Raw genomic sequence first — 72,089 nt, 5'->3', positions numbered from 1 at the left:
GACCCACACTGGTTGACAAGACAGAAAAAATCTGCAATGGATATATTGTTAATGATTCTTGCATTAGACTTCTGTGATGACATTACTGTTTAAGAGCTCTGTATGAGCACTTCCACTTGACACTGAGCTCATAACTTTGAATGTGAAGGTTGATGCTTGAACTGTTTGCTGTAACAGCTGATACGTCTTGTAACAGACAATCAGATCAGGTCTGGATCTCCTAAGAAATTTAATTACAATGTTTCTATAGTCTACTCCTACAGTTTCATTGCTCTCATGCACTAGAATATTTAAATACAAGAGTTGATCAGCATAATAAAATGACATGTCGTTAGTTTATTATACAACCATCCGAGGGTGCACAAAAGGAAAGAAAAGTACATGTTTTCGTTTGTAGATTCAGAGAAAGCTTCTAATAATTCTGACTGGATTACAGTTTTTATAGTTCTGAAGGTAGTAATTGGTACCTATAACTTTTACCGAAAACCAAATAGCTGCTATAAGAATCTGAGGACATGAAATAGAGCGGTAATTCACAAGATAGTCAGACAATGTTGTAGTCTATCCCCGGCGTTATTCGCTCTGAAAGCTGGGGTATCACTGAAGGAAACAAAGGAAAAATTTGGAAAGGGAATTAAAGTTGAGGGACAACAAATAGAACCTTTCATGTCTGAGACGGCAAATTGACATGGGAAATCAATTAAACGGAATGGATAGTTTCCTAGGGAGGGGTTATAAAATTAACATAAAAAAGTAGAACAAGGGTGATGGAATGCAGTCAAATGAAATGAGACGCTAAAAATAGTTATAGGTTTCCTTATTTGAGTAGCAAAGTAGCTGACATTGGGCGAAGTAAGGAGGATACAAAATGAAGACTGGCTACAGAAAGAAAACTTTTCTTAGAAGAGATAAATTGTTAATACCAGATTTAAATTTATGTGGTATTTGTCTGGAGTGTACCCTTTTATGAAAATCGAAAATGAAACGTAGAACGTAAGCAGTTTAGGGAAGCAGAGAACTTTGTGCTGAAAGATGTCTGTTGAATCAGCTACCGTTCATATGGATAACGTATTTTTCGTATCGGCTATAGGAGAGCTTTGTGCCCTTGTTTTCCGACCATACGTTGGTAAATTTCTATATTTATAACTGCTGCATAGGAAGTATTTAAGTTTTACTTGTGGACTTTGGAGTGGGTAGCCCGGTCGACGAACGGCTAGGGAGTAGTCAGGCCACGTGGGCGTGCACAGTACGAAAGGAAGAAGCAGAGACAGTTGGGTGGGACCGGTCAATGTGTTGCGGACAGTCCTAAGTAAAATCGCCGTATAATGCAATGCTTTTTGTAGTGAGTTAGTTGGCGCCGAGCAGTTCTGCATATGCATTGCATGTTATTGTGCGCTTGTGCAGGCAGGCAGCACTGAGTCGGAAGATGCCATTAGAAAGTTGTTTGTATCAGACAAGCTGTGGTCTGATAATTCTGCTGCCGCTCAGTTGAAGAGGAGGAGTGAATAATGTTTTAATTGTTAGTGGAAGTAGTTACACTGTTAGTGAGCTATATTGTTTCAAATGATTACGACAGAAATACGTCTTTCCTATCTTTTTGTCCTGCTCTGCGATACTAATTTAGATGTTATTGTTTTTCTGGCAGTTTGGTGTGCTTGTTTGCTTTTTGGTGAAATTTTTAACCAGTTTAAGATGAAAAAAAATCTATAGTTGACCAATATGAGACAATAGGCATCTATTTGGAAAAGTGTAGGGGTAGTAATAGATCGTGTGAGACAGATTACTCTGAGTCAGAGGATTTTGCAGTTGATTTAATTAGTGGAATTAGGTGTCAATTAGAAGACGATACAGCTAGCGGTCATGCTAGCCATAGTAAGGGTATCAGTGGTGTAACTAAAGGTGAAATAGTAAGTAGTGGTGACATGGTTTAACCACCGGAAATTTTGAAGCCAGTAATAAACACGAGGCAAAGGGAGATCATTTCTCAGTCTCGACAGTTTCTTTTCTACAAGTTGAACAACGACCACTATGCATGTGAATTACTAATAAGCTTGAAGAAGGTTCATAGAGCTATTAAGGGAAGAATGTAGCATTACGACTACCAATCTGAAACAATAGGGGAATGTCAAATATTGTCGCTTGTTGTTCGCGTGTACTTCGTGCTGGGACTCGGCAGTGCAATGTGCAAACTGCGTGCCACACTTGTGTACTCAACACAAAAACGTTATACAAGCTAGCGTCCACTTTGTAAAAATGTACAAGTTTAAACCAACAGATTTCGCTACCTACAACAATTAAAACACTCTATAATCTTAACAATACGGTAAATACAAATGATAGCAATTTTCATTAATCATTACTTAGGTAAATGAAGAAAATTTCCTAATGCTCACTTTAAAATTTCCAAGTACTACGGGCACCTTTTTTACAATGTGATACCGCTATAATGAAAGCAAAATTTAGCTATGCAAAAGTAGCCAGTTACATTTTTATTTCTTAATTAGTGTCGCCTGACGAGGAGAGTTGTAAGACAAAGTAAAAAGTTATCTGAGCTCCGTGTATGACATTTTTCGCACGTCTGTGATACAATTTAATAATTTACAATTTATTTTCTGGAAAACAGGTGAATATCAATTCATATAATTATATCAAGATAGGATGGCTTACTTGAAGCTCAAAAATATAATGGACCTTACATTCCATATTTTATATGAACAGAGTTGAATGTTAAGAAAATCACTTTCACAACGGAATACACTTTGCAGTACGCAGAACCACGACAAATGACTGCTTGATTGGAGCTCAATTGGTATAAAATGTTCTGTTAATAAATGATAGGTATCTCGAACTCTGTGGAAGATTGCTGTGCAACCGCGATTGGCTTTCTAAATCTGTGCAGCTCAGAAACACAAGTTAATAATGGATAGAAGTCAAAACACTGAAGCAACAACACAAGTTCCGCAATACACCTCGCAAATTGTGATCGTCTCAGAGCAAAGAGAGTGCTAACGCTAAAAGCTACACTTACACAACACTCACCAAAGGCGCCAAACTGCGACCCGGTACCTCTCTCTCTATATATATGGCCTCATGGCCATGCGTTGCCACAATATTTCTGCATCTACTCTACTTTCCAATCTGCTCCCAGGAAGCGATAATTTGGAGGGGAATGATCACGATTTCTGGCATGACGATGAGAAAACATTTCCCTGAATACAAGAAAACGCAAGCCTGTCAAAAGTCTCCATTATCGCTTACTGAACGGCAGTTAACTAACCAGATGTTGGAAGAATCTATCTGCTGCCAGCCGGAGTGGCCGAGCGGTTCTAGGCGCTACAGACTGGAGCCGCGCGACCGCTACGGTCGCAGGTTCGAATCCTGCCTCGGGCATGGATGTGTGTGATGTCCTTAGGTTAGTTAGGTGTAAGTAGTTCTAAGTTCTAGGGGACTGATGACCTCAGCAGTTAAGTCCCATAGTGCTCAGAGCCAATCTATCTGCTGTCCTGCTACTCATGGGCTCAAATATTCGCATCGCAGTGTCGAAACTGCTGCCCATCTGAGTGGCTGACAACATCTGGAAACTAAAATTCAGAAATTTCCTGACACTGAAGATGCCAAAATTGTGGCTTTGCTCTTTTGTATCAGCCTACAAGATGCCCAGATTCGTCATATGGATACATATGTAGTAATAATTATGATTATAGGAGAAGCTGGAACAACTAGAATGGTAGATGTCTCAGTAATCGAGTTAATGGAGGTGATAATAGATCCACACACTGAAATTTCATAACAGTTCTGGTATGAAGATGGCGGAGGTCAGACCAGCTAATCTTAGGAATAACACATGGATAGATTATGCCATCACGTGAATGACAGTAGATTTCTGCAACCGCGTTGGGTGCTACAGATCAAATGAACCACAGATATGAAAGGTGAAATTATTGAATTGTGAAGATACGAGAGGCATGACAAGACGAATACAGTAGTGATTCTGGTACTTCAGTTGGATGTCATTTAATTGTTCTGCCCTGTACACTTGACACTGGCAGCCAGTTGTCTTTATTGCAACTAACTAACATCAAAAGAGCAACTCCAGAAAAGAGTGATGATGCATCTGAACAGGTATGTCTCGAATTTCTGTGTCAGGGCAACAGGCTTTTGTAAACTTCATGATTGTGCCAAACATAGTAACTGACTCTATATCAGATGTTGACTTCTTGTCCATGCACCAAGCAGTAATGAACTGCAATCACGATGAAGTATTGTTGGAGTATAATGGCTCGATGTTGAAGATATGCTTTGATGAATATGTTGTTAGAAAAGAGAATGCAAGTAATTGCCTCATATTTTAAAGCATTCAAGAATATGTTGTGAATGGAGGTCTGTTACGAAAGATAATACATTTAGATTACAACAAAGGTCCAGGTGTTGAACAATAGATGTGGAATACGTCCAAACATATAGAAGAGGCTGATGAAAAAGCGAAAAGAAATTGATATACGTTTTAAGCTATCACTCTTCTGTATTTTCTGAATATCCAAGAATTTTCATGTCAATTTAAAGTCAGAGAACATAAGAGATTCTTCATTAAATCTCATTCGATGCCAATAATTTACAGAGAGAAAATTGAAACTTAAACTGAGAAAATGTTACAGAAATGGCAGACTGATAAGTCACTAGCTCTTATAACAATTCACTTTTAGTTGTGCAAAAAAGAGATGATTACAGTGGACTAGTGTTAGATTCCAGACAAATTAATACAATAGCAATTGGCAGACCATTGCCACTAAAACAGCTACTGCAGAAATTCAGTGGTGTTTGGGTCTTATCCACAGCTGATCTCCGAAGCACGTACTGTCTGTCAGTTACCATTAGTCTTGATTGTTAGTTCTGCTGCATTTATGAGAAGCTTTAACGGTATTCTTCTGTGGCGTCTAAACAAGAAGTTGACAACACATGTTGATACAGTGTTAATTTCAATAAACAGTTGGGGGAATCATAATAATGTGTTGGATAGGCTACTAGATGTTTTAAAGAACATGGGGTAACTATTAACAGACGTCGTACAATGCTACAGAAGAATACTAAAAATTTGAAATTTACAACGTTTAATTGTTTGGATACTGTACTGCACTGGACTGGACAGACAAGAATTTTGTGGAACAATATGACTAAAAGAATGTATCGGTTCACTGGAAACGTCCCAAGGCATCAAAGTACCGTCAACGTGATGGTGGTGGGTATGTGGGGTGGGGGAGCAATTAGGAGTGTAAATACTGAAGAAAGAGGCCAAGCATTGACTAAAGTAAGCATATTCAAGTGAATATTGGTTGACCTATTTATGCGGAGATGAAGACACATGCACAGGATAGATCAGTGTAGAGAGCTGCGTCGAAGTGGTCTTGAAGAGTGCAACAAAACTGTATCTCAGGGTTACAATGAACGTACTTCTTTGCATGATCACCTCTAGTGAGAGGACCCCGTAACTAATTTTCACTTTGAGGTGTAGTATATTAGCTTCTACGTTAAGTATTGTACTTAAATTTCGCGTTTTTTTAGGCATGCATATTCAAATACAGAGATATGCAAACAGGCAGAATACGGCGCTGCGGTCGGTAACACATATATAAGGCAACAAGTGTCAGCCGTAGTTGTTAGATCGGTTAGTGCTACTACAATGGCAGCTTATCACGATTTAAGTGAGTTTTAACGTGGTGTTATAGTTGGCAGAAAGGCGATGGGACACAGCATCTCCGAGGTAGCGATGAAGTGGGGATTTTCCCGGTACGACTCTGACAGGTGACACGTACGTAAACATCCTGTCTGATCACTTGCATTGTCCATTGTGCACTACGACGGACGTTGGCAATTCCACACGTCCAGAGTTCTCCAGAAACACTTTTCTGAGTTCAAACACTTCCGCTGGCCACCAAACTCCCCAGACAAATGTTAAATTTATCAGTGGTATTCAGCCGTTTGATATGTTCTTTGATCGTGAAACACATTGACAAAAATATTCGCGCAAGGCAGTGCTCGTCATAGCGACCTGGTTGAGTAGCACAAATATGGGACAAGTGGTACTTCATACTTCTAAAGTATTCCAAGTCACCTAAATACAGGAAAGAAATACCAACAGATTGTTTTAGAATACTTATCACCTCCTCTCATCTCCGTACCTATCTCATGCACCCCCCCACTTCCCCTTTTCTCCCTTTCCATACCTTTTCTCCCTTCCTCTAACTTCGGCTACTACCACTCTCCGTTCATATCCTCCACCCCCTTTCTCTGTCCATCTCCTTCTCCCCACCTCTCTGTCCATCTCTTCTTCCCCCATTTCTCTGGTGACCCCTCACCCCCTTTCATTGTCATCCTCCTGCTCTTCTCTCTGTCCACCATCTTGTCTCCTACCTGTCTGCTGATCTCCTTCTGCCTTTCTCTGTCCCTCCTTTCCTCCCCCTTCTCTGTTCATCTCCATCTATCATTTCGTCTGTCTATGTCTTGCCCCCATCTCTCTGTTCATCTCTTCCTCCCTCTCTATCCATATCTTGTTGTCCCTCTTTCTGTGCATCTATGTTACCTCCAGCCCAACACCAATTTGTATAGAGTTTGGTTGAAAAGATCCAGTGGTCTAGCAAAGGATGTGAAACATAAGAGAAATACATGCTTAAACATAAATGTAGATGCTAACCAAGGCTCCAGGTTGCAAGGTAACTGCAGTGTTTCGTGTTTCTAAAGGCACCATATCGAAGTTTTATATCGCTTGCAGGGGAAGCAGGAAAACATCATCCGCTAAGTCACACCGCGAACATTCGTGTGTGTTGACTGGTGGTCACGACCGGACATTAAACAGAATTCTGAGAAAAATAAGAGGACGACAGTTGCAAACTTTGCTGCAAAATCTTGCACTGGCGAAACCAGTCAGCACGAAAACAACACGAAGGGTGCGCCATACGCTGGGAACTGCGTGGCGAGCTGGAATTTCACAACCATTCAACAGTGTTGCTAATTCTGTAAAAGGAACATTTTGTCCGGAAGCCTTGAAACTTGGACTATGGGGCAATTGAAGAAAGTCATTTAGTCTGCTGAATCTTGTTTGACACTGTTTCCAACTTCTGGCAGCGTTTACACCCCAAGAGTGAAAGATAGCGAGGGGCCGGTGATGATTTCGACGTTAATATCGTTGTATTCCATGAGTCACATGATTACTCGGCAACGTCACATTACTGCCAAGATTTATGTTGCCATTTTTTGGCCTAATTTGGAGAAAAGAGTGCGTAACCGTTATATGTCTCCATCATTGTTACTTGAACGTGTCACTATTTTGCATGAAAAATGGTATAAGATTCCACTGCAAACCATACAGACTGTATTTATCCATTCCGAGACGACTGAAAGCTCTTTTCAGTGCCAACTGTTTTCCCTACACTGTATTACGCGACATACCCTCAGTCTTCAAAAACAATGTAATAATTCCAATTCCAAAGAAATCAGATGCTGTTAGGTGTATTAACCAACAATCAGTTTAATAAATCATGGTTCCAAAATGCTAATACGAATTCTTTACAAAAGAATGGGAAAACTGGTAGAAGGTGACCTCTGGGAAGATCAGTTTGTATCCCAGTACTGGAAATGAGCATATGGCATCGTTGGCCGGCAGGCCCCTATTCGGGGAAGTTCGGCCGCCAGGTACAAGCCTTATTTCATTCGGCGCCACATTGGGCGACTTGCACGCAGGATGGGGATAAAATGATGGTGGAGACAATACAACACATAGTCCTCGAGCGGAGGAAATCTCTAACCTGGTCGGGAATCAAACCCGACCCGCTTGCATGGGAGGCAAGCACGTTACCACACAGCTAAGCAGGCTGACTCGATCCGAGAGAAATGTGGGAACACGCGTGGTAATACTAATATTACGACTCATATTAGAACAAAGCTTACGAAAAGTCAAACCTACGCTAGCATTTGTAGACTTAGAAAAAGCGTTTGACAATGTCTACTGGAATAGTATCTTTGAAATTCTGCAGGTAGCAGAGATAAAATACTAGGAGCGACAGGTTATTTACAGCTTTTGCAGAAATCAAACGGAAGTTATAAGGGTCGAGGAGCATGAAAAGGGAGCAGTGGTTGACAAGCAAGCGAGATAGGGTTGTAATCCATCGACGATATTATTCAATCTGTACATTGAGCAGGCAGTAAAGGAAATAAAAGAAAAATTGAGTGTAGGAATTAAAGTTCAGGCAGCAGATATAAAAACTTTGAGGTTTGCCGATGACATCGTAATTCTCTCAGGGACAGCAAAACGTTTGGAAGAGCTGTTGAACGGAATGGACAATTTCTTGAAATGAGGATATCAGACAAATATCAACAAAAGGATAATGCATTGAAGTCGAATACAAAGTACACTCCTGGAAATTTAAATAAGAACACCGTGAATTCATTGTCCCAGGAAGGGGAAACTTTATTGACACATTCCTGGGGTCAGATACATCACATGATCACACTGACAGAACCACAGGCACATAGACACAGGCAACAGAGCATGCACAATGTCGGCACTAGTACAGTGTATATCCACCTTTCGCAGCAATGCAGGCTGCTATTCTCCCATGGAGACGATCGTAGAGATGCTGGATGTAGTCCTGTGGAACGGCTTGCCATGCCATTTCCACCTGGCGCCTCAGTTGGACCAGCGTTCGTGCTGGACGTGCAGACCGCGTGAGCCGACGCTTCATCCAGTCCCAAACATGCTCAATGGGGGACAGATCCGGAGATCTTGCTGGCCAGGGTAGTTGACTTACACCTTCTAGAGCACGTTGGGTGGCAAGGGGTACATGCGGACGTGCATTGTCCTGTAGGAACAGCAAGTTCCCTTGCGCGGTCTAGGAATGGTAGAACGATGGGTTCGATGACGGTTTGGATGTACTGTGCACTATTCAGTGTCCCCTCGACGATCACCAGTGGTGTACGGCCAGTGTAGGAGATCGCTCCCCACACCATGATGCCGGGTGTTGGCCCTGTGTGCCTCGGTCGTATGCAGTCCTGATTGTGGCGCTCACCTGCACGGCGCCAAACACGCATACGACCATCATTGGCACCAAGGCAGAAGCGACTCTCATCGCTGAAGACGACACGTCTCCATTCGTCCCTCCATTCACGCCTGTCGCGACACCACTGGAGGCGGGCTGCACGATGTTGAGGCGTGAGCGGAAGACGGCCTAACGGTGTGCGAGACCGTAGCCCAGCTTCATGGAGACGGTTGCGAATGGTCCTCGCCGATACCCCAGGAGCAACAGTGTCCCTAATTTGCTGGGAAGTGGCGGTGCGGTCCCCTACGGCACTGCGTAGGATCCTACGGTCTTGGCGTGCATCCGTGCGTCGCTGCGGTCCGGTCCCAGGTCGACGGGCACGTGCACCTTCCGCCGACCACTGGCGACAACGTCGATGTACTGTGGAGACCTCACGCCCCACGTGTTGAGCAATTCGGCGGTACGTCCACCCGGCCTCCCGCATGCCCACTATACGCCCTCGCTCAAAGTCCGTCAACTGCACATACGGTTCACGTCCACGCTGTCGCGGCATGCTACCAGTGTTAAAGACTGCGATGGAGCTCCGTATGCCACGGCAAACTGGCTGACAGTGACGGCGGCGGTGCACAAATGCTGCGCAGCTAGCGCCATTCGACGGCCAACACCGCGGTTCCTGGTGTGTCCGCTGTGCCGTGCGTGTGATCATTGCTTGTACAGCCCTCTCGCAGTGTCCGGAGCAAGTATGGTGGGTCTGACACACCGGTGTCAATGTGTTCTTTTTTCCATTTCCAGGAGTGTAGATGAAGAAACTGGATTAAAGTAGTAGATGAGTTTTGCTATTTGGGCAGCACAATAACTTATGATGGCCGAGGAGGATAGAAAATGCAGACTGGCAATGGCAGGAAAGTGTTTCTAATGAAAAGAAATACAGATTTATGTATTAGTAAGCCATTTCTCAAAGTATTTGTATGGTGGGTAAACATGTATGCAAGTGAGCGATAGAGGATAAACAGTTTAGACAACAGGAGAATACAAGCTTTTTAAATGTGATGTTAGTCAAGAGTGCTGAAAATGAAGTGGATAGATCAGACAACTAATGATGGGGTACTGTGCGGTACTGAACAGATTTGGGGAGAAAAGAGATTTACGGCACAACCTGGTTAGAAGATTGGATCCTTTGACAGGACACATTCTGAAACATAGAGGGATCACGAATTAAGTTTCCTTTGGGGTGGGGAGTGGGGGTTTAAAATTGTAGAATAAAAGCAAGAGATAGATACAGTAAGAAGGTTCAGAAGGATGTACGTTGAAGATAATCTACATTAGTTATCGTAAAACAACATCTTATCTTGAATGGGTACAACTGAAAATTCAGTCTTGCAGATCGAGTAACAGTGCAGCATTCGTACACATACCACGACACATGCCGCAAGCTATGGAACATGTAATGTTGGCTCTTCGGCATCCACATCGTTTCGCACATCCAAAAACATTAGCAAAAGATGTTGTTCAGTATAACTTCAGGAGCTACTGGGTCTTTGGTTGTCATTTGGTAGAGGTATTGAGAGGGAACAGTTTGTTCCATCTCATTACAATTAGTTTTTGGTCGCATTATACGTTCAACATTTTTTTGGTTTAAATAGTGTGATATCTCGAGTGAAGAAGTGGACTACCTGTTTATTTAATTCAATTCATAATTACATAAAAGTACTTCCTTTCCCTAATCCCACTACGTTGCCTTGGGTTGATTAAGTTTGGGGTTTGTATTAAGAGTTCGTCTGCTGGTAGTGCCAAGGCAGAGATGTGGCCACCCTATAGGTCGGTTAGTGCCAACCTAAGCCTGGAGTAAAAGACAGAGATGATGCACCTGTTTGCCAGGGTGAAATCCGGGGTTGGTAACAGGTCCCCCTCCCCTCCATGTAAGGGAACGGCCGTTGGGAGCCGCGATGATGTAGTCACTGGAGGGGTAGCGGCTGAACTGAGCGGACGTGATCGAGGGCGATCTCCGTCTTTGCCGCCAATTTCATCGTGGGATGTACGTATTAAGTTTTACACTGTTAATAATCCGCTCTTTTTCAGGACTGAAATAGTTAGCGTGTCGCTACGGCCATTCATTCATTTTTTTAAAATAATTATGCCTTTACAATTAAAGCTTTCAGTTAGGGTTTCTTTTTCAGAGCATGGGGACTCGCGTTATCCCTTTATAGTGCTGCAATCACTTGGTGCCTTCAGCACACGAGAGCAGCAATAGCTCTAAAAAAATTGTATTGTTTCACTTTTAGAAGCAGCTTTTTTTTTTTTTTTTTTTTTTTTTTTTTTGCTGTGTTAAAGTAACCTGGGGCATCACCCAGCCTAGTTAACACGTGGTCGTAACGGCTGATGAGTAATTTGGATGGCGATTCCGTGTGAAACCTGGTAGGAGATGAGTGTGTGACATACTTAGGGTTCTAAGCGTGTGACGTAAAATTTATCTAGGCCATCCCATAAATTTTGTTCACGGTTCCTTTTTAACCCCCATTTAACCCCCATTTGCAAGCAGCAAGTGCTAACTACTTTGACAAAGACTAGGTTGAGCGTGTGAATGATCGTACAGAATGGAAAGCAAGAACGAACAGAGGGGTGAGTACAAAGAAATTAGCTGTTGGTATCGGTCAGCCATGAGGTACCGAATTGCACTGCCAGCGAGCTACCAGTTCGTTCTAGGAAAATAGTTAAGGTGAGGATGCTTACGTGTGCTGTTAATTGATTATTTGCGTGTGCCGTATTTCACAGGATGTTTTATTTTTAAGAGCCGAGCGGTTCTAGGCGCTACAGTCTGGAACCGCACGACCGCTACGGTCGCAGGTTCGAATCCTGCCTCGGGCATGGATGTGTGTGCTGTCCTTAGGTTAGTTAGGTTTAAGTAGTTCTAAGTTCTAGGGGACTAATGACCTCAGCAGTTGAGTCCCATAGTGCTCAGAGCCATTATATTTTTAAGAATTTGTTTTTTTGTGAACATGGGAGATGTTTGTGTCTGCTTTGTTCCCCCGTTTTTTCTGCCACCTGTCACGTCCGCAGAACACAATTCATTCCTCAGTACGGCTCTACTGTACTTAAATATGATATAGACAATTGATATTTGGTCTTAACCCTCTTCATTTAACAATAAACATTAGTTTCGTACCATTAATACTATTTTCAAAAATGGTTCAAATGGCTCTAAGCACTATGGGACATCAGAGGTCATCAGTCCCCTAGACTTCGAACTACTTAAACCTAACTATCCTAGGGACATCACACACACCGATAACCGAGGCAGGATTCGAACCTGCCACCGTAGCAGCAGCGCGGTTCCGGACTGAAGCGCCTAGAACCGCTCGGCCGCAGCAGACAGCTATTTTCAATAATTTGCCATTTTTCCATCCCCTGCGTCGCCGAAGCTATTAGTTGCAGTGAAAAAATGAATGGGACATTTCTTGTAGGGAATGTAATGTAGTTTAGGTTGCATAAGGAAACTTTTTCACTAGAAGCCACCGTTTTAGCGTTATTTTAGAGAAACGCCCCAAAGGAGGGAATTTTTACAATGTTTTTCAGGAGACTCCTCCCTACCACTCTACAAAACTTCGCAATTACACGAATTCTTGCCCCTATTCGTCCATTTTTGGACTTCGTTGACTATGCTGTGGTATTTTTGTTCTCCCCCTGTATACTTTTTATAATATATATATACTGAAATTACTACAAGTTACTGGAGTTACTATTAATAGATGCAGTGTAAACGAATTAGCTTCCCTGTGTAGAGCTTAACAATTTCCATCAGTACAGCGTAACGAAGGTAACAAAACTTCAGACAGATTTATGATTCAGCTCAGAAAATTGAATGTTCTATGCCAATATCTTGAAACGAATTTCCAAAGTTACGTGACAGTCGAAGTAAATTTAATAGGGCTGTGCTTCAGGGAAGATAGGAGTCAGGAAAAATTTGTGGCTGGTCCGTGCATGCGGGCTGAGGAAAGAACGCGGCGGCCACGCAGCACTTTATCAGCGTCCGCGGCCGGCGGCGCTCGCGTGAGTAACGGCCGTTTGCCGCAGCGCTGCGCGTGGCTTCGCGCTTGATTTACAACGCGGCGCGCACCGCAGCAGCACCTGGCTCTGCCGCGAGGTCCGAGCTGTGCTGCCTGACAGTGGACAAACACACAGGGCGGTGACCGGCGGCGCGAGGCGGTCTGTGACGTCAGCAGCAGGTAGCAGGCGCCGCATCCAGGTGCAGGGCGACAGCCACGTTCCACCAGTGACCTCATCGAACACAACGCGTCCTCATTGTTAATATCCTGATCATTTAATGACGTGCATAACCGACAGGACAAATGTGAGGAGTTTCCTGCAACTACCTCAAACGAAAAGACAGTGAATGCACTGATCTGTGTATAGAAAGTCGTGTCAATGAAATAACAACGATTTTTGTTTCCTTTTTTGGCACCATAAGTATGAACTATCTTACAAAGCACTAAATACTTTCTTTCACTGAGGCTTCTTTTGGTACCAGTGTGCACCGGGTTTAATCTTCTAAAAGAATATTTAAGTCTTAAACTGTATTCTATGGAAGACTGTATGCGTTATTAGCATACCTCGTTTTACTGTCGTGACCCCCTTCCTCTGGTATGTTACGTACATATTTCTTGGCCACTTTATGGTTTCTTTCTTTTTTTTTCACATTTACTTACTTCCGAAGAACTGGGTACAGACTGGAAGCGTTCAAATCGCCGCTGTTCAGAGAATACTTCACACATTTTAAAATGTTAATATATACAGAAGATTAAGCATAAGCACAATAATGGTGATGTGGTGTAAAAATGTCTTCGTTATCGAGGTTTTTTTTTTTTCACCTGGTGTAAGTCTTTCAATTTGACGCCACTTCGGCGACTTGCGCGTCGATGGGGATGAAATGACGATGATTTCGACAACACAACACGCAATCCCTGAGCGGAGAAAATCTCCGTCACAGCGAGGGATCGAACCCTGGCCCTTAAGACTGACATTCTGTTGCACTGACCACTCAGCTACCGGGGGTGTACTAGATAATATGGTGGGAGCTCCTGGTATTTGTGGGTGCGAACTTGGAAGTGGGAAGTGTTGGAGAGTAAGTTATATGTGAGAGGATTTGTGTAGGAAGTGGTTGATCGGATGTAGATGTTGGGAGATTAATAGAGTGCCAGCTGGTCAAAGAAAGAGTGACCTCGAGTTTTCATTTGGAATGGGTAGGGTAGGTTATTATTGGAGGGATGGATTTCAGAGATGATTAAATGTTCTTGGACATGAAGGCGATCGGCTGTAGTAGTATGAGATGGTGGGATGTGTTAATAGAGGTATGTTTGCAGGCAATGTTCTCAAGAATGATGGAACTCGAGTTGACAATTTAAATGGGGGATAAAAATATGACTTCTACTTTAGGTGCAGAGTCAGAGAAGCAATGACATAGAGTTTGGAATAGCTGTATGGCCTGCCTCAAGAACAGCATCTTCAGTTTCAACATCTTTGCCTTTGCTGTTAACATCGTTGCATCCATGCTGGGGACATCAGTGCAGTGAACATGGTACATGAAGAGTTTTCGAATATTTTGATCCTTCTCTAAATTTACAACGCTGGAGCTTTACATATAAGTGATAGTTAAGACAGTGCATGCATAGAGGTAGCACAATAGCATTCAGTTTTATATGATCATAAAAAACGTGGTTCAGAAGCCTCTGAGCACTATGGGACTTAATATCTGAGGTCATCAGTCCCTTAGAACTTATAACCTAAGGACATTACACACATCCATGCCCCAGGCAGGATTCGAACCTGCGACCGTAGCAGTAGCGCGGTTCCAGACTGAAGCGCCTAGAACCGCTCGGCCACCGCGGCCGGCATGATCAGCATTATCAGCGTTACATCGCCTACCCCCTTACTCAAATGCAGGCAGTAAAACTGTCACCACCATAAGGATTCCAACAGTCTGTCCTCCCAATGTAGACTACAGTGTAAAGCTACATAAGCCACATGATAAGGGTGCACATTGCAGTACACTGCACACCATCCTATGCAGTGTATTTTGTGTATTGTTCTTTTCTCGGAGAGGGGGGGGGAGAGGGGGAAGGAGTTCCTCAGTCCAGTGACTGGTTCGATGTGGCCCGCCAGACTTTCCTTACTGTGTCAACTTCTTTAACAGAGACTAGCACTTCCACCCAATGTTCTCAATTACTTGTTTGATACATTCCAGTATTTGACTTCTCTATACTACCTTGTAGAGCTAGTTCTAATACCATGGGAGCTACTATCTCCTGTTGAGCTCCCTCTTTTTCAAGTCACTGATGCCTAGATAAACTATCCACCAAAAACGTGAAGCACTCAGAAGAGAAGGAGGGAACATAATGAAACTTCACATGTTCAGAAAGTATGAGACATTATTTCAGTCATTACAATGTAGTGTCACATTTACAACGAACTTGGCAATATGCACCTACGTATCAGCGTTGCACCCCCTCTGATCTGGACGTACGCACTGATTCGGCTGGAAAGGGTGTCAGCAAACCATTGTGTTTTCCCCTGAGGCAAACTAGTTCACAAATATATCTTGTCCTAGCTATTTTGAATACTGATACTGGGACAGAGGCTTACGCCCAAGCTGCTACTACACACGTTCTATTGGGGATAGATACAATGATCTTGCTGTCCATGGGAGTACCTCATCGTCTCAGAGACAGTTGATAGACGATGAATGCTTGGACGACTGTCGTCCTGTTGAAAAATGCTACTATGATACTGTAACATGAGATGTAACACATGTTGACGTAGGATGTCAGTGACATTCCAGTGTACCGTTAAGAGTTCACTCAATCACTACCAGCCACGACCCGAATTCAAACCATATCATGACGTCTGGAGTAAAATAGCTGTGCCTCTCCAAAACACTGAACGGGACCTATCCTCTGCCTACAGCCATACCCAGCGACGATGATAATCTATGGTAGTGCAAAACTGCGATCCCTAGCTGATCACAAAGCAACGTCATTCATCAGCAGTCCAAGCTAATCCAGTCACAACATCGCTCCACATGCAGCCGTCAGTGTTTTGGTGTTATCGATAGTCAACCAATGGGACGGTAATTCTCTACTCCAGCTGCTGCTAGTCGTCGGCCATCTACCAATGGTGTGTGCTGCTGACACAGAAAATTTCTGGGAGTCCATTACTTGTTCTCGGATTGTAGGTGCAGATGTGAAGAGTGTTATGATATGCTCGTACTCAATAGAGCGACCTTCCCTTGTGCTCAGAGGTGGCCGACCAGATCCATGATGAAGAAATTGCAAATCCTCATGTTACCATGCAGTCCATCATCGGGCTAGCGTCATATCCGATTGCTCCACAAATCCTAATATTAAACTATTCGACCAGTTGGTCTACTGAGACCAACAATAACGCACCATTCCTCTGCCAACTGCTGATAATGCTGCCTCATATAGGTAGGTGACATCTCCAACCCCTTTACAGCGATCACTCAACAGCTACAGTGTCCATAATCCTTATACACTCTATCAGGTCTGATAGCAATACTGATCATGAAAAACAGCAGTTCACTCTGGTAGTCATTCTACCCGACACAGAGAATTATGATTCTAATCACATCCAGTCATGTCTTCTGCGTCTTTCACAATTTTGTCAGAGACTGTATTTCTCTCCAATACGATTCTAGGAAGAAGATCCTCATTTCTTATCTTAGCAGTCGACGTAATATTCAGTATCATTCCACAGTAACACATCCCAAACACTTCGATTCTCTTCTTCTCCAGTTTTTAGACAGTCCAGGATTCACTTTCATACAGTGCTGTGCTCCAGACATCCGTTCTGCGAAATTTCTTCCTCACAGTAAGGCAAAGATTTGAAACTATCTCACTTACAAGGGAGTAAAATTTGTGCATTACTTGTACGTCGTGGTCGACAACATGGATGGTAAGTCTCTCACTAAACTAATTTCTACTACTCTTCTTTACTTTCGCCTTACGCTTCAGTCTGGAACCGCGCGACCGCTACGGTCGCAGGTTCGAATCCTGCCTCGGGCATGGATGTATGTGATGTCCTTAGGTTAGTTAGGTTTAATTAGTTCTAAGTTCTAGGCGACTGATGACCTCAGAAGTTAAGTCGCGTAGTGCTCAGAGCCATTTTGAACTTTCGGCTTATTTCGATTTACTCTCAGTTCGTTTTCTGTGATCGGTAGATTAGTCATTCCATTCAGTATGTCCTGTAATTCTTCCTCGTTTTCAATGAGGACAGAAATGACATTAGGAAACACTATCGTTGATATTCTTTCCCCATGAATTTTAATCCCACTGTGGAGTGTAACTTTTATTTCCGTCATAGCTCTTTCGATCCCCAACTTGAAAAGTGAGAGACAAAGACAGCAACCTTAAATAAAACCGTTTTTAAGTTATTGGTCGGATATTCTTATTGTTATTTTTTGGTTCTGATACATATTCTCTACTATCTCTCTTCTTTTAAAACTTACTCTTGATTTTCTGACAACATAGCTTTTACACAGTTTAATATTCTCAACTTTTCTCGGTCGATAAATGCAGGAACGGTGTTTTGATTCCACTTAATTCTTGCTTCCAATGTAAAGCTGAAAGTCAGAACTGTCTCTCTGGTGGCTTTACCTTTCCGAAAGCCAAACTGATGGTCACTAATGTTCTCTTTCATTCTTCTGTATGTTATTTTTGTCGCCACATGGACGTATGAGCTCTTAGGCTGGTTATGCAATGAATCACACGTTTCTGTCCTTGCTATCTTCAGTACTGTGTGGTCTTATCGATTAGTCTGAGAGTACATCTCCAGTCTATAACACGACCAGTGCGTGCACGCTACTTTAATACAATGCTACTGCCTCTCTCAAGTCCATTAAGTTGAAGACACATATACCAATGAGTGATAATTGAACCAACCTATTTATGATGAGTTCGATTAAAGATAGCTATTGTTATCGGATCACGAAAATTTTAATTTAGTGCTAAAAGCACTACTCATAGAAAACACTTGTATATGCTTGTATATGAATAGTTTACTGATATTCTGAATGGCGCCATATGACATTGAACAAACATGTCGTGGATAATCGTATTCCAAATAAATTAGCAATTTCTTGTGAACAGTACTGGCCCGTGCATCGTCTCAACCCAACTCGTAGGCTCGGAACCTCAGGTCCTCCTCTGCTAGACTGACACGATAAGTGCCTGCTCCCACTATAACAATCAGACATTATTAAAACCATTGTAAGTTAGAGGAAATTTATGGCTACATAAAATTATTGTGTGAGTTTGATCAGGGTCGCAGTATACAGGAGAGACAAAACAGAGTATGAATGAGCACTAATAAACTGACGAACCTTTGAAGTATATGCACTGGACAGCTGGAATCCGACAAAAATGTCCGTTTAAAGCGAAAGTGTCAGTGACATTACTAATAACGTCTTTATCTTATGTCGAAGAAAATATTAGCAGAGAAAAATAAAAATATTAACCACAAGTGTCTGTGACAAGCAAGAATATTAACTATCGTAAATGTCACTAAATTAACAAGTTCATTTGAAGTGAACCACCTCTGTCTCTTCCATTTCATAAAAAAAGGAAAATTTAATTTTGGGATAAATGTAATTAACAAATCAATGGCACATGTATTTTAACCTTTAAAGTATTAATTAATAGTAATTAACAATGTCCCACAGAGAAAAGTAAATCAGTAGATCACACTTAGCTTTGTCTATCATTGCAATATTGTCAGGGTACACAAATGTTAAATTCCTATATGCGAGTGGAGAAAAAGTACTCACATCGTCAATAAAACGGATGCACAGTATATGTTAATGTCCTGAGTGAAATACACTAAAGTTACTTATCAGTAAAATCGGAAATGGGAAAATAAAAGAGAAATGGGTAGCGTCAGGTTAATGGCACGCGTTGTACAGAGCCAGGTATATAAATACAGAAATACGTTACAATGTGACATATCCAACTATCTACCTTTCACGTTGCATCTTTTTATCACACTCTTTCATCGCACTCGCGGTACTTTGCTTTTTTGTAATGTAACCCAAGCGACGCTATAAACATGTCACACAAACTTGAAGACTCGCTTTATCGTACCGACTCGCGTTGCTATGTTGATATACAAACTGGCATTTCTTTAAAGTACGTTAAATACAATCATTTATAAAAAACATTAATAAATTCCTACAAAAGTCAAAGTTTTAAAACTCATTACCAACTGCTGTTTTCCAGCGGTTCCTGGAACAATGAACAGCGAAAGTCCTTTCTTCTGTAAATTTTATTGTGGTCTTGGATTGTAAGTCTGCTGAACATGTAGCAAATTTAGACTACTTGTTTCTTTCTGGAAAAGTGCTCCTTCTTCCAAGACTTGACTATTTAGGACATGAAACATACGCGCAGGAAATTCATCCTGCTCTTCTCTGTGGTAGTAGATCTGCCAGCCCCTTGTATCATTATGGAGCTCCAAGCTGTAGTGAGGAGTTTATCTATTATACCAAATTCGTCGCTAACGCTCCGCAAATTGCTGCTCCGTGCTCCGGAGAACCGGCTGCGCTGGAAAATTGTTCCTTTCGCGTGGTCCCGAGAGTCCGGACGCATTTCAGCAGCTAAAGGACGGGTTTTTAATTGATAACTATTTGATTCATTATGGTCCAACTAACAAGGGGACATTACAAAATTCCCTTACCGATTTGATATATTGACAGGATTTATAGGGCTCAACTAGGACTACATCATACGTCAACAATAAGACCCAACTGTCAACCACTTTCGACAGGATCAACTTCGAAAATTTTAGAAGAACTTATACACTTTATCTGGTCGCTAGTATTCAAAGAGTCTTTAGCCGAGCAAGTAAGCATCTAGTTTCATAAGCACGAGGTCTGTGGATTTGATCTCGCTGTCACTAGGCCAACCTTTTCTCCATTCCCACGTAATCCTAAGAAAGATTATCTATGACTGTGCAAAACAGCATTATTTAACGCCTCGTTCATTATTTTCGTAATCTTTATCCTGAAAAAAGGAGGAAAACTTCTTGTAAGAAGTCTTGAATAAAAATGGTACACAAGGAATTTCAATCAAATTGCTATAGTCATTTTATTTAAATTATTGTATGTAAATTTGTGACAAGTTGATGTGTTACCTATGTAGCACTGCACAAGTCGGGATGACACTTATTGTAGAAAAATGGACAACACTAATTATTGCTACATTATAAAGTAAAGAACGCCATGTTTTTGCATGTACATGGTTTGTTCAATCAATGTGTCTCTCACAAAACAAACTTCGTTATTATTCATAAACGCTTCTCGATCATAACATATTTTCATGAAACATCATGCATAGATGTTGTTAAAATTATGTCCAGAAAACTCAAACGTACGGTAGTATGCACCTACTGGCTCAACTGCGAAATCATTGAATACTATCCAACCAACATAAAAAGAAAATAAGCACGCCTAAAATTCTCAAACTTGATGTTATTGAAAGCGATTGAGAGTTGCGTCTTTTTGCTTACATATGTTGATGTCGTAGTTCTGACCTACACCCTCTGATAGTATGAATCAAATGAGTGAGGGGAAGATCGTACCGTTGTAAACCTGTTATGTTAGTTGTGGGTGCATCTTGTTACAGAACTGGATCTATGCTCTCCCATAGAATTGGTTCCTCTTATAGACGCATTGCTTTTGCTTTGGTCACTCTTAACAAAGGACATTCCATCTACAGTAAGCTTGAAAAAGAGTCGCTCGCCACTGTCTATGGTGTTACAGAGTTCAATCAATATTTTAAAGGTAAGAATCTACTTGTTTAGATATCATCAGCATTTAATCACCTTGTGGCCACCTCCTTGCACCGCTTGATACCACAAATCTCTGCACCAATACTCCGATAAGTGAACGATCCTCATTGTTAGAGAAAATTTCACAAACTACAAAAAATTGTATTCTGATGAAATTTAGGAAATGATAACGCTTTTGAGTATTATACTCAAATATAATTATTTCAGCTTCAGTTATCAGATATTTCAACTAAATAGAGACCTTGCTATGGTGAACTGCCTCGCTGATTTTCTAGCTCACGTTCTTTATTAATTATTTTGCGCTTAGCTTTTACAGATCTTACCCTCTTTTGGCTGGCAACACTTCTTTTTACAGACGGCTAGTGGTTGATACCACCGACTTATTCCAAGCCGTTGTTAGTGATTTCATAATCATTTCTCTTAATGACAGTGTGGAATGTTATTATCCGAAAGTCAAATTTACATGTGAAAGAGAAAGCCAGTGCTATGAGTTTACTTTCCTCTACTTTAAATTACAGCTTATAGACGTAAAAATTAGTTTTTATATGTATAGCAAACTTATTACGACAGATAACGTTTTGGGTGCAAAGTTCCAATTTTTCATCCGTTGGTAGACTGCATGTTTGAGATTCCTCTTACTCCCTCTGCTGTTTTCACAGAACTTAACAACTTGAAGTAAATTGCCGTCAACAACGGTTATCAGGCTAATCTTGTTCAAAAACTTTATCAGGGAAAGACTAATAGGCACTGATACTTTTCTTTACTTAATACAAGTTATGTTAATAGGAAAAAATATTTTACAATTCCTTTCGTAGGGGATATACACGTATAATATCGGATTGTAAGGTTGTTTAGAATGTCCTAAATGAGGCGATTACGGCTAATAAAGTCACTAAGTGGCCTTTCATACATAACTAGAGGCAAAAACCTCACAAATATCTCAAATCTCGGATATATAAAATTTAATGCAATGGGTGTCTGCGTTTTTATATAGTACAAACGAGGAGGGCTTTTAAGACCCGTATCATCATTGACCTGCAAGTCGCCGAAGTGGCGTCAACTCCCCCGCATGGGGCCTCCTGGCGAACAATGCCATACGCTCATTTCCATTTTATTGTGAACACTTACTCAACAAAGATTGTCAGAATTCCTTTAAGTCGACCTCTGTTGAATATCTTAAAACTGAAAAACACATATTCCCCTACCCTCTTTACTAGCTATGAGAAATTGGCTTATAGTCGTCAAAGTGTGCAAAATGAATCTCTTAGAAAAGGTTGAAATTTGTAAGCATTCTCACCTTAACTTTAAGATTTTGCTAAATGATCAACTCAAACTGAGAAATATATTGGTTTTCTATTGTAAAGCTTCTCTGTTAAATGATTTACTATAATCTACTTCACGTCTAACTCTCGGTGAATCTGCTTAACCATTCCATTTGTGCACTTGCAAGACAGAGCCATTCTGTACTGACATATTTGATTTCTATTATAATACTTAAATTCATCTGTACAGTGTAATGTCACACCGCTCCCTGCAGGGGAAAAAGTAATAAAATTACTAACGTTTCAGTTTGTCCACCAAAATAATTTGCTTTATTTGCAAGTGATAAGGCAAAGACACTGCTTACACTGCCTTCCCTCTTTTGTCTTATGAATTGTAACTAATGTCGAAAGGATATGTATAGTTTTGAATTTATTAGAAAGCAGACGCGTTTTATGTGGGGAAATCCCACATCACACATAATATTGTAATATGATCTATGCTGACCTAAACAAAAAATATACTGGTGATTTTCTGTTTTCTGTGTCAAGTAATTACACACATTAAAAAACGTCTTGCATCACCTCGGTTCCGAGAGTTCCGGAACCTCTAGAGAGAACTGGAATAGAGATCACCATAAACACAGTTTCCGTCCTTTTTATTGCTAATGAAAACCACATTTTTGAATGTTGTACCACAATACAGCGAGACCTTCAGAGGTGGTCGTCCAGGGTGCTGTACACACTGGTAACTCTAATATCCAGTAGCACGTCTTATTGCATTGATGCATGCCTGTATTCGTCGTGTCATACTGTCCACAAGGCACTGTTGGTCCAAATTGTCCCACTCCTCAACGGCGATTCGGCGTAGATCCCTCAGAGTGCAGAATGAGATTTTCACTCTGCAGCGGAGTGTGCGCTGATATGAAACTTCCTGGCAGATTAAAACTGTGTGCCCGACCGAGACTCGAACTCGGGACCTTTGCCTTTCGCGGGCAAGTGCTCTACCATCTGAGCTACCGAAACACGACTCACGCCCGGTACTCACAGCTTTACTTCTGCCAGTATCTCGTCTCCTACCTTCCAAACTTTACAGAAGCTCTCCTGCGAACCTTGCAGAACTAACACTCCTGAAAGAAAGGATACTGCGGAGACATGGCTTAGCCACAGCCTGGGGGATGTTTCCAGAATGAGATTTTCACTCTGCAGCGGAGTGTGCGCTGATATGAAACTTCCTGGCAGATTAAAACTGTGTGCCCGACCGAGACTCGAACTCGGGACCTTTGCCTTTCGCGGGCAAGCCATGGCTAAGCCATGTCTCCACAGTATCCTTTCTTTCAGGAGTGCTAGTTCTGCAAGGTTCGCAGGAGAGCTTCTGTAAAGTTTGGAAGGTAGGAGACGAGATACTGGCAGAAGTAAAAGCTGTGAGTACCGGGCGTGAGTCGTGCTTCGGTAGCTCAGATGGTAGAGCACTTGCCCGCGAAAGGCAAAGGTCCCGAGTTCGAGTCTCGGTCGGGCACACAGTTTTAATCTGCCAGGAAGTTTCATATCAGCGCACACTCCGCTGCAGAGTGAAAATCTCATTCTGGAAACGTCCCCCAGGCTGTGGCTAAGCCATGTCTCCGCAGTATCCTTTCTTTCAGGAGTGCTAGTTCTGCAAGGTTCGCAGGAGAGCTTCTGTAAAGTTTGGAAGGTAGGAGACGAGATACTGGCAGAAGTAAATCTGTGAGTACCGGGCGTGAGTCGTGCTTCGGTAGCTCAGATGGTAGAGCACTTGCCCGCGAAAGGCAAAGGTTCCGAGTTCGAGTCTCGGTCGGGCACACAGTTTTAATCTGGCAGGAAGTTTCATATCCCTCAGAGTGGTTGGTGGGTCACGTCGTCCATAAACATCCCCTTTTCAAAACTGGCTATGAGAACTATGGGACTTAACTTCTGAGGCCATCAGTCCCCTAATACTTAGAACTAAATAAACCTAACAAACCTAAGGACATCACACACATCCATGCCGGAGACAGGATTCGAACCCGCGACCGTAGCGGTCGCGCGTTTCCAGACTGTAGCTCCTAGAACCGCGCGGCCACCCCGGCCGGTGAGCCTTTTTCAATCTTTCCCAGACATGTTCGACAGGATTCATGTCTGGACAACATGCAGGCCACTCTGGTCGAGCGATGTCGTTATCCTGACGGAAGTCATTCACAAGATGTGCATGATGGGGGCGCAAATTGTCGTCCATCAAGACGAATGCCTCGCCAATATGCTGTCGACATGGTTGCACTATCGGTCGGAGGATTACGTATCGTACAGCCGTTACGGCGCCTTCCATGACCACCAACGGCGTATCTCGGCCCCACATAATGCCACCCCAAAACATCAGGGACCTCCACCTTGCTGCATTCGACGGGCAGTGTGTCTAAGGCGTTCAACATGACCAGGTTGCCTCCAAACATGTCTCCGATGATAGCCTCGTTAAAGGCATATGCCAATCCTGAGCGGTCCATTCGGGATGTTGTTGGGCCCATCTTTACCGCGCTCCATGGTGCCGTGGTTGCCAAGATGGACCTCGCCATGGACGTCGGGAGTGAAACTGCGCATCATGCAGCCTATTGTGCACAGTTTGAGTCGTAACACGACTTATTGTGGTGCACGAAAAGCATTATTCAACATGGTGGCGTTGCAGTCAGGATTCCTCTGAGCCATAGTCAGTAGGTAGCGGTCATCCACTGCCGTAGTAGCCCTTGGGCGGCCTGAACGAGGCATGTCGTTGACAGCTCCTGTCTGTCTGTATCTCCGCCATGTGCAGACAACATCGCTTTGGTTGACTCCGAGACACCTGGACACTTCTCTTTTTGGAAGCCCTTCCTGGCACAAAGTATCAATGCGGACGCGATCCTAACCGCGATATTGACCATCAAGGCATGGTTGAACTACAGACAACACGAGCCGTGTACCTCGTTCCTGCTGGAATGACTGGATGCGATCGGCTGTCGGACTCCCTCCGTCTAATAGGCGCTGCTCATGCTTGGTTGTTTACATCTTTGGGCGGTTCTAGTAACATCTCTGAACAATGAAAGAGACTGTGTCTATGATACAATATCCTCAGTCAACGTCTATGTTAAGGAGTTTTGGGAACCGGCGTGATGCAAAACTTTTTTTATGTGTGTATTAATTCTCATCTGTGGTTAGATTACTGTTTCAGCTCCACACATTAAACAAGTTCATAACGTCAGACTAATGCCAAATTGGTTAAAAAGTTTGTATCATAAATAAGTGCCTTTTTATTTGGCTCTGGAATAATTTTGCTGACTTTCCTTTTAAGCCATTGTGATTTCCTTCAAAAGGTGAGAATACTTGGTGTTTCTTTAATCGCACCCTTACCAAAGGAGAACAAGCAGAATCACATAAAATTGCTATCCATACTGCTCTGAGACCATTTGCGTGTTGGAATGAGATCTGTTTATCAGAGGCTGGCATCTGACTCAATTCTCTCTGGATGTGTTGCTTGAAAGATGCAAATAAGTGCCTACATAGTATAATTGGATCAAAATGCCCAAAGGGTGTACGTGTATCAAAAATAAAAGTAAAACTAGCTGCGACAGAAGCTGTTTCGCTGTTCAATCAAGGGTGGTGTCTGACAGAAATAACACTTTCAGCAATAAGGACGCGAAAGAGAAAATTTCGAGACGAGAAAAGAGGGACGTAAAAGGCCAAACGGTGCATAGAATTTGAAGAAAGAAGACAACATGCATCCAGATTGACGGATATACAAGTTGAGGAAGCTCAGAAGAGAACAGGAAGAACAACTTACAGCCCAGGTGGATTTCAGAGCAAGTACCGAGCAGTGATTGTGTTGTCTAACTTTGACTGCGTTAGTCTCTTAATTGTGAAACTGAACACTCAAATACAACTTTTTCGTAGTAAATATTGTCTATACTGCTACTTTAGAAGAATCAAATTTATAAGACTATACCCGTCTGCTAGAATGCTAGCATCCCTCTTATAATTATGTGGCAATCATGAATGTTGACCAATTTTCATTACAGACAGCAATATACTTTACGTAAGTAACTGCACGCTATACTTCATAAAGCTATTTTTGTATTCCAATGTAGCACTTAGGAAATTGCTAAGGATGCGTAAAGGAACAGCTTACGCCGCCGAAGATAACCGGCACCCACAAAATCGGAAGAGTAGTATAAAAATTTGAGTAATGAGCGACTGTATTTTGTTATTACTGCATACATAATCCAGATACAGTCGCGGAGTAAGCACATGCATTACGGACGACACAACTATATGTTATACACGTATCGTGAAACAACATGTAACAACACACAGATTTCCTCCATTCATTTTAAACCTGACAGAAACATTTTTCATCTCATTTAGATCTTTGTGGCAACACAAAAAGTATGTTTTGTAAATTCTCTCCATTTCAGTAGCCGACAGCCGAGGTGCCAGGCCAAAGTCTCGAGTAGAGAGATGGCCATGACTGCGTTTCAGTGGTTGTCCGTTGAGCCAGAAAATGGCGAAGTATTTCCATTTAAAGTGTTATCACCCAAGATACCGTGCTGAACACAGAGGTTCTTGCGTCCAAAATGTACATCCACCAACGCAATCTTAATTTGATCCCGTGATGCGCACAGCATTTCCTCTGGCAACGAATGTTAGCTTTCGTTTTTATGACTGTAGCGGTCCGAGAAAGATACCCGCGTGACTCACGGGAATTGCCTCTTTCGCATACGCATCCGATAACCGCCGCTCCAACGTAACAAACGCGCTGTATACGAGGACAAAAGAAAAACAACATTCCCGCCGGCTCAAAAGGAAGATAACAAATCTCAACATTCTACTGGATCCATTAACAAGAATTACTCCAATTGACGTCGTCAGACGTTTATACTGTACTTCAATCCTGTACCTGCGGTAGGAATACAACATTTAGACAATTCAGACAGTTCCTGCGCCGTATATAGCGATGTTTTCAACAATTGAACGATGTGTCACATGTACGGTCCTTTATGCTATTTTTTATTCCAAAGGACCGCGTTCAGTTGTCGTACGGCCCTCCTGCCCCGCCCTATTTTAGTACTTATATCATCTTAATTTCTTCCGTTTGATGACATGTAACCACCAGGTATTTAAAAGTCTTACATACATTGATCTGTTTGGCTTAAATCGCCAGATCCTATATGGTACTGTCGTCAACCTCGTCATGCTTATTGCGATGTCCTATCTTTCATAGTCTTCTTTTAACTTCCAAAGCACGTAACCAGCATCATCTAGTCTCCTGCTACAATGACCGGGCCATCAGCGAAACGAAGTGCACACAAGATGTCATCGACCACGGGCTCTCCCATGCCTCCGAATTTGTTCCTCCAGGCTTTAAGTGCTTCCCCGACGTGGATTTTAAATAGCATAGGTGCTACAGTACGCCATTGGCGTTGCCCGTTTGTAACAGGAAACTCTGGTGACTCTGGGTTTCCTACTTTGACGAAGTTTGCACACTTCGTGTAGAACTATCTAACTTTTTTATGTAAATAGTTAGCATTGCTACTATTCTTCATACGTCCCCATAAATTGTTTCCTGCAACCGTATCACAGTCCTTCAGCAGGCCTACGAAGAATAAATGGATCTCTATTCGTCTCTTCTCTATTAGACTCCGTTATACAAAAATTCTATTAATACACGTGTACCCTGATCTAAAACTATTCTGTTCTTCAGACATTATAACCGCCATCTCTGTTCTTTCTTTTCGGATTCCCCCATAAAATCGCGGTATTAACGGAATCACACTTAATCCCCTGTAATTTCCACAGTCCTGCCTGTTTCCCTTCTTATCGGCTGAAGTAATAATTGACTCTTTCTGGAATACTAGTTTACTTGGATGTGTGATACTTTTGATAGTGGAAAAGTGAATGAGCTGTTGTTTTTCAAAGTTTAAAGATAGCCATTTGTGTAAACCAGTCAGATACTTCCGCAAAACACAATTTACTATCGTTGCAATATTTAACAATACACTGAGATGACGAAAGTGGTGGGACAGCCATACACGCATTTACAGGTGGCGGTAGTATAGCATACACAGACTGTAAGAAGACACTGCAGTTTCGGAGCTGTCATTTTCATTCAGGTGACTCACGTGAGAAGGTCTCCGACATGATTATGGTCGCACGAGCGGAGTTAACAGACTCTGAATGCGAAATGGTAGTTGGAGCTAGACACATGGGACATTCCTTTCCGGAAATCGTTAGGGAATTCAATATTCTGTGATCCACAGTGTCACGAGTGCGCCGAGAATACCACATTTCGGGCGTCACCTGTCACGACGGACAACGCAATGAGTGACAGCCTTCACTTAACGACCGAGAGCGGGACTTTTGCGTAGAGTAGTCAGCGCTAACAGACATGCAAACTGCGTGAAACAACAGCAGAAATCAATGTGGGACGGACGATGAACGTATCCGTTAGAAGAATGCTGTGGTAGCAAACGAACGACGACAGTGCCTTTGCCAAGAGCACTACATCCTCTACCATTTCGTTTGGACCCTTAACGACTGGAAAACCGTGGCCTGGTTAGATGAATCCCGATTTCATATGGTAAGAGCTGATGATAGGGTTGCAGTGTGGCGCAGATCCCGCGAAGCCATGGAGCCAAATCGTCAACAAAGCACTGTGCAAGCTGATGGTGGCACCAGGTTGGCGTCGGCGGTGTTTACGTAGAAAGGACTGGGTCATCTGGTCTAACTGAATTTTGAATGTAAAAGGTTATATTCCGCTGATTGGAGACCATCTGCAGTTGTTCATGGAGTCCATGTAACAAAAAATTTATGTAATTTTTATGAATGGCAGTGCTCCATCTCACTAGGCCACAGTTGTTCGTGATTGGTTTGAAGAACATTCTGGACAATTCGAACGAATGATTTGGCCACACAGATCATCCTACACTAATTCCATCGAACATTTACGGTACATAATCACGAGATCAGTTCGTGCACAAAACGCTGCACCTGCAACACTTCCGCCATTATGGACGACCTTAGAGGTAGCATGTCTCAATATTTCTGCATGGGACTTCCAACGACTTGTTGAGTCCATGCTACGTCGAGCTACTGCATTGTGCCGGGCAGAAGGAGGTTCGACACGACATAAGAAAGCATCCCATGACTTCTGTCACCTCATCGTATCATAGTATGGAACCCACCGAAGTAATATCGAAAAAATCTGAAAACGTTAATCCATAGGGTTGTAGGTAGTGCGTCAAAAGGCAACATAAAACAGTGATTCTTTCCGTGGAGCGTCTTCCCAGACATTTAGAGACAAGAGGCCAGAACGATGTATGATCTTGGTGCACATGGTACGAGAATGTGAATCAGCAACCAGTCCAACTGCCAGTGCAGTAAATCTAAGAGAAATATTTCCCGTAAGGAATCTGTTTGCGTTTCGTTTTTTGTTGTTGACCTTGCGAAACGGGCTTAATGCTGTAGCGGCTGTGTTTTGTGTTGCCAATGCGGCCAGTAATTTCAAACGCGCCGGTCGGATTTTGGTTCGACTCGTTTCATGAAATAGGTGTTAATTTACCCCCTCTTTCTTAGATCGAGTAAAAATATGGTAGAACGAGAAAAATAGTTGATGTGCGTAGGTAGACGGCGTGTTTACCTCGCTTTTCTTCTTTTATTGGTAGATATCACTAGTTACATCAATCGAATACGCTCTAGTATAATCCCATTGGTTTTCAAAGGATGTAAGACGCAAAATCTATGATTCTGTGGGTCTACAGGGGTATCGCTGGCTAGAGATTTCAAGAGGCCTCACTTGCAGAAGCTGGTATGGGGCCACATGTTTTGCATTGACTGCTGAGATTAGGCAGACGGTGGATGTGGAGGAGAAAGGTGTCATGAGAAAAAACGGACACAATCTCATTGACGCTTATTAGGCCAAGAGCATCTGCTGCACTTTGATCCAGAACTGTGAGGATATGCCGCTACTTAAGCGTAACTGACCATTTTTAGTCCCTTTCCACATTCAATTTCTTTAAACAATGACGTACATTATTTTTAGATGTTTCACTATTTTTTATTCTTTAAATTAGTCGATGTGTCTCTGTGATTCTGAGCACATGTGGGTAGTGAGTTTTTGTGATACACTGAAGTTTCAGACTCTTACAGTGGTTCCTCTCCAACATATTTGCTTAAACAAAGTTTTTCTATTATCTCTAAGAGTTAAGTAATATAAATTTCATAATTAAAACTACTTCTCTTTGTTACTAATTCCACATAGTACCATACAGTGTTTCACATAACTTGTGATGTTAAGCAAACTCGCTGTGGCATCTCTTCTTCTTCACAAAACTCTATATATCTGTATATACAGATCTCCCATATGTGTATATGAGTATGTCTGGGATCTCCACTAAAACCCTCTTATCAACTACAACTATATTTGGCGCATAAACAGCAGGCCTCACGAGTATCAGCGCTGTGCAATTTATACCCTCCTAACTCCAATAGGAACAAATATAGAAGCAAAAATCAGTTTTTTACTAACTTTGAAGTGTGGAGTGCTGTGGCACGTATGTTGCCCAGCATGACATGTATGTCATGCTGGAGTTTTACTGGCATCGGCGTACTTTGTCTACATTCTTTGTATGGCAGCTGTATATCAGAAGCAAATAAATGATTTTAAGCTACTGATGGGTAGAATGTCCGACATGATGTGTTGTGGGAGTAGTATTGGTCTCCTTTGTTGAACCATATTGCACGGGCTACACATACCAATAAGGATGGCTGGGGACAAGTTAAGATGGATGGAATAGAGGATGGATAGATGGATCATTTAGGAGGAGGAGAGAACAGAGAAAGAGAGGGAATGGAGAGATGCAAGAGACAGATGGAAGGTGTAGAGAGGTAGTGAGCAGGTGGAAACAAGAGAAGGGGAGGCAGAGTTGGATAGAGACTTGAAGGAAAGATATGGTCAGAGGAAGGGGTGGAGGAAAATATGATCATAAAAAGGGAGTGGAGGAAATGGATAAAGAGAGGGGGTTGAGATGAAGAGACAGAGGCAGTTTGGAGGAGAAGACAGTTAGATGGAGGTCTGAGGATAGATGGATGGAGGGAGGAAGAGGGGGACACAGGGAGGAGGAGTATTCATGAAATGTGTCAAACAAATACATAGACAAAGCTGCAGTGAAAGGGCTAGCATGTATAAAGCAGACTTTAAGTATGTGTGTATGTATCTCAAAAATTTCCTCCCAAACCCCTACATCGATTTTAAGGAAATTTGGTGTCATGAGTATCAGCACCTAGGGGTTCATAGCCGCCTAGCGCCCACAGGAGCGGAGATATGGACGATAGCGTGTTTGTGTAGGTTCTCCTACTTGAAAGTTGTGTTATGTTAAGAGAGTATCAGTCTGCCTTATCGACATGCTTTGCTGGGCAGCCTACACATCAGGAAACAGAAACACTTTTCAAGCTACTCATATGCAGGCTGCTCTACACGACAAGCATATTGTGGGAGGAGTATTGGCTTACTTTATCAGCATGTGTTATTCAGCCACATACGAGACTGGGCATGGCTGGGGAATACTGAAATGGTTAGAGGAGTGGTAGTAGGCAATGGAAAGGGAATGATAGGACCCAAGGCGATAGGCATAGAGGAAGAGGACATAGGGAATGGATAGGGAGACAGGGGGAGCAGAAGGGACAGCCAGTGAGAGGAGGGGATTATGGGATGTTCAGGCACAATGGAAGAAGGAGATGTACAGAGACTGATGGGAGGAGGAGGTGGTGGGAGGGAGGGATTATTTAGACCAGGTGAAGGTGCTGGAGGGTGGATGCCAGCAACTGGTGGAAGGTGTAGAGGAGTAGTATCAGGAGGAGAACTAAGATGGGAAGGAGGAAAGGGCATAGATAGGGGATGATAATATTGACATATGGAGATTGGAGGAAGATAAGGTCAGAGAGAGGTGCAGAGGAGATGGACAAAGAGATGGGAGGACTGAGGGAGAGTGATAAATTCTTACAATATTGCCCTCATCAACGTTGGAATATGCTATATATATCAAGGAGAACGTGGGTATGTGTGGAACTACATCCAGAATCTCTTACTAAACCACTGAATTGATTTCATCTTAATTTGGTGCACAAAGGGTGTAGGGAAACAGCCTATTCACGCCATAGTAAATTCGCATCAGTCTTTCCATTGTGTGCCAGCCAGTCCGCTGTAACTAGCTCTGACGTCATAAATGTTGTGCAATACTTTAAAAATCAAATAAATAACCTAAAATTTTTCTAGCATGTCAGGAGTAATACTAAATTAATATATGTTGAATATCAGTTCGATAACTTTAGCCATTTTCGAAATTTGGACGTTTTTCTGTAAAAATCATTGGCGCAACAGAAAAGAGCTAGAGACTTCAAAATTTATAATTAGATTCCTTTTTCATAATTATTTAATAGAAACAGTCTTCTGGATCTCACAATTTAAGATTTTAGTTGAAATTCAATATTTTCTGCTTTTTGTCTTAAAACTTAAGGAAGCAAGATAGATTAAGTAGGCTAATAAATAAGGCTATGATGTTTATATTTAAGTAGGTTGGAGATCCGCTATAACTATGAAGATGTGAGAAGTTTCATTTGAATACCTATGAAACCATAGCGATAGCGCATCTCCAAAGGGCCAGTTCAGAGCTCGTCTACTGCGTGCAATGTAATTAAATTAATTCTCTCGCCCAAAATATTTAACTTAGCCACGTCAAAATTTTATTATCAATACTTACCTGCGTGCTGAATGCACATTTAAATTGAGAGCTTCATCGGCCATCAGCAAGAGAAGCTATGATTTATTCGGTAACTTAATGTGGTGCTTTACTAGCCCAGCGGCTAGTCGGGAGAGCCGATTTGATCAGGCGTTCCCTTAGCCGTCCGCACCGCGGCTTTATATATAAGAACGCTGCGCGAGGAAGCAAGGCCCCAGTTCTCTCCAGACGCTGAATAGCACGCCATCTGTGTCGGGAGTCGCGTCGCGTCGGTATCATTGCTACAAACAGCCTCGGATGCCGTATTAAGTTACTCGGAATACGCGTAACCATGAAATCTTTAATCGAGTGAAGTGTTAATTCTGGGTTGACTTTAACTATCGATCTTCAGTTTGCGTATGTCGTATTTTCACGTGCCGTCGCGGGACAGACATTCTACCATTATTTAGCGTGGCGTTTGATGAACATTATCATCAAATTATGGCGAGCATTCATTTAAACATCTAATTTGGACAGTTATAGTTGCATCAGCGCATTAGACTCTGAACTGCTCTGTTAGTCAGATTGTGTGGATTCTTTTGTTTTCATCTGTGACTTTCAGAATACAGAACGTTTTTTTTTTTCACGACCGTTTTTGATTATAAATCCCAGACAATCTCCAAATTACTCAGAGCTATAAGCTGTAACTATAAGTGTATTCTCAGATGAAGTGGGCACTAGGAATTCTAATTACAGGCTTCACGTTTTGCCAATCACTTTCTGGTGGCCAATATTGTAGTTAGAGTGCCAGTGTTGTGAACGGCGAAAGACAGCATAAATAACATTCTAAATAATAGGAACATTTTAAACAACAATAATTCTAACCGCCGCCCCACATATGGTGCATCGGCTGGGAAACAAACTGAGTAAAAGTGAAAGTGATTTTGAACTATTCGGATTCGCGAGTGAAATGCGACACACAGCTGAGCACAGAACAGTGAATGTGTTACGTGCGTATGTGGACGACGCAATTGGATTAACAACGCCTCTGGATTGACGGAGCTGGCACTCAGTCTAGCGGCGCTGCCGGCATCGAGAGAAGCCAGTTTCGCCTCACCGCAGTCATCCGCTGGAGCAGCCGGAGCAGCGCCTGTAGTTGCAGGCCACCAAACACACAGCAGCCGTCGGAGTGCCGTCTGCAATTCAGCGAGCTGCGTCGCTTCGGTAATCCTGGTACGCCACGCCGGAAACGCCATACATCGTGCAGAAGGAACTAAGATAAGTGAAAAGCTGTTAAAAATTTTACTAATCTGCACTAAAAGACTGTCGGCGATGGAACCGCCAAAAGAAACTGAGGTTAAACTTATATCAGAACCTATGTCTGTTGAGGGAACTGTAAATCCAGACAACGGTTCAAGTGTAAATATGCATGAAAGTAGTAATGTTAAAGTAAAATATGAAGTACTGTCTCCTGGCAGTAGTGTAAAAAGGGGCAATGATTCAATAATAGAGACCCCTGTAGTAAAGCAGAAATTAGAAATTGTAAATTTATTGGATGATAGTTTATCTGATGAGTTAAAAACGAAACAGTCATCAGAGATAGTAGAGTTTAAAAAAGGATAAGTTAGATATGACTAATCAATCAGAAGTTTCGTTTAGTTTTGATGATTCTGGTGTTGGAGCTAGTTTTTCGCCACCTGAGTGTGAAAAAAAGCCAGCTAGTGAGCAACCCAAAGATACTGGGTCTATTGATTTAAATGTTATATTACAAGCAATAGCTGCCAGTAATGCAAAAATGTCAGCCAGTAATGCTCAAATGACAGCTGAATTAAAGTCTGAAATAAGTGAACAGGTCAAAAGCAGCAATGCTGAATTAAAATCTGATATAATTGAGGTAAATAACAGGATTGTGGCCAGTCAAACTAATTTTAATAAACAGTTTAAGGCAATAGACAATAAATTAGAATCCAATAAAGCTGAATTAGAAAATTCTTTCAAGGCTAGTTGCAATAAGTTGAAAGAGGATCTGGACAGTTTGAACTATAAAATTGATTACAACCATGAGGATATTAAGAAAAAGGTTGCTCAACAATTTTCTGAAATGTATAAAACAGTAAAATCCGAAGTTGCTGAGGTTCGCAAGGACTTCCAAATGGAAGATGCGAAGCTGGAGCACAAGTTAACAGAAAAGATCGAGGCGGAATCTGAACTGTGCTCAGATAGGTTTAAAGATGTTAATATAAAAGTAAACATATGTCAAGCAGAAGTAGATGCAATCAAAACTGACACTACTCATATTGTGCAAAGAGTAAATAATGTTGAAATGAGAGTAGAAAATATCAGTACTAACATTGCTAACATTGTGAGTAAAGTAGCTTCAGTAACTTCTGGTAATGGTAGTATACAACAAGTTGTAGCTGCAAACGCCGCTTTTATCGGGTGTCGGCAGTTCTTGCGGTTCGATCCAGATAAAAATATCCACCCGCTAGATTTCTGGAACGATTTTGAAGATGTGATTCCACCAACTTGGTCTGAACGAGAGAAAATCTCATTTATTAGAAGCCATTTAGCAGGTGACGCCATGCGTTGGTCAGCTGATATTATGTTGAAGTGTAAAACATTAGCGGAGTTTAAAACAGCTTTCATTAATGAGTATTGGTCTAGCAATAAGCAAAATGAAGTGTTGAGAGAATTTTGGAGTGGAAAACGCTTCAATGCAGGCAAGGAATCTATTAAAGAGTTTGCTAGGTCATGGATCTCACGTTTGTCACATTTGACGGAAAAGCTAAAACCGGAAATGATTATACTAGGTCTTGAAGCCAAACTGCCATGGTATTGGCAAACTAGAATTATATCTGCCCCTAGAAACAATCTGGATCGTTTCATTGAATATTTGGAACGTGTAGAACGTGTTGCTGCCAATGAGGAGCAAGCACGTAATAACAGAAATGCTAATAACAATAGTAGTAATTTTAGGAACGAGCAAAATGGCAATGTAAACATCAGAACAGTAGGTGTTCGCCATCCTAAGAGAGGTAGGAATTGGAGAAATGATTATCAGAACCAACAATGGCATCCAAATGGTAATAATTTTGTTCCAAACAAAATTATGCATGTAAACAACAGTACGGAAAGCAATGCTATGCCAGTTAACTATAATGAAAATAAAGGAAACAGTAGTAGGCCAAGGCAGGAAAACTAGTTCCCGTCTATGAGGACACTGGCGCTCACCAGGCGGTTACTTTTCCTAAGCCAGTAGCTACGGGAATTGGTAAGACAGATCAGAATACTCAGACTGAACATGTGGATGAAGAGTCGGTAGCATCTAAGAATACAGTAGAAATATTAGGTCACTCACAGTATTTGATAGATACCGTGTTAGAGACGCTTTCGAAGTGGGAAGAGAAAGAGAAGGCGCAGGTGTGTAACGATAGGGAAGAGCTACAAAATATTGAATTGTCAGGTGAGGAAGCAGAAGAAATTCATGCTTATATTTACGATGAGGATGATGTGCTTTTATGTAAAGTGCCTGTGCAGGATGTTGATACTGTACTAATAGATTTAGAGCAGGAGATAAGTGAGAATGTAGAGGGTAGCCTGTTGGGGGTCGATGAACCCAGTAGCTGTGACCAGTTGTCACTTGAGAAGGAACCCGACGATAATAGTAAAAATGGTTTAGCTGTAACTAGTGTTATGCCCGGTCTGGAGGCACAGAATCGCTCAGACTACAGTAATTTGGGTCATGTTCAGCAAACTAAATGTAATGAAGTCGTGCGGTGTTTCGATTTGAAATTAATAGACCGACTGGAAAAGGCAGCTGAAAATATAATTCAGGAAACCTCTACACACTGTGACCTAAATGTAATGAAGACAGATGTCGATCACTTTAGTTGGAGACAAATCCAAAAGGAACTATTGGAGGCCGGCCGGAGTGGCCGAGCGGTTAAAGGCGCTATAGTCTGGAACCACACGACCACTACGGTCGCAGGTTCGAATCCTGCCTCGGGCATGGATGTGTGTGATGTCCTAAGGTTAGTAAGGTTTAAGTAGTTCTAAGTTTTAGGGGACTTATGACCACAGCAGTTGAGTCCCATAGTGCTCAGAGCCATTTGAACCATTTTTGAACTATTGGAAGAATTTGAGGAACCACCTGTACAACCTAGAATAAGCCACCCTATAATAATAGTGAATATGTTGGGTATCAATATACGTTGTCTCTTAGACAGTGGAAGTGACGTGAGTGCGATATCTCAGTCCTTCTTTGATGCATTACCTGGTAAAGACAAACTTACAGTAATGAGGGTATCAGGACTAAGAATAATTGGTGGTACTGGCAAGGTGTCAAAAACGGTAAAGCAAGAAGCTTTACTGCCCTTTAACATTAATGGTAATTTAATTGATCATCCATGTTTAATTGTAAACAATCTCAGTATTGAGGTGTTAATTGGCATAGATTTCTTGTCGAAATATCAGAGTGTTGTTGACTTTGAAAGAAGCCAGTTAAAGATGGTCTTGCCAATAACCGGAGTAATTACAGTACCTTTTAGTGATAAACATGTAGTAGCTAATGATGAAACTTGGGAGCTGCCCATACGAGTTCTGAAAAATAGGAGCTATTGGGACGAAGATGTTAATCTTAGTAGAAGTAAGCTAAACACAGAAGAAGAAGAAGCAATTATTTTGGACAAAATAGAAGCTAAATTGCAGGAAATCGATAAAATTTCAGCTAATCAGAAGGAAGAACTGAGACAGGTTCTAAAAAGGCATCATAAAGTATTTTCAGATCGACGTGGCGTGGTCAGAGGTTATGAAAGTATGCTGTAGGGAGGAGGTTGTTCTATAACCTCTACACAGTGTGGCAGCTGTGCAGTCCCAGCTGTGTGAGATCTTCTTTCCCATTTCAGGTCTCACTCAATCTTCATCTTTTCTGTCCCCAAAAATTTTGACCTCTTCTTTCCTACACAAAGTTTTCTGGTATGGTTATCAAGTCAGCATTAAGCTAATGAATACTGTAGGGAGGAGGTTGTTCTGCAACCTCTACACATTGTGGCAGCTGTGCAGTCCCAGCTGTGTGAGATCTTCTTTCCTTTTCAGATCTCACTCATTCTTCATCTTTCCTATCCACTAAAGTTTCGACTCCTTCTTTGTAATACAAAAATTTTCCGTCATGGCTATCAAGCCATGAGTTCTGGAACCATTCTATCCACCGATTAGTGAAGAAAAATACCTGATGTGACAAACATAACAGTGACATAAACAATAGAGAAGTATGATGTAATTAAGATAAAATGTATTTGAGTAACAAATATGTATAGAACCCTGGTACTATTGTAAGTACAAAGTGTTGTTTTATTGCAAATGGTCCCACAATAATATTTTAAAAAGATGTACAATTTCGTGTTCAAGCAGGATCTGAAGTGGCAGTGAAACCTAGTGTACGCATTAGAGCTAACTAATTAATAGTAAAAGAGATTGCTTAGTGTTATGAAAAAATATCCAGATAACTTGTAAGAATAAACTCACCTTGTGTAGCAAGGAATGGCAGTGTAATAGAATTGAACAGTGTTTGTGGTTGAGACGTGAAGGACACGTCTTTGAAGTATTTATAAGGTTGGAGCTGGCCATTATTTTGGTGTAGTGTGTGACAGGACACACCTACACGTAATGAGGTTATGAGTTGGAGGCGTGAATGCGACCATAGGTACCCTTATGTTAGATGAGACAGAGAAGCTCATGGTGTCCTATAGGTTTAAGCAATTTAGCATTACGCTCGTCCATAATTACTTAATGCATTGTAGTGGTAGATCGAGAGAGACTACCTGTGGTTTCAGCGTCCAATCGAGTGGAAATGGATTGCCACGTGAGCAAACTGATCAGCTGCAATACACTATGGATATGAAATAAATGTGCTATCCTGTGCTTTAAATTTTAATGGAGTGAGTATTACTTAAGTTCCTACACTAGCAAAGTAAGTAAGTACATAATGGCAGACGTGAAATATTATGTATAGCTCAGCATAGATACACTTCGATGAAGTAAGTACACAATTGCAGATGTGGAACTGACACAACAGCAGAGGACCAATAAGTGGATTTTGTAGTCAATTAAACGTAGTGTGTTTTGAACACTCAGAACTGTACTATTACCAAAAGTTACTCACATATACAAAGAAGTTGAGAAAACTACTAATCAAATATACTCATACTATCTCTAAGAATAAGGTAATCGAAGATGAGTCAGCTAAGTGAATACAATACAAATGTATCAGGAATGTACCGAGCATTGGTTCAGTGTTCCGGCCCAGAAATGATAAATTGAGATTAAATATGATTTATGATTGTATGCCTTGAGCATAAAATTTTCTCTAGTACGTGACTAACGGCGTTTTGAGCCATTTGTTTACCGATTTTATGACAATTAAGTAACCGTGAGAGTAAAATTGAAAAAGTTCTGTTAACTTTGTTCCAGCAACATATTAAAGGATAAAATGTATATATCCACATTTCATTGTAACCCACCCTTAGATAATAAGTGAACAGAGTCTGAGGTACTCTTTTTGTTTGTTCTACAGGACAAACCAGATAATGGCAGCCAAGTAGCTGCGTGAAAGCGTGGAGTGACTTGGACACAACTCACAGTGACCCGTCCCCTTTCCCCATGTAATTTAAAGTGAACGTGAAGGACGCACACCATAGCAACTTCCCCTCCTCTACCCTTGTGAATGGAAGTGTAGGACGCCAGCCAAAGCGACTACAACCACGTGTGTAAAAATTATTTGAAAAATTTTCTTTCAGGTTTAGAAAAGACTGCTAAGATATAATCATCTGTTTATGTATCTTGCATAACTTTTAATTTCTTTGAATTTGTGTATGTAAGCATGTATTTACTGGATTTAAGATTTTCATAATTTTACATATTTTTATGTGTTTGTTTGCCTAAGGCAATATGTATGCCCAAGTGTTTCCTTGACTTTGCTTAAATTTTGAGTAATAATGTTGCTTAAGAGGCAGTGAACATGCCCACAATTTAAATAATTAATGTAGATAATCAGTTTTCTTTTAATGTTTCTACATGTTTACAGTTCAATTTTAATTTTTCATAGGAAGTTAAGCTGTACTCTTGCTTCCCATTATGTAATTAATTTTTTTTTCGTTCATTAACATTCAAAAACAAAAAAATTTAAGTAGAGGGTGATGTAGGGAAGCAGCCTACTCACGCCATAGTAAATTCACATCAGTCTTTCCATTGTGTGCCAGCCAGTCTGCTGTAACTAGCTCTGACGTCATAAATGTTGCGCAATACTTTAAAAATCAAATAAATAACCTAAAATTTTTCTAGCATGTCAGGAGTAATACTAAATTAATATATGTTGAATATCAGTTCGATAACTTTAGCCATTTTCGAAATTTGGACGTTTTTCTGTAAAAATCATTGGCGCAACAGAAAAGAGCTAGAGACTTCAAAATTTATAATTAGATTCCTTTTTCATAATTATTTAATAGAAACAGTCTTCTGGATCTCACAATTTAAGATTTTAGTTGAAATTCAATATTTTCTGCTTTTTGTCTTAAAACTTAAGGAAGCAAGATAGATTAAGTAGGCTAATAAATAAGGCTATGATGTTTATATTTAAGTAGGTTGGAGATCCGCTATAACTATGAAGATGTGAGAAGTTTCATTTGAATACCTATAAAACTATAGCGATAGCGTATCTCCAAAGGGCCAGTTCAGAGCTCGTCTACTGCGTGCAATGTAATTAAATTAATTCTCTCACCCAAAATATTTAACTTAGCCACGTCAAAATTTTATTATCAATACTTAACTGCGTGCTGAATGCACATTTAAATTGAGAGCTTCATCGGCCATCAGCAAGAGAAGCTATGATTTATTCGGTAACTTAATGTGGTGCTTTACTAGCCCAGTGGCTAGTCGGGAGAGCCGATTTGATCAGGCGTTCCCTTAGCCGTCCGCACCGCGGCTTTATACGAGGGCGGTTCAGAAAGTAACCTCCGATTGGTCACAGTGCGGGTTGTGGGGGGAGTAGCGACGCCATCTGTGCGTTCACGCACTCAACAGGTCAGTCGGCATCAAGCTGTGGTCGAGTGAACGTCGTACGCTAGTTTAGTTTTTGTGGCAGTTTGAAATGTGTGCTGCAATACAAAACCCCGCCAAATGTGAAGTGCTTGCTGTCATAAGGGTTTTTACAGCCAAAGGATATTCTGCAGCAGCTATTCATCGTGAGCTTTGTGCCGTGTACGGACCAAGAGTTATGAGTGAAGGAGTTGTCCGTGAATGGGTACGTTTATTTAAAAGTGGACGAGAAAACGTTCATGATGAAGAGAGGAGTAGTAGACCATCATTGGTGACTGACGAACTTGTTCAGACAGTTGATGCAAAAGTTCGTGAAAATCGACGTTTCTCAGTGTCGGAGTTGTCTACTGGTTTTCCACAGATTTCTAAGACTCTCTTGTACGAGATAGTGACAGCAAGATTGGGTTACCGTAAGTTCTGTGCACGATGGTGCCCAAAATTTTTACCGACCACCACAAAACTCAAAGAATGGCCTCTGCATTAGACTTTCTGTCACGTTATGAGGACGAAGGAGAACCATTGTTAAACAAAATCGTGACCGGTGACGAAACCTGGATTAAGTACGTGAACCCTGAGACAAAAGAACAATCAAAGATGTGGGCACATTCAAATTCGTCTACCAAACCAAGAAAAGCCTCGCAAGATTTTTCTGCCAGAAAACTGATGGCAACGGTGTTTTGGGATGCCAAAGGGGTGTTGTTGGTTGAATTCATGGAACGTGGTACGACCATTAATCAAGACGTGTACTGTGAAACAATAAAAAAGTTACGACGGGCTATACAGAACAAACGCCGTGGTATGCTGACTTCCGGTATCGTTTTTTTGCACGATAACGCCCGTTCTCACTCTGCTCGCAGAACAACGGCCCTTCTTGAGTCCTTCAAGTGGGACGCTATCAACCATCCGCCTTACAGCCCAGACCTGGCGCCAAGTGATTATCACCTCTTCATGCATTTGAAGAAATGGCTCGGGTCACAGCGGTTTGATGACGACGAAGAGCTCAAAGATGCGGTCACAGGCTGGCTCCAGGCACAAGCAGGTGATTTTTATGCAGAAGGAATTTCAAAGCTTGTGAAGAGATACAATAAGTGCCTTAATCGGTATGGAGACTATGTAGAAAAATAGTGCAAAGATGTAGTTGTAAGATGTATATATTTAAATATTTTTATTTAACTTGGTGTATTTTTTTAAATCAACCGGAGGTTACTTTCTGAACGGCCCTCGTATATATACTCCTGGAAATGGAAAAAAGAACACATTGACACCGGTGTGTCAGACCCACCATACTTGCTCCGGACACTGCGAGAGGGCTGTACAAGCAATGATCACACGCACGGCACAGCGGACACACCAGGACCCGCGGTGTTGGCCGTCGAATGGCGCTAGCTGCGCAGCATTTGTGCACCGCCGCCGTCAGTGTCAGCCAATTTGCCGTGGCATACGGAGCTCCATCGCAGTCTTTAACACTGGTAGCATGCCGCGACAGCGTGGACGTGAACCGTATGTGCAGTTGACGGACTTTGAGCGAGGGCGTATAGTGGGCATGCGGGAGGCCGGGTGGACGTACCGCCGAATTGCTCAACACGTGGGGCGTGAGGTCTCCACAGTACATCGATGTTGTCGCCAGTGGTCGGCGGAAGGTGCACGTGCCCGTCGACCTGGGACCGGACCGCAGCAACGCACGGATGCACGCCAAGACCGTACGATCCTACGCAGTGCCGTAGGGGACCGCACCGCCACTTCCCAGCAAATTAGGGACACTGTTGCTCCTGGGGTATCGGCGAGGACCATTCGCAACCGTCTCCATGAAGCTGGGCTACGGTCCCGCACACCGTTAGGCCGTCTTCCGCTCACGCCCCAACATCGTGCAGCCCGCCTCCAGTGGTGTCGCGACAGGCGTGAATGGAGGGACGAATGGAGACGTGTCGTCTTCAGCGATGAGAGTCGCATCTGCCTTGGTGCCAATGATGGTCGTATGCGTGTTTGGCGCCGTGCAGGTGAGCGCCACAATCAGGACTGCATACGACCGAGGCACACAGGGCCAACACCCGGCATCATGGTGTGGGGAGCGATCTCCTACACTGGCCGTACACCACTGGTGATCGTCGAGGGGACACTGAATAGTGCACGGTACATCCAAACCGTCATCGAACCCATCGTTCTACCATTCCTAGACCGGCAAGGGGACTTGCTGTTCCAACAGGACAATGCACGCCCGCATGTATCCCGTGCCACCCAACGTGCTCTAGAAGGTGTAAGTCAACTACCCTGGCCAGCAAGATCTCCGGATCTGTCCCCCATTGAGCATGTTTGGGACTGGATGAAGCGTCGTCTCACGCGGTCTGCACGTCCAGCACGAACGCTGGTCCTACTGAGGCGCCAGGTGTAAATGGCATGGCAAGCCGTTCCACAGGACTACATCCAGCATCTCTACGATCGTCTCCATGGGAGAATAGCAGCCTGCATTGCTGCGAAAGGTGGATATACACTGTACTAGTGCCGACATTGTGCATGCTCTGTTGCCTGTGTCTATGTGCCTGTGGTTCTGTCAGTGTGATGATGTGATGTATCTGACCCCAGGAATGTGTCAATAAAGCTTCCCCTTCCTGGGACAATGAATTCACGGTGTTCTTATTTCAATTTACAGGAGTGTAGATCTCCCAACTGTGTCTTAAATTGATTGAACTATGAACTAATTTTACCTTGTGTGTGTACTGTCTCCATTTTATTGAATTTCCTTTCTTTAGTGAGACAGACTGAATGAGGTATTCCTGAGAATATCGTCTGGCCTTTCGGTAAGCTTCACTGTGCTGCATTTATTTCTCATCTTTATTTCAATAACGCTACAACGCTGTTTGCGATCGCATATAAGCAGAACAGATGCGATGTAACAGGAATTATTTTATTAGTTCAGGCACGTGTGACATGTATGTAGGCTGCTAGCCAAATAGATGCTTGTGATGTACCCTTGTAACTCTAGCACGTTTAAATTATCCATGTAGTACCATAAGATCCGTCATTTCCACTTTAACATGTCAGACAATGGGACACGCAATGATCCGTTCATCATAGGCAGTCCCACACACTGGTGATTAGTTTGAGTTGTTGTAGAAATTATGACGTTTCTTGTGTTTAACGCATAAAGAACTTAAAAGCTAATCTTTATGTATGTGGCTGCATTCCTGCAAATAAAAATTGAGTTGATTTCCCCTCCGCTGTTTGATTAAAAGCTTAATGGCAACATTCCCCTTCCTTGACAATGTAATGTGCATTCATATATGGAAAGACTTCTAATCAAAGTTAATATTCCTTTACAAATGCTTACCTGAATAGTGCTCAAGGAGGAATTGACATGTGTCTCCAGTTCTTGCAACTTTGATGAGGTTTGCAATTGGTCCAGCGTGAAACTGCCACACTATTAACCACGACAAAAACGCTACAGAAATCTCGTCTGCCATTCGTAATAGCTTACATCATACGGAAACTGCTTCTGATAGGGTGTATGCTAGTAAAATGCATCCTGAAGATGATTGTCAGGCTAAAATGGCTCTGGGCTGGGCACCACCCATCCGAAGGAAGTCTTCCAGAGATGCAACCTTAAATCACTCCAGACTTGGGACACAATAAACTGAAATTGGAAGGTATTGGAACAGATACGTTCTTCGACTCCAGTAAAAGTGAATAGTGATTAAGGTTTAATTACTCCTCAGAAAACTGAAGTTGCATAATTAATTTTTTGTTCATTTGCAGTCATGATACAAATTGAAATTCCCACATTACACTACCGTAACATGTCACAGGATAGCAGAGGAAGAGGCTTTAAGTGAAACACGCACGAGCATACTGCTACAAAATTTTAGTATCCAACAGTGATTCGGAATCTTCACCCAGCCTGTGGTATCAGTTCAGACTTCATAGCACGCTTGCAGCTGGCTCACATGGAGGGCGTCGCCACGTCGGGCGTATCAAAGTGGCAAATGGACTGTACGCTGACGCGAGAGCGCCTTTGGTTCAAATGGCTCTGAGCACTATGGGACTTAACATCTAAGGTCATCAGTCCCCTAGAACTTAGAACTACTTAAACCTAACTAACCTAAGCACATCACACACATCCATGCCCGAGGTAGGATTCGAACCTGCGACCGTAGCAGTCGCGCTATTCCGGACTGAAGCGCCTAGAACCGCTCGGCCACAAGGCCGGCAGTGCGCCTTTGAATACCGCTACTCTACACTTGTCCCTCATTATTCCGTGAAGTCCACCCCCATAGACGCGTGGTCAGCGTCACGGATGGCCGTCCTACGGGCCCGGGTTCGATTCCTGGCTGGGTTGGGGATTTTCTCCGCTCAGCGACTGGGTGTTGTGTTGTCTTCATCATCATTTCATCCCCATCCGGGGCGCAGATCACCCAATGTGGCGACGAATGTAATAAGACCTGCTCCACGGCGGCCGGACCTGCACCGCAAGGAGCATCCCGGCCAATGACGCCAAACGCTCATTTCCATTTCCAATCGGTGAAGCCTTCGGTAGCGTCATTTAAAGTAGAATGATTGACTTCGCCTGTCTTAACGTTTGCAATTCTCACCGCTCCTGCAGACAGTTTTGCGCGCGATTTCAGCGACTTTCGCTGCTCTCTGGACTTTTCTTGTCGTTAGTCATTAACTTTGTGAACTCTGTCGCCACTGACCACAAAATCCGGCTGTTTGTTTCCTCACCAACAGTGTGAGTGATCGTAGAATGTGTTCTACCTACACATGGTAAGATAGATAAAACATGTGCGTTTGGTTCACAAATAAGTGAAGTGCAGGAGGTATTCAGTCGGGAATGCTTTTTGCAGTCGCTAAAGTGTAAAGAAGAGAAGAAGAGGGCTCAAAATGTGCAACTGCGTTGCTAGTGATTTGCTTTATCCCAAAGCTCTGGCCTGGAGCTAGTTTGTGACTGATGGCATGGCTGCAGAGTGCAGTTTGCGGCGACCTTTGTGCGGACTAATGGCAGACAGCGCCGCAGCCTCATGGCGGACACGGCGCGGGCGTTTGCCGCCCCGGCGGTGTCTCGCCGGCGGACACCTGTCCCACTGACTGACACCGGCCGTTAATCTCCCGGCGAGCCTCCCGAAGCCGTTGCATTGTGCATAACTGCGAACCAGCCGGCGCAACGGCGCACGGGGGACGACGGACAGCTAGGCAGTTTAAATTTCACTGAGCGGGAGGGCACGAAAGTCGCTTCAGCTGCCAGCAGAGTTACACGTCGTCACAGAGACGGCAAAAGTACAGTGCAATTTTCCAATTCTTGTTCAAGGTATTACACAGCCACAAATGGGACAGTGGGCTAGTCTGGGTCGTTCGTGACATTTTAAGCACATCAGTCTTCTCAAAATTCTAGTTGAGGCTAATACTTACTCGTAGACCGGAAAATCATGAGTATCACGTTCTTTTCGTATAATAATGAGGTATTGCATGTACTTCGAGACAGCGATGAAACTGTCTTCTGTGGGTCACAAGTGATTAGAGAAACTGTAAAAAAATAGGTTCCTTGAACTGGAATATACGATTTAAGATAATCTAAAATCACAACATCTACATTTAAATACATATTTATACCTTAAAATTTGAGAAATGCGCTATTGTAACGACGATCTGCAGCGGATAGGCACTTGGTGCAGGGAGTGGCAACTGACCCTTAACATAGACAAATATAATGTATTGCGAATACATAGCCGAAGTGGCCGCGCGGTTCTGGCGCTGCAGTCTGGAACCGCGAGACCGCTACGGTCGCAGGTTCGAATCCTGCCTCGGGCATGGATGTGTGTGCTGTCCTTAGGTTAGTTAGGTTTAACTAGTTCTAAGTTCTAGGGGACTAATGACCTCAGCAGTTGAGTCCCATAGTGCTCAGAGCCATTTTTTTGCGAATACATAGAAAGAAGAATCCTTTGTTGTATGATTATATGATAGCGGAACAAACACTGGTAGCAGTTACTTCTGTAAAATACCTGGGAGTATGCGTGCGGAACGATTTGAAGTGGAATGATCATATAAAATTAATTGTTGGTAAGGCGGGTACCAGGTTGAGATTCATTAGGAGAGTCCTTAGAAAATGTAGTCCACTAACGAAGGAGGTGGCTTACAAAACACTCGTTCGACCTATACTTGAGTATTGCTCAGCAGTGTGGGATCCGTACCAGGTCGGGTTGACGGAGGAGATAGAGAAGATCTAAAGAAGAGCGGCGTGTTTCGTCACAGGGTTATTTGGTAAGCGTGACAGCGTTACGGAGATGTTTAGCAAACTCAAGTGGCAGACTCTGCAAGAGAGGCGCTCTGCATCGTGGTGTAGCTTGCTGTCCAGGTTTCGTGAGGGTGTGTTTCTGGATGAGGTATCGAATATATTGCTTCCCCCTACTTGTACCTCCCGAGGAGATCACGAATGTAAAATTAGAGAGATTCGAGCGCGCACGGAGGCTTTCCGGCAGTCGTTCTTCCCGCGAACCATACGCGACTGGAACAGGAAAGGGAGGTAATGACAGTGGCACGTAAAGTGCCCTCCGCCACACACCGTTGGGTGGCTTGCGGAGTATAAATGTAGATGTAGATGTAGACATGCGGAAGGCAGATACTGAGTGATTTCTACAATAACTGAATACAGATATTGCCAGTACATGCGTAAAGAGTGTCGAATAATTTCCTATATATCTGTTACGGAAATAAGAAACCACACGCCACTATTTTCAGTTACACAAGAGCTATCTGCATAAAAAGTCGACTAAGTGCGAGTAAGACTCCTGAACGAGAGTTCCGAAGAAACTTGATTACAGACAGCTCATCCATCCCAAGAATCGATAATCTTGACGTTTTCTGTGCCTTATCGATATTGAAACTGGCAAGGAATTGGTCCCAGGAATACAAAAACTTTCGAGAATGACGAAACAATATTTTTTTTCGTGTAATACAATTGCTAGTTAACAATTTTCCGAAATCTTCCTTTACTTGTACTGTGAAAACATGCTTCTTGCCAAACCTCATGGTTCCAGGTAACGGGAAGTACCCAATAGCTTTTGATGAGTAAATTTGCGAGTACCAAACTATGTGACTAGACGGCCGTATCTTCTGATTACGTTGTCCTAGAAGTTTTAATATTTACATCGCCGAGGAGCAATAGATCTCACTATGCGACATAGATCTGAACTTGATATGTCCACCTGTTCCTGAGGAAAAGGGTCTGAAAAGACAGACAGACACTCGATAACAAACGTGAAAAATATTTTTTAGAGAGATACAATCACCAAATAAAAATTTTCCGATTTTTCCTTAACTTTTACTGTGAAACCTTGTCCTTTTCCAAATTTCATGGCTGTAGGTAACGGGAAGTACTCTATAGGTTTTGGTGAGTGAATTTCCTAATATCTAAATATGTGACACAAATGGCCGTATCGTCTGACTCCATTGACTCAGTACCCGTAGCTTAAATGTTTTACGCCTCCAAGGGATCATATATTTTAGCATGGTATATAAATATGAACTTGATACATCTACCTGTTCCTGAGAAAAACAGTTCTCAACAGTCGAACAGAACGACAGACAGACAGATCGACTGACAGACTACGAAGTGGTCCAGTAAGGGTTCCGTTTTCACCGCCTGAGGCACAGAACCCTAAAAATAAGAAATACAGTTTTGAATATCAACTGGCAATGTACTCAGCAGAGGATAAAATAAGAAACAATACAGGAATTGTTTAGCGCAAGCAAGCGCCTATAGGACTATAAATGCTTAGAACACAAGCGGCTGACACTGAACCGACTACTTAAAGAAATTTTGTTGATGATTTAACATACGATTTTTTGAGGTGGGCTGTTTTATAATCTAAACCTTTTGGTGAAGTACAATTAACAGTATGGATCTAATGATACGGAAATCTGTACGGCATGTGTTTATCGCGTTTCGCTGTAGACAACCACGTGGATAACTGCTACAATCCTACAGGGTGATTCAAAAAGAATACCACAACTTTAGGAATTTAAAATTCTGCAACGACAAAAGGCAGAGCTAAGCACTATCTGTCGGCGAATTAAGGGAGCTATAAAGTTTCATTTAGTTGTACATTTGTTCGCTTGAGGCGCTGTTGACTAGGCGTCAGCGTCAGTTGATGCTAAGATGGCGACCCCTCAACAGAAAGCTTTCTGTGTTATTGAGTACGGCAGAAGTGAATCGACGACAGTTGTTCAGCGTGCATTTCGAACGAACTATGGTGTTAAACCTCCTGATAGGTGGTGTATTAAACGTTGATATAAACAGTTTACAGAGAATGGGTGTTTGTGCAAAGGGATAAGTTCTGGACGGCCGAGAACGAGTGATGAAAATGTAGCACGCATCCAGCAAGCATTTGTTCGCAGCCCAGGAAAATCGACTCGCAGAGCTAGCAGAGAGCTGCAAATTCCACAATCAACTGTATGGAGAGTCCTACGAAAAAGGTTAGTTATGAAACCTTATCGTCTGAAATTGGTTGAAGCACTGTCTGCAGCTGATAAGATTAAAAGAATCGATTTCTGTGATTTTATCCTTGCTCAAATGGAAACAGATGAATCTTTCGTTTCAAAGATTGTGTTTAATGATGAAGCAACTTTCCACACTAACGGGAAAGTCAACCGTCACAATGTCTGTATATGGAGCACTGAGAATCCGCGGGAAACAACTCAGTATGAACGTGACTCGCCTAAGGTGAACGTTTTCTGTGCCATTTCAGCCAATAAAGTTTTTGGTCCCTTTTTCTTCGAAGGTGCTACTGTAACTGGACTACAGTATCTGGAGATGTTAGAGAATTGGCTGTTCCCTCAGCTCGAACAAGAAGCACAACAATTCATATTTCAGCAGGATGGAGCGCCACCACATTGGCACTTATCTGTCCGTAACTACCTGAACGTCAACTACCCGAGGCGATGGATCGGCCGCCAGGCAGCCCGTGACAGAGCACTTCATCACTGGCCTCCAAGAAGCCCTGATCTTACCCCCTGCGATTTTTTCTTATGGGGGTATGTTAAGGATATGGTGTTTCGGCCACCTCTCCCAGCCACCATTGATGATTTGAAACGAGAAATAACAGCAGCTATCCAAACTGTTACGCCTGATATGCTACAGAGAATGTGGAACGAGTTGGAGTATCGGGTTGATATTGCTCATGTGTCTGGAGGGGGCCATATTGAACATCACTGAACTTGTTTTTGAGTGAAAAAAAAAACCTTTTTAAATACTCTTTGTAATGATGTATAACAGAAGGTTATATTATGTTTCTTTCATTAAATACACATTTTTAAAGTTGTGGTATTCTTTTTGAATCACCCTGTACATTCACTTTCGTGAGGGGTTCGGTGTAAATCGCCATCTTACCGTTTAAGTCTTACATGCTGTTTGTCATTCATGTCGGACTAATCCTAAACTGATTTTTTCAGGTAAGGTCACGATCCGCTCCCATCCGTTTCTTCCTCCCTCTGAATGAGTGCTCCATCTGTAATAACCGTTGCCTTACATTCTCGCTGCTATTTATTGCCACCCTCTTTTATGTAACTCATTGTTTCTGGACCATACGTTGTTACCATCATCATACATTGTTGCTTATCATTCAACAAGCTAGCTTCATACCTTGTATTTTCTTTGTAACTCAACTACGCAAATTCGGAAATTTGCTCTGTCATCTGGGAATGGAGTAGCTACATTACTGTAAAACAATCCATTTGTAATGTTATCCACTTACAGCGTACATGTGCTGCAAAAAGTAAGACTACAGCATTCCTGACACTACAAATATAGGAGACTGCTAAAGTTCAGAGGAATAGCTCATCACTCCGTTCGCCACCTAATGCCTTCCCCATGCCATTGCCATGCCATCTTTGGTACGATCTCCTTGTGTAGCTGCTGCATTAGATAACTACGCATCAGTCACTGCCTGTATCGCAGACAGCCCGCAACCATTGGTTGAAGGGTAGTTTCAGTCTCCGGCTCCCAAAGTCACGCTCCCAACCATTTCCACTTCGTTATTGATCAGCTTTTCCGCGGTATTCGTTTGCTTTCGGCATTCTGTTCGCTTCTCCCCATTTCTGTACCCGCATTAGGACTTGGATCGTAGAATATATCTAACAGCTCGATATTACTGCCTCTCTAATCTCACTGGAGATCGCGAGCAGTTTCTCCTGTATAGCGGCTCGCTGTTTAAATGTAATGGGCACACGCTCCTCAGTTTATATCGGAGTGACGAAATATAAATTCGTCTCTTAAAATATTCCCGAGAATTTCCTTAAACTTTTCTCGCGTTCATCTTTTTTCACATTTTTCGTAAGAGATGGATATGTTAATGGCTTTCTGGCTCAGAAATGATTTCTCGATTTTAAAGTACATGGCATACGTCTCACATATTTACATATGACTCATACAGCACGGAATATCCATTTGGGTGGCAACAAGACGGATTATTGGAAACGTAGCCATTTGCTCATATGTTAACCACGTTGATACATGTCCTCAAACATACGCTTAACGAATAATGGTCTCCCGTTTCCTATGAAACAAAATAATCGCTCGTGTGCGTACAAGCAATCCGGTTGTATTGGCTGTGATGCTGCATGTCTCATGAACCGATGAATGTGCTTAGCCAATAATGTAAGGGGAGTACCTAGAATTTTCAATCGCCAAATGATCTGTTTTGTAGATTTATACTCTCAAATTAAAGTGTAATAGTTGACAACGCTTTGATGTGGAAGATTCTGCAGATATCGTTTCTCGTGTTAGTCTTTGTCTAGTGAAAGTCTGGATGCGTCCTCGTAGATATTTAATAATACATTACATGCAGAGGGAACCGAATGGCAGGCGTTCTCAACTCAGGACCAGAGTATACAGAAATTTTTTATGTGCATTTGATGTAAGACATAAATTTTTTCATTACACCTGCTGATAAATCACACTCTTGTAGACTGTTAGTATAAAACGAGTATCACAAAATGTTTGTTTATTATATTTAAATGTTAATGAACTTTATATTGGCTCCAATGACGCATATATGTATGCTGTTTGCTTCGTGAAGACTTGAGTATATCCAAGACTAAATGGTTCGATTTGTAGTATAGGCGATATGTTTCAGCCACCTAAGAATATAATATATTTCCTTCGACCAAATGCATGGAAATATTTATTACCTAACACGCCACATATTCAGAAAATTCTTCCCTTTTGTCGTATTTATCGTTTCTTATTTTTACATTCCCATTAGCATTCAGTAGGTAAATGGTATTATCAGCTAAGAGAAAATGGAAATTCTAAGGACCTGTTTTCTATGAGTTACTATTGTAGTGTACCTTTTCTCTTGATTGGAATTACAAGAGAACCTAGAGTGCTTTGAATTTCTGTGGAAACTCATATACATTTCCTTTCGTATTTCCACATTTCACAGTTTCGGACCTCGGTCTGTTTCATCGGCAGAAAGTCACTATGGCCGGTTCTTGAATATCCATTACAGGAGACAAATGCTCAACAATAATTATGTAGATTCAACAGTAGTAGATTAACCTCAATAGTATGTCGATGTACTTCATTTACACTAAAAGTCATGTAACCCACATCAGTGCATCGCCTATGACGTCACACTCCTTACAAACGACGTCCCACCCTTATCAGTGATGTCATCAGCATTGTCACTGACATCGTCATTATCATGACAAGCCACGCCCTCCTTCCCCCTCACCATTCTCACTTCTCCCTCCCCCTCACCCCTCCGGTCAAACACCTTGGATATTATTAAAATCAGCCAGTCAGACATTTGACCTCCATAAAAATTGTGCCAAGTTCAAATTTACGTGGTATTTCCGAAAACATGACGCAAGCTTCACTTAAATTGGCCTCATGTTCGAAGATATTTGTGAAAAATGGCGTTATCGACAAAGATATGTGCTTCTGAATTGACTGAATTGGCGCCATCTTTCTCTCTCTCTCTCTCTCTCTCTCTCTCTCTCTCTCTCTCTCTCTCACACACACACACACACACACACTCACACATACGCACACATACACACACACAATTATTAAATTGCAGAACGTTCCAACTCTGTAAATACTGTAAGGCATCATCATTAAGTTTAATATCACAAGTGTGTACAAAATATTTCCTCATACGCCTCAGCATTATCTGTGTTCTCTCTCGTTCCATCTATACCTTTTCACCTTCTAATTAAATTTCAACTTAAATGTGTCTGCACGCAATATCAAAAATTATGTACAATATTTCCTGATTTGCCTAATCATCAACATCTCTGTGATTTATACACCGCAGTGAATTACATATGCCGGCCGGTGTGGCCGAGCGGTTCTAGACGGTTCAGTCTGCAACCGCGCAACCGCTACGGTCGAATGTTCGAGTCCTGCCTCGGGTGTGTATGTGTGTGACGTCCTTAGGTTAGTTAGATTTAAATAGTTCTAAGTTCTAGGGGACTGATGACCACAGATGTTAAGTTCCATAGTGCTCAGAGCCATTTGAACCATATGAAATTACATATCTCTCTCTCTTTTCACCTCTGACTCTTCATTACATTGTATCTCATATGTGGGCCACACATGACATCAAACATGTATGTCCAATATTTTCACATCTCCCTCATAGTCATCTATGAATTACACTACAGAGGTAGTGAAAGAAAAAAAGATACCACGTAGAAACTACTGTATATATCACATTTACTATAAATTTATATTACAATAAATCACAGTGACTTTGGCTTACTATCACACACAGTGGGAGGAAAAGAAATTTAATCATCTTTCACATTTTTCAGATTACCATCAGAATACAGTAAAGTGTTACAACTTGAGTAAGATATCTCCGTTAAAAGGCAATTTATGATTGATGTAACTGCCTTAATAAAATGGAAGACAATGAATTTCATTTTTTGCGAAAACTGTATACAAAATGAATAGTTTATCTTTTCTGTAACATTTTACCTGCTTGTCGCGCTGAGACAGTAGTTCAGTGTAGTAAATACATCTGCACCTACTATATACTACCAAAGCAACATTGCGTTAAGCGCCTCTAAAATACTACCTCTTAATCAAATGAATTATCTTCATATTCATTTCTAGAGAAGTTATGAGATCACAGACGAAAGCAATGGCTTTATATCTGAGAACTGAACTCTCTTGTGAATTAAACAGGGAGCTACAACAGTTCCACCTTGTGATTCTTGGTGGTTAGAAATCGGCGCATACTTTAAACACATTTTTTCCAGAAGGCACATGTGAAACACAAATTTTGTGTAATAATTTTCGAAATCAACCGTGTCAATATTGTTCACTCTTCTGCTACGAATCATGCACATGGTGCCACTGTTGAGAAAGCCAAGTTCACAAGCACTGAGGGACGATAATCTTTCAGATAACCCGGTACCACCAGTCCAAATTTGATGTTGAAGTGTCTCACGCTCAGTATTGAACTGTACTATCACTTCTCAAACGTCAGTGGACTTGCAGTGCATACTGCACTTCTATTGACACCCACATGCTTCAAGCTGCCTAACTTGAAAGCGGAAGAACCCCCGCTTTCTTGTATTACAACACATAATCGATATGCAAGATGTATAGGGTTTATTAGTAATACATAGTTCATGCCGTACTTATGGTTTGTGAGCAACAAGAAGAAAACGATATATGACGATGGTGACTACAATGATGGCAGCGTCTCTAACAGTTCAACAGAAACGACAAGCACCTGCAGCGAATCTTCCAGGTCCTGTAACACACCACTGTGGTAAGTCAACAGCTTCCTATAGGCAAAAAATGTCTTTCGTTCACATTAGTCTTCAAATGCTATCCTTCTGACGCAGCGTCATAATTCGGCTTCCCACATTCGCAAGGAATACGATCTTGTAATTTCCTTCCTAAGCTGACGTCTTAATTATTTCTCCTCCTTAAAATGATATTAATTGTGCTAGGATGTATTGTAAAATCTTCGGTGGATTTTTTACTCGATAAACTTCCAGCAACAGCTTGACCTGCCTTTCTCTAATTTTCTGTAATTGATTTAGCTTGGTCCCCTTCCTTATAGGTTTCCATCTGACACATGAGAATTCTATAGGAATTGATACCATTGGGTCCCTAAGGTTAGTTTAGAGGTGACTACCATCACCCCTCAGTCATGGGGACTAGCATTACCCTAAATGCATGGTTTTATTCACCAACTGATACACAGTTATATGATACAGAGTAGGACTTACATTCTCGTCCTGTTCATTACCACTCTTTTATTCGATTTTGAATTTTTTTTAACATTTTCAGCGTCCGCCCTTTTTAATCAGTAAGCCTTCTGCAACAGCTTCTTTTGCATTTTTTAGAATCTTCCGCACTCTGTTTAGTTTAGCCTCTCTTCTAAAAATGGATACTATTAGTCAGTGCATAGGGTAAGTGTCATTACCTCAAATCTACGGTTTCATTCAGCAGTTATTATACAGTTATGTGATGCAAGGTAAACTTAGTTGTTTGTAAGTAATCGTATTTTATCAGAAGCAGAGAAAAAGGATATTAGAAACTCTACTATGCCCTAACTTATAACAAGCACTCTATTACGCTCGGCATCCAAACACAAACCGAAAAAATGGCTTTCACTGTGTCTCTTAAATTTAGAAGACCGTTGATGGGTTAACATCACCATTGTGAATTGTGAATGACAAGGTGACCAATACTACAATACTACAGCACCCATCACCTCGACCCCGCAAAAGGACAATACTGTTTATTTATATTTGGAAACACGGTAGTAGTAGAAGTAGTAGTAGTAGCAGTAGAAACCTTTTTTCCAGGACACACTTCGTAAGCTTTTTGTGTCATTACGTATCATACATCACCATGCTGGTGTCTTTCTCTCTGAAATTCCTGGGTGCCTTTGCTAATGTACTCACACACGTTACTCTTGGTTTCATGATACCTTACATTTTGCATGTAGTGTAGTTCCTGTAGCAAATAAATGTCAATGTTTTGAAACGGGTCTGATATGGTTCGCCCCGATTTTGTCTGCATTAGTTGACCATAACATAAAATTTAGTATAGCATGCCCTCTCTGAGAGCTTACTCTGGCTGGAAGCAGCGGCTGGCAGCTTTGCAGTGTTCCCTGTCGGGCTGCGGTGCATGATAGGGCGTCGTTATCGAGCGTCCGAGATTTGCTCACACTCTGGTGCTATTTAGACAGCCGCGTTAAATGCACTATGAAGTTGTATTTACTGCCAGCTGACGTAACAATCTAAGCACAGAGAAGGCTCCCGCTACTGCTACACTATCTGATCAAAAGTATCCGGACACCTGGCTGAAAATGACTTACAAGTTCTTGGCGCCCTCCATCGGCAATGCTGGTATTCAGTATGGTGTTGGCACACCCATAGTCTTGATGATAGCATCCACTCTCGCAGGCGTACGTTCAGTCAGGTGCTGGAAGGTTTCTTCGGGAATGGCACCTCAGTGCTGCACTGAGAACCGGTATCGATGTCGGTCGATGAGGCCTGGCACGAAGTTGAAGTTCCAAAACATCCCAAATGTGTTCTGTAGGATTCAGGTCAGGACTCTGTGCAGGCCAGTCCACTACAGGGATGTTATTGTCTTGTAACCACTCCACCACAGGCCTTGAATTATGAACAGGTGCTCGATCGTGTTGAAAGCTACAATCGCCATCCCCGATTTGCTCTTCAACAGTGGGAAGCAAGAAGGTGCTTGAAACATCAATGAAAGCCTGTGCTCTGATAGTGCCATGCGAAACAACAAGAGGTGCAAGCCCCCTCCTTGAATAACACGACCACACCATAACGCCACTGCCTCCAAATGTTACTTTTGGCACTACACACGCTGGCATATGACGTTCACCGGGCATTCGCCATACCCTGACCCTGTCATCGGATTGCCACGTTGTGTAGGGTGATTCGCCACTCCACACAACGTTTTCACACTGTTCAATTGTCCACTGTTTACGCTCCTTACATCGAGCGAGTCGTCGTTTGGCACATACTGGCGTGATGTGTGGCTTATGAGCAGCCGCTCGACCATGAAATACAAGTTTTCTCACCTCCGGCCTGTCATAGTACTTGCAGTGGATCCTGATGCTGTTTCGAATTTCTGTGTTATGGTCTGGATAGATGTCTCCCTATTACACATTCCGACACTCTTCAACTGTCGGCGGTCTCCGTCAGTCAACAGATTAGGTCGGTTTGTACACCCAGTCACCTGACCACGTTCGAAGTCCGTGAGTTCCGCGGGGCGCCCCATTCTGCTCTCTCACGATGTCTAGTGACTACTGAGGTCGCTGATGTGGAGTACCTGGCGGAAGGTGGCAGCACAATGCACCTATTATGAAAAAGTGTGTTTTTGGGGGTGTCCGGATACTTTTGGGACAGCCAGGCGTGAAAGATCTATTCCACCTGGGATGCAAGGTGAATGAAACAGGCGAAATACCCTCAGACTTCAAGAAGAATGTAATAATTCCAGTTACAAAGAAGGCGGGTGCTGCCAGGTCGGAATGTTAACGAATTATCAGTTCGGTAAGTCATCGTTATAAATTAACACGCACTCTCTGCAAAAGAATGGAAAAAAGCTGCTAGAAGGCGGCCTTGGGGAAGATCAGTTTCTACTCCAGAAAAATGTAGAAACACGAACGCAGTAATGACCCGGTGACTTCTCTTAGAAGATAAAGGAAAGCCAAACTTCTGTTTACAGCATTTGTAGAGTAAGTTTTTGTTAATGTTGACAGAAGTACACGTTTTGCAATTATTAAGCTGGCAGGGGTAGAATCAATGGAGCCAAAGGCTATTTACAACTTGTACAGAAATCAGACGGCACTTAACAAGGGTCGAGGGGCATGAAAGAGCAGCAATGGTTGTGAAGGGAGTGAGACAGCGTGGTAGCCTACCCCGATGTTATTCTATCTGTATATTGGGCAAGCAGTAAAGGAAATTAAAGAAATACAGGGTGTCTGTAAAGTCCTTTTACAACTTCAAAATTTTATTACAACGGCAGTTGTTGAAATATTTTAACAATATTACTTCGATTGTATAAAAGTTTTTTGACACTGTTTAATAGATCTCTATATGGGCGCCTTTAGTTCCACGAAGCACATCAAGACGGCACTCGATCTCTTGTCATGTTCGCTGTAGCATAGCGTCATCAATGGTGGCAATGGCAGTACGAATCTTTTGCTTTATGTCAGTAATGGCCTCTATCTGTGTTTGATACGCAATATCTTTTATACACCCCCATAGAAAAGTCCAAGGGAGTGATATCTGGCGAATGCTGTGGCCAAGAAATTGGCCCATATCTCCCAATCCATCTGCCTGTTTCGTTGAGGACCCGACGAACATGCTGTCCCCAATATGGTGGTGCACCATCTTGCTGCAAAACGGTAGTTTGTTGTAAGTCAATCAGTTGTGGTGCTACATATTCAATCAGAAGGCCGAGGTAAACATCTGCAGTAATTGTTGACTCGTTGAAGAAAAATTGACCATATATTCGGTTACCCATGATTCCACACCACACATTCACTTTTGGAGTATCCTGGTGAAGCTCCCTAGTGTCCCAGAAAAATGAAAAGTTGCCTCGTCACTGAAACAAACTCGCTTGAAGAATGCTTCATTCTCCGAAAGGCGTTCCAGCATGTTGAGTGCAATATCTGTCCGTTTTGGCTTGTCATTTGTCTCAAGTGTCTGTAACAGATGCACTTTGTAAGTGTACAACGGTAAGTTCTTGTAGAGGACATTATGCACATTTGAATGTGGTAGTTGCAACTGCTGGCAGCAGTGCGGATGGACTTCGTAGGTGAACGAGTGAAGACGTATAAAACACGATCGATGTTTTCCTCGGATGTTCTTGGTCGCCCGCTCCCCCGTTTGTCCAACACTGTCCCTGTCTCCATTAATTTTTTGTGCCATGCACGGATTGAAGGGCGCAATAGTGGATCTCTTCGAGACTTCGTTCTGAAGTTTCGTTGAGTCTGAACATTTGATTTTGTCTCAATAAACCAGGACACATATTGTGCCTCCTCTTGAGGAGTTGGCATTTTATAGAGGTTCAGTTCCTTTCATCAACAGAGTATCTGAAATGCAAAACTTTAGTATATAAAAACTTAAGTAAACAGTGATTACAATAAAAGAAATTTTGCACAATATTTCAACAACTGCCGTTGTAATAAAATTTTGAATTTGTAAATGGACTTGATGGACACCCTGTATTTCGACAAGGAACGAAGATTCAGACAGAAAATAAAAACTTTTAAGTTTGCCGACGACATGGCGATTTTGTCACAGTCAGCAGAGGTCTTGGAAGAGCAGCTGAACGGTATCGAAAGTGTCTTGTGACTAGAATATATGGTGAACATTAACAACAGAAAAACAAGGTTATTGGAATGTAACCGAATTAAATCAGGTGATGCTGAGGGAATTTAATAGGGAAAGAAACACTGAAAGTAATAAATCAATTTTCAGATTTGTGCAGTAAAATAATTAAAAATTGTCGAAGAACAGAGACATAAATTGTAGAATGGCAGTGACAAGTAAAGCGTTTCTGAAGAAGAGAAATTTTTTAACATCATACACAGACTGAAGTGCTAAGAAGTCTTCCTGAAGGTATTTGTCTTCAGTGTATCCTTGTACGCAAGTAAGACGTGGATAGTGAACGATTCAGACAAGGAGGGAATAGAAACTTTTGAGACGCGGTGCTACAGAAGAGTGCTGAATGGTTCAAATGGCTCTGAGCACTATGGGACTTAACTTCTGTGGTCATCAGTTCCCTAGAACTTAGAACTACTTAAACCTAGCTAACCTAAGGGCATCACACACATCCATGCCCGAGGCAGGATTCGAACCTGCGACCGTAGCAGTCGCGCGGTTCCGGACTGAGCGCCTAGAACCGCCCGGCCACCGCGGCCGGCAGAGTGCTGAAGATTAGATGGTTAAATCATGTACCCATTAAGGATGTAGTGAAACGAATTGCGGAGGAAATAAATTTGTAGCACGACTTGACTGTAAGAAGAGTTCGTTAACAGAATATGATGCGACATCAAGGGAGAAAGGGGGGGGGGGGGGGGTCTGGCGGCAGGGCGATAAGAACTATAGAGGGAGACCAAGAGATGAATACGCTAATTAGTTTCAACACACTATAGGTTATTGTATTTATTAGGCGATGAATAGGCTTACACAGGATATAGTAGCATGGAGAGCTGGAAAATCCTGGAAACTTTTTGAGTAGGCGTTTCACATAAGATAATGAGTTCTGGGGAATCGTTGCTTCTACCACTTTGCGATTCAGTATGTATTCACACCAATTCCAGGGAACCCCTCCCCATTACTTAGTGATTCATCAGGAAGGTCGGTTGTAAAAGCAGAGCTTTCACTTGGTAATGATACTGATGTATCATCAAAGGAGACAACATCATTCAACGATTTTTCTTCCAAGGACGCTTGAAAACAAAGGAAATGTAAGTATGTATTATATAGAATTATTAATTATCTTACATCTCTCACTTGCTGTTCACTTGCTGTAATGCGAGGTAACCTGCGAAAAGGTAAGTGTTAAAGGTTATCGAATGTGGCCTTCGACTGATTTTATAGACTCTCTGCCTCAGCAGCAGTAATGGCAGAACAGATGAGAGGAAACTTTGAGATAAACTTGCATAGCTCGAGCGTATTATAGTTTTAAGTGGAGACATCAGCTTACCTATTATAGACAGGGAGGCTCAAGTGATTAAGACAGGAAGAAGGGGCAGGGAGTCATGTGAATGGTTCAAATGGCTTCACATATGAGATGATCAGTCCCCTAGACATAGAACTACTTGAACCGAACTAACCTAAGAACATCACACACATCCATGTCCGAGGCAGGATTTGAACCTGCGACCGTAACAGCCGCGTGGTTCCGGACTCAAGGGCCTAGAATCGACCACAGCGGCCGGCCGAAGTCACGTGAAATTATTCTAAGTGCCATATACGAAAATTACCTTAATCACTTAATCAGAGAATTAACTTGTGACGGTAATACCGTAAACTTGCTAGTGACAGACGTAAGCTTTTCAGCTCAATTAACATACGGCAGTGAATTATATCATAAGGGCATTAGAGCATCACTGAATATGGCTGAAAATAGGCACAGAGGGAAAGGGAGGAAGATCTTTCTGTTTATCAAGCGTGAGAATAAAATGATTTCGGTTTACTAGGCAGGTGACATTAAAATTTCATCTGTACCACCAGCAATGTTAGGCCTCATTGAACAAAGTTTCAGGGCACTATACAGTATGTGGTAGACCAGTATATTCTGAGCAAAGATGTGAGGGACCTTCAGTGGTGCGACAGCCACGTTAGAAAGCTGCTGAAAAGCCAAGAGACCTGCACTGAAAATTTAAATTTAGCCAAAGTATCACAAACAATAAAAAATAAACGAAGCGAAACGTAGCGTAAGGAAGACTGTGAGTGAAGTGTTCATCGAGTTCTATCTACAGACTTGATAGGAGGTCGGTAAATGTATTGGTCTTATGTTAAATGAATAATCTGATGGAAGCCATTTGTTCAGACACCCTGTGACCATAATGGGTTTGCACCGGAGGAGGACAAAGAAAAGACTAAGCTACTTATCGTGTTTTTCCAGAAGTGTTTCACAAAGGAAGATCGCACTGTTGCTCCTCCTTTAAATCGTCACATGAACGACAAAATGACAGATATCGCAATAAATGACCTCTGCATAGAAACCCAACTGAAATCGGTCATCAGAAGAAATGCCACCCTCTATGACGGGATACCAATTCAGTTCTATGTAGAGTATGTGAAATAGTTTGCCATTCTTGCAGCAGCAGTGTACCATTGGTCTCTGGAGGACTGTAACGTTCCTAATGATTGGAAAACAGGACACGTCACTAAGCCTATATCTCTGACGTCAGTCTGTTGTAGAAATTTGGACATATTTTACGCTGAAATACTGTGACGTCTCTAGTGACCGATAATTTTTTTCTTTAGAAATTAACACGTTTCCGAAAAAAACAATTGTGTAAAACCCAGCTCGCTCTGTCCTTCCACGAGACACAGGCAGCAGTAGACACAAGAACCCAGGTAGATGCCGTGTTCCTTGACTTCCAGGAGGAGTTCGAAACAATTGTCCACTATCACTTAATAAACAAAATACAGGCATATAGCAGTTGCCAACTGTGTCATTGGATTGACGAGTTTCTAGCGAACAGCAACAGCGCGTCATTTTCAACGGAGAGAAGCCTACAGACTTAAAAGTAGGTTTCGGCATGTATCAAAGTGAAGTTCCTTGGCAGGAGGAACAAGACTTCTGGTCAGGTGAATAAAGGGTTGTAAATAGTAAATCAAATCACGGAAATATAGGAGTGGGCTTAGTAATGAAGAAAATAACAGGAACGCGGATAAGCTACTACAAACAGCATAGTGAACGCATTATTGTAGCCAAGATGGACACGAAGCCCAAGCCTAGCACAGTAGTACAAGTTTATATGCCAACTAGTTTCCGCAGATGATGAAGAGATTGAAGAAATGTATGATGTGATAAAATAAATTATTCAGACAATTAAAAGAGACGAAAATTTAGTATGCATCGGGGACTGGAATGCAATTGTAGGGAAAGGAAGGAAGGAAAAGTAGAATATGAATATGGACTGGGGATAAGGAATGAAAGGGGAAGTCACCTGGTAGAATTTTGCACAATTTTTTACCAAAGCTAATACTTGGTTTAAGAATCATGAAGGAAGGTTGCATACGTGTAAGAGGCCTGGAGCCACTGCAAGGTTTCAGATAGATTATACAATGGTAGGACAGAGATTTAGGAAACACGTTTTGAATTGTAAAGCATTTCCAGGGGCAGATGTGGACTCTGACCCCTATTTATTGGTTATGAACTTTAGATTAAAAATGAAGAAACTGCAAAAAGGTAGAAATTCAAGGAGATGGTACCCGGATAAACTGAAAGAAGCAGAGGTTGTAGAGAGTTTCAAAGAGTATTACGGAACGATTGATAGGAACAAGGGAAAGAAATACAGTAGAAGAAGAATGGGTAGCTTTGGGAGTTGAAATACTGAAGGCAGCAGAGGGTCAAGCAGGTAAAAAGAGAAGGGCTAGTGGAAATACTTGGGTAACACAAGAGATATTTAATTTAATTTATGAACAGAGGAAATATAAAAATTCAGTAAACAAAGCAGGCGAAAAAGAAAAAAAAAGTCTCGAAAAAGAGATCGACAGGAAATGCAAAATGGCTAAGCAGGGGCCGCTAGAGGACAAATGTAAAGATATGGAAGCCTGTATCACTAGGGGTAAGATAGATACTGCCTACAGGAAAATTAAAGAGAACTTTGGAGAAAAGAGAACCACCTGCATGAATATCAAGATCTCAGATGGAAAACCCGTCCCCAAGCAAAGAAGAGAAAGCAGAAAGGTGGGAGGAGTATGTAGAGGGTCGTTACCAGGGCGATGTACTCGAGGGCAATATTATGGAAATGGAAGAGGTCGTAGAGGAAGATGAAATGGGAGATATGATACTGCGTGAAGAATTTGACAGAGCATCGAAACACCTAAGTCGAAACAAGGCCCCAGGGTAGACAACATTTCATTAGAACTGCTGACAGCCTCGGAACAGCTAGCCACAACAAAACTCTTCCATCTGGTGACCAAGTCGTATGAAAACAGGCGTTGACAGGTGTGACAAATACCGATGTATCAGTTTAGTAAGTCACGGTTGCAAAACACTAAACCGATTCTTTACAGGCGAATTGAAGAAGTGGTAGAAGCCAACTTCGGAGAACACCAGTTTGAATTAAGTAGAAATGTTGGAACACGTGAGGCAATACTGTCCCTACGACTCATCTTGGAAGACAGGCTCAGGAAAGGCAAACCTACGTTTCTAGCATTTGTACAATTGGAGAAAGCTTATGACAATGTTGACTGGAATACTCTCTTTCAAATTCTGAAGGTGGTAGGGGCAAAATAGAGGGAGCGAAAGCGATTTACAAATTTTAATGAAACCAGACGGCAATTATAACAGAGGAGGGTCACGAAAGGAAAGCAATGACTTAGATGTTATTCAATCTGTATATTGAGTAAGCAGTAAAGGAAACAAAATAAAAATTTGTAGTAGGAATTAAATCCATGGAGAAGAAATGAAAACTTTGAGGTTTGCCGACGATATTGTAATTTTGTCAGAGACAGCAAAGGACCTGGAAGAGCAGCTGAACAGAATGGACTGTGTCTTCAAAGGGCTATATAAGATGAACATTAACAAAACCAAACGAGGATAATGGGGTGTAGTCGAATTAAATCAGGTGATGCTGAAGGAATCAGATCAGGAAACGAGACACTTAAAGTAGTAACTGAGTTTTACTATTTGGAGAGCAAAATAACTTATAATGGTCAAAGCAGAGTGGATATAAAATGTAGACTGGCTGTGGCAAGGAAAGCGTTTCTGAAGAAGAGAAATGTATTAACATTGAGTATAGATTTAAGCGTCAGGAAGTCTTTTGTAAATGTATTTGTATGGAGTGTATCCATGTATGGATGTGAAACATGGACAATAAATATTTTAGACAAGAAGAGAACAGAAGCGTTCGAAATGTGGTGCTACAGAAGAATGCTGAAGATTAGATGGGTAGATCACGTAACTAATGAGAAGGTACTGAATAGAATTGGGGAGAAGAGGAATTTGTGGCACAACGGGACTAGAAGAAGGAATCGGATGGTAGGACACATTGTAGATGGGTAGATCACGTAACTAATGAGAAGGTACTGAATAGAATTGGGGAGAAGAGGAATTTGTGGCACAACGGGACTAGAAGAAGGAATCGGATTGTAGGACACATTGTAAGGCATCAAGAGATCACCAATTTTGTACTGCAAGGAAGCGTGGACGGTAAAAATCGTAGAAGGAGACCAAAAGATGAATACACTAAGCAGAATTGGAAGGATGTAGGTTTGAGTAGTTACTCGGAGATGAAGAAGCTTGCACAGGATAGAGCAGCATGGAAAGCTTCATCAAACCCGTCTCTCGACTGAAGACCACAACAACAACACAACGTAGAAACACCCTTTACTGAACGAATAGATGGTCGTAGAACGATCACTGGGAACAGTTACTTCCATGAAATATCTGGGAGTGTGGATACAGAAAGATTTGAAGTGAATCGACCACAGTAAACTAATCACAAATAAGATAGATGCCACACTCAGATTCATTTGAAGAATAGTCAAGGAAGCCCTCCAGAAAAGGAAGTAGTATACAAAACACCAGTTCGTGAAAGTTTTGTGTATTACTCGTCAATCTGTGACCCGTAACAGATTATTTTTACACAGAGAATTAGCTACGTCAGCTACGGACTGACAAAGTAGCCTCTGCCAATTCTTAGGTACACTGAGAGAATCACAGCACCTGCTGCGTAACAGCCATGGATTTACTATCCTCATATCGAAGAAGTCAAAAAAATAGCAGACGGTAGAACGTCTTCGATCTAATGTTGATTCTGTATACTGCAATTAGTGAATCTAAAAGGTATACTCAACCCACAAACTTGTAGAGGAGTACGGTTGATGTGCTATCACCTTCATACTTTCTTTGGCCTGCTTTCCAATCTCTTCACCTCAGTTAGTGGTATCACTAGAGGAACCACTCATGCTACAGTCATCACTCTCTCCATCTGGCTCGCAAACTACAGTACTCCTCCTCTTTCCATAAGATACTGCAGGATTCTTTATGAAAGAAAATAAAACCATTTGCTCGCGACTGCCAAAGTTGTCAAATTATTTACGTATAAAAGTAGGGCCAGAAGTTCTAAGAGTAATGTCTACCGTAGTCATTTTCTTATCCAGATATACTTCGAAAATACCTACATCACGTAATATTTATTTAAAGTTGGTAACATATGCTAACAAATCAGTAGCAATAAATATCAACAGCTGAAACACACGCGTGCACGCTACATACATATATCAGGATGCCACTATTCAAGTAGTCGAAGTTGTTCTCACGGCGTTGTGTAACATCGCATACTTTTAGTCTGAAGCGTTGGGAATCTGCTAACCCGGCCGGAGTGGCCGTGCGGATCTAGGCGCTACAGTCTGGAGCCGAGCGACCGCTACGGTCGCAGGTTCGAATCCTGCCTCGGGCATGGATGTGTGTGATGTCCTTAGGTTAGTTAGGTTTAATTAGTTCTATGTTCTAGGCGACTGATGACCTCAGAAGTTAAGTCCCATAGTGCTCAGAGCCATTTGAGCCAACATACTATTTGTGTTCAAAATGCGTGGGATAATCACGAGAGTGCTTCTGCTGTTGTACAAAAACGCATGCCAGACCATAGCTCCAGGTATAGGTCCAGTGTTTCTAACACGCAGACAGACTGGTTGTAGGCCATCATCTGGCTGCACAGTGCCATCATTGGCACAGAGGCCGAACCAGCTTTCATCAAAAAACACAACAGACCTCCACCCTGCACTCACTGAGCTCTAGCTCGACACCGCTGAAGTCGCAAATGGCGGTGGTTTGGGGCCAGTGGAATGCAAGCTACAGAGCTTATGGTTTGGGGCTGTCGTGAAGTAACCGATTTGTAGCGGTTCGTTGTGTCACTGAGCAGCCAACTATTGCTCAAATTGCTGCCGCAGATGCAGTACAATTCGTCAGAGCATTACGCCGAACACGATGATCTTCCCTGTCGGTAGTGTCACGGGGCCGGCTGGAGCCCGGTCTTCTTGTGACAGTACATTCTTGTGACAAACACCGCCATCAATCATGTGCAGTGGCTACATTCCTGCCAAGTTTTCTGCAATATTGCCGACGGAACATTTTGCCTCTCGAAACACCGTTGCACGACTTCCTTCAAATTTAGTGAAGTGTTCATAATGGCGTGTTTGTCATCTTAAACGCATTCTTGACTAACATCAGCTCACAACGTCCAACATCAAAGCCAGCTAACGCTGACGACCATTACAGAGTGTTTTTAAACCAAATCCGATCTGCTTTAAGCGCCGCTCCTATGCGACTGGCACCCAAGTCGCACAACCACTTCTTGGTGTTGCGATATTTTCCCATTTTTCCAGTCAGTATATAACGTGTGTGTGTGTGTGTGTGTGTGTGACGTAAGCATTCCAGAGGCAGATATCTTTCAACGTAACCCCATAATACACACATATCTTTCAACATGATGGCAATTGAAATAAAGCTTACTTATTTATTTTTAATTTGGTGCCATTTTTAGCGTATTCAACTGAAGATCACGTAATTATTTCATATATATTTTGACTACACTGTGACTGGCTGTCTCATTTTATTGCTAAACTGAGATTGACTGGTGATGTGGAGGTGTAGGTTGGAGGGGGTGTGGAGGGATGAGGAGGGAGAAAGCATGAATTGTCAGCTGAAGATAATGCCGTCACTGATATAAGATTGATGCCAATAACAGTTAGACATCAGTGATAAGGTCAATGGGGTTAATAATGTATTCGGTTGGGCAGTTACATGATTCCATGACGTCACAAAATGTAATCAAAGTACGTCAGCTTTTCGGTAGATGGCGGTAGATGGCTCACATTAAATTATGCTGTATAATAAAAAGTCACTTATCTCAGAAGCTAGATTACGGAAAGGCAAACCTACGTTTCTAGCATTTGTAGACTTGGAGAAAGCTGTTGACAATGTTGACTGGAATACTCTCTTTCAAATTCTGAAGGTGGCAGGGGTAAAATACAGGGAGAGAAAGGCTATTTACAATTTGTATAGAAACCAAATGGCAGTTATAAGAGTTTAGGGGCATGAAAGGGAAGCAGTGGTTGGGAAGGGAGTGAGTAGGATTGTAGCCTCTCCCCGATGTTATTCAATCTGTATATTGAGCAAGCAGTGAAGGAAACAAAAGAAAAATTCGGAGTAGATATTAAAATCCATGGAGAAGAAATAAAAATTCTGAGGTAATTCTGTCAGAGACAGCAAAGGACTTGGAAGAGCAGTTGAACGGAATGGATAGTGTCTTGAGGATATAAGATGAACCACAACAAAAGCAAAACGAGGATAATGGAATGTAGTCGAATTAAGTAGGGTGATGCTGAGGGTATTAGATTAGGAAATAAGACACTTAAAGTAGTAAAGGAGTTTTGCTATTTGGGGAACAAAATAACTGATGATGGTCGAATTAGAGAGGATATAAAATGTAGACTGGCAATGGCAAGGAAAGCATTTCTGAAGAAGAGAAATTTGTTAACATCGAGTATAGATTTAAGTGTCGGGAAGTCGTTTCTGAAAGTATTTGTATGGAGTGTAGCTATGTATGGAAGTGAAGCATGGACGATAAATAGTTTAGACAAAAAGAGAATAGAAGCTTTCGAAATGTGGTGCTACAGAAGAATGCTGAAGATTAGATGGGTAGATCACATAACTAATGAGGAGGTGTTGAATAGGATTGGGGAGAAGAGAAGTTTGTGGCACACCTTGAATAGCAGAAGGGATCGGTTGGTAGGACATGTTCTGAGGCATCATGGAATCACCAATTTAGTACTGGAGAGCAGCGTAGAGGGTAAAAATCGTAGAGGGAGACCAAGAGATGAATACACCAAGCAGATTCAGAAGGATGTGGGTTGCAGTAGGTACTGAGAGATGAAGAAGCTTGCACAGGATAGAGTAGCATGGGGAGCTGCATCAAAGCAGTCTCAGGACTGAAGACCACAACAACAACAACAATAAAAAGTCAGGTGAATCATTTGCAGCGCTGCCGTTCTGCTTTCCCATTTCTTGTCGTGGCCCAACATGATGACGGGACACACATGGAGTCTGAAATTAATTAAAAAGGAAGTCGCATTCGGAAGGATAATACATACTATAGGTAAACAATCTATGCACGTAAAATCAATACTTGCGAATGTGGCGAGAAAAATTGCGGTTTAAATTACGAAACACATTTACACAACATCGTAAAAAACGAAAGAGATCCCTTAAATACTGATACGGTCAACTCGTTTGTTTTTTTCTTTTTTTCCAGAAACAAGCTTCAGCTATGATCAAGTTAGCGAAATTTACTGTAAGAGACTTGTGGCACAAACATCAGCTTATCAGGAACTAGTTTTATCCATTATCGACTATTAGAGTTATATGTGACATTTAGTTATTTATGATTGTTTGCTACCTTGATTACATATTTTCTTCCATTCTGTACGTTTAATTTATCGTGTCTGTGATACCACTTTTCTTCATCACTATTCTTCTCTGGTACTCTCGATCAATTATTTAGATGACAATGTATGCGCAACTCTAAATGTAATTTTCTTATGCTACCTTTTCCCACTTTTGTTTGGGTGCTCGTTTTCTGTGGCAGAAAGAGAGCCATACGTTTCCGTTATTTGAAATTATCTTGACTAATTTTTAGTGTTATCTTTACACCTACTGCTTGGCTGCCGGAGTAGGCACAGTTGCACAACAACTTCACTTATATTTCGAGCATGATAAGCAATAACTGTCCTCATGTCGCGGATTTTGATTAGTCAGTTTTAGTATGTTAGGTAGCTGAATTTCCGATCGTATGCTCTGTAACTTTTGCCACCACATTTTATTCAGGATTTGATTCTTCGATTCATTATTGTTATTTGTCATATCAAGAGTAATCTTTCACAGAATTATCTAACAACGTTTAAAAATCAGTAATTGTTTATAAACTCAAGGATTTATTTTGCCTTTAAGTTTCCATTCATAGTTAGCCGTCCCTTTGTATAATTAGAGGAAATTTATGATTAACCTCACCCACTGAGCCATTTCTCGGACGAAAATTAGAGTATATTAATTCCGTTTGCACATAGTCTAAATAGCAGTGTTTTACAGTGTGAAAATCTATTTTGGCAACTAGCTGGCATCATACCTCCTCTTTAAAAGAGTGAGGGTTTCGTAGGCTTGTCTTGAAACTTAGGTTAGAGAAAGATGAAACAACGTTTATAGCATTTGTGGACTTGAAGGAAGCTTTTTACAATACTGGCTGGAATTCACCAGTTGCAATTCTCAACGCAGCTGGGGTAAAATACAGGGAGGGAAACGTTTTGTACACCCAACTTGTACAGAAACCAGCGGCAGTTAGAAGAGTCGAGGGGCATGGAAGGGAAGCAGTGTTTGACAGGAGAGTGACACAACGTTCTAGTCTGTCCCAGGTGCTATTTAAAGTACAACTGAGTAAGCAGTAAAGAAAATCTAAGAAAAATTTGGAAGTGGAATTAAAGTTCAGAGAGAAGAAATGAAAACTTTGGGGCATACTGGTGACATCATAGTTCTATCAGAAACAGCAAAGGCCTTGGAAGAGCAGTGTCATAAAAGAATGAAGTAAGGTGGATATCAACAAAAACAAAATAAGACTAACGGAAAGCAGTCGAATTAAATTAGTTGTCAGCGAAGAAATTAGATTAGAAAATGAGTTACTGTAAGTAATGAATGAATTTTGCTATATAGTCAGTAATGTGACTGATGACGTCCGAAGTAGAAAAGATTTAATAGGTAGACTGGAAATGGCAAGAAAAACATTTCTGAGGAAGAAAAAGTATTTTCTGAAGGTAGTTGTTCGGAGTGTAGCCACGTACGGAAGTGAAACGTAGACGATAAGAAATTCAGGAAAGAAAAGAATACAAGCTTTAGAAATGTGGTGCTACAGAAGAATGCCCAAGATTAGATAATTAGATCGTGTAACTATTGAGCAAGTAGTGAGCAGAAATAGCGAGACAGGAAGTTTCAGCCATTATTTGACTGAAAATAAGGATCCGATGTCAGGACACATTCATACACACCTAGGGATCGTCAGCTAAGAATTGGTGGAAGTGTGTGTGTGTGAAAAATTGTAGTGGGAGACCAAGCGAGGAATACAGTAAGCAAGTTCAAATGGATGAAGGTTGCAGTAGTTAATCTGAGATGAAAGGGCTTGTACAAGGTAGAGTAGCTTGGAGGACTGCTTCAAACTAGTCTTCTGACTGACGCCCGCATTTTAGTTATGTGATGAAAACACAGATTTCAAGTGTTGGTAGAGGGGGGGGGGGGGGGGGGGACGCATCAGTTTCAGACTTAGAAACTGACCTGCAAAATTCAGTGTGGAAAAATACAAGAAAATTCGAGGAGAGGTTCAAAATTACGGTTGGTTGACTGACTGTGATAATATCCAAGTACACATCTGAAATAACTTACCTGAGTGCTTAGACTACGAAATGTGCTGCAAATAAAACATCATTATGTCCACTTCCTTCATTATAGGTTTGTCATTTCCTTCGATGAAATCCTTTGTTGATCGAGAAACAATGGAAGCAGCGAGAATTCTTGCCATGAAATCCTGTTCAATGTCAATATCTGTTTCTTTCTCACGATTATTGATATTCCACCACAGTAAAAAATTAAGCTGGAGCGGACTTCTTACATTACTCCACTATACGAAAAGAAGTAGTAGCAGATAAGGTGAACGATTTGTCTCTATTTATTCTGGTTAATGCTTGCAGTTTCATTGAGTTTGTTTGTCCTGCAACCTTAAAACTACCAAATCTAACTAACCATTTTGTTTCTTCGCATAAACAAGAATTCGTATATTGTAGTATACCAGTGGCAGATATGTAACACAACATGGTTAGCTCCGTCTATTTCGGCTAAGCTATCTATGGATACCTTGCATCACGTCTAACTGGTACTTCCGATATTCCTCGTCTCTCCTGTTGGTGTAAATCTTTACGAAAACATTCTGTGGGTCAGAGACAGGTGGTCTGCCTGTTGAGACCTTCTTTACAAAGCAGTTTAGATCGATATGGAGGATTAGGCTGAGATTTTGAATACTTTTTTGAAATGTACTGTCGAGAGGTATGGGCTGAACTGCTGCACAGATATATTCACTGATTAAATTAGGGTGTGAAAAGAGGATAATCTTCAACTGCTACACAGACTTCATGCCCATCTTCTAAATAAATGAAGGTCATCATTCGTGCATTGGAAAATTGGAGAGATAATATTGTGGCTGGTCTTAAGTACAACCGTAAACATCTCCGTAAATCACAGTTACAGAGATATAACATAGGTGAGGTATCAGTTATTACTGGGAGTAACACAAGAACTGAACCCTCAGAAATAACTACGGTAGCGTTCTTCTATGACGGTTCCTCCG

General features: G+C 41.9%; 1 non-coding gene across 1 annotated transcript; it reads left to right on the top strand.

The window, feature by feature from the left end:
• The first annotated feature begins 36,796 nt into the window (after window positions 1-36,796).
• On the top strand, window positions 36,797-36,880 carry Trnas-gga (transfer RNA serine (anticodon GGA)). The gene is given in 2 exon segments: window positions 36,797-36,836; window positions 36,846-36,880. It is a non-coding gene; the product is annotated as a tRNA-Ser (tRNA).
• The last annotated feature ends 35,209 nt before the right edge of the window (window positions 36,881-72,089 follow it).

This window comes from Schistocerca nitens, chromosome 2 (genome assembly GCF_023898315.1).
Source record: "Schistocerca nitens isolate TAMUIC-IGC-003100 chromosome 2, iqSchNite1.1, whole genome shotgun sequence".
NCBI lineage: Eukaryota > Metazoa > Arthropoda > Insecta > Orthoptera > Acrididae > Schistocerca > Schistocerca nitens.
This window is presented reverse-complemented; position numbering and strand designations above follow the sequence as displayed.